The sequence below is a fragment of the Aotus nancymaae genome, unplaced genomic scaffold (assembly GCF_030222135.1).
Source record: "Aotus nancymaae isolate 86718 unplaced genomic scaffold, 86718_ANA_hifiasm-v0.15.2.pri h1tg000063l, whole genome shotgun sequence".
Lineage (NCBI taxonomy): Eukaryota > Metazoa > Chordata > Mammalia > Primates > Aotidae > Aotus > Aotus nancymaae.
Genome location: NW_026988477.1, coordinates 1,646,288 through 1,707,235, shown reverse-complemented (window position 1 = coordinate 1,707,235; position 60,948 = coordinate 1,646,288). Strand labels below are relative to the sequence as shown.

General features: G+C 56.6%; 3 protein-coding genes across 16 annotated transcripts; 1 reads left to right on the top strand and 2 right to left on the bottom strand.

Moving 5' to 3' along the window:
- Positions 1–2,452: 2,452 nt before the first annotated feature.
- Positions 2,453–12,474, bottom strand: INPP5E (inositol polyphosphate-5-phosphatase E). 2 transcript variants are annotated; one of them, XM_012445114.3, is made up of 10 exons: positions 11,657–12,474; positions 8,171–8,294; positions 7,299–7,396; positions 6,616–6,740; positions 6,337–6,456; positions 5,888–5,995; positions 5,270–5,431; positions 4,987–5,102; positions 4,145–4,281; positions 2,453–3,579 (listed from the first exon to the last, which is right to left on the bottom strand). In XM_012445114.3, the coding sequence occupies exons 1-10, from the start codon at positions 12,472–12,474 to the stop codon at positions 3,447–3,449; spliced, it is 1,941 nt and encodes a 646-aa protein (XP_012300537.2). In that variant the 3' UTR covers positions 2,453–3,446. The 2 variants fall into 2 exon arrangements, with proteins under 2 accessions (XP_012300537.2, XP_021527121.1); XM_021671446.2 differs by having other exon boundaries at positions 5,888–5,992.
- Positions 12,475–13,129: 655 nt separating this feature from the next.
- SEC16A (SEC16 homolog A, endoplasmic reticulum export factor) lies at positions 13,130–53,655 on the bottom strand. Of its 13 annotated transcripts, XM_064366075.1 has the most exons (31): positions 53,568–53,655; positions 45,092–48,703; positions 43,051–43,187; positions 39,361–39,458; positions 37,923–38,049; positions 37,227–37,425; positions 36,927–37,101; positions 35,366–35,508; positions 34,340–34,401; positions 34,123–34,261; positions 33,552–33,797; positions 31,910–32,007; positions 31,016–31,097; positions 30,782–30,899; positions 30,474–30,585; positions 30,151–30,256; positions 28,563–28,703; positions 27,228–27,341; positions 26,771–26,963; positions 25,275–25,520; positions 24,335–24,417; positions 23,087–23,242; positions 20,630–20,707; positions 20,396–20,452; positions 20,113–20,224; positions 19,549–19,686; positions 19,188–19,282; positions 18,001–18,075; positions 17,440–17,499; positions 16,258–16,335; positions 13,130–14,802 (listed from the first exon to the last, which is right to left on the bottom strand). In XM_064366075.1, the coding sequence occupies exons 2-31, from the start codon at positions 48,632–48,634 to the stop codon at positions 14,734–14,736; spliced, it is 7,080 nt and encodes a 2,359-aa protein (XP_064222145.1). In that variant the 5' UTR covers positions 48,635–48,703; positions 53,568–53,655; the 3' UTR covers positions 13,130–14,733. The 13 variants fall into 13 exon arrangements, with proteins under 13 accessions (XP_064222145.1, XP_064222150.1, XP_064222148.1 ...); XM_064366080.1 differs by lacking the exon at positions 16,258–16,335; XM_064366078.1 differs by lacking the exon at positions 17,440–17,499.
- A 565-nt stretch (positions 53,656–54,220) lies between these two features.
- LOC105712172 (uncharacterized protein C9orf163) lies at positions 54,221–55,631 on the top strand. The gene is given in 7 exon segments (XM_021671397.2): positions 54,221–54,694; positions 54,955–55,111; positions 55,114–55,150; positions 55,152–55,225; positions 55,228–55,334; positions 55,337–55,500; positions 55,502–55,631. Coding segments are annotated over 7 exon segments (1,107 nt in total). The 3' UTR covers positions 55,596–55,631.
- The last annotated feature ends 5,317 nt before the right edge of the window (positions 55,632–60,948 follow it).

Genomic DNA, 60,948 nt, shown 5'->3' with positions numbered 1-60,948 from the left:
CTCAGGTAGTCCACCTGCCTTGGCCTCCAGAGGGCTGAGATTACAGGCGTGAGCCACCACACCTGGCCCTGAGAGCTGAATTTTTAAAACCGCCCGCACACAGTCTTATTTCACCTTTTTTTTTTGAGACAGAGTTTTGCTCTTGTTGCCCAGGCTGGAGTGCAATGGCATGACATCAGCTCACTGCACTGTCCGCCTTGCGGGTTCAAGGGATTCTCCTGCCTCAGCCTCCCAAGTATCTGGGATTATGGGCACCCACCACCACGCCTGGCTAATTTTTTTGTATTTTTAGTAGTGACGGGGTTTCACCATTTTGGTCAGGCTGGTCTCAAATTCCTGACCTCAGGTGATCCGCCTGCCTCAGCCTTCCAAAGTGCTGAGATTACAGGCATGAGCCATCACTCCTGGCCACTTTTTTTTTTCCTTTTGCCAAATTTAGCAGTGGGGGATTGTATACCAAAGTTGACACTAATATTAAGTTAATTAACATCCACTACTATCGGACTTTTTTTTTTTTGAGACGTGGTCTGGCTCTGACGCCCAGGCTGGAGTGCAGTGATGCAACCACAGCTTGACCACCGGGCTCGGCTGGTCCTCCCACCTCCGCCTCCTGAGTAGCTGGGACTACAGGTGCACGCCACCATGTGGGTTAGATTTTAGAGATGGGGTCTCACTGGGTTGCCCAGGCTGGTGTCTTAACTCCTAGCTTCAAGCAACCCTCCTGCCTCAGCTTTCCAAAGTGTTGGGATTACAGATGTGCCACTGTGCCTGGCCGTATTTCACAATAGTCTTGTTTTCCAGAGACTGGCCAGCATCATTTGCATTACTTTAAACTCCTTTCTGAGTGAAATGCCATTCATCTGAAATCTAGCGGCAAGTGCCAAGTGCATCTCTTGACTTCCGCTCCGTGATCTTACTAGGCACACGTCGTGCCCCGGCTCCCAAAAGACTTGGAGCTCTCAATCTCAAGCCACACAAGCACGCCCCAGGATCAGATCAGAATCTCTTTAACATTGTTTGGCTTGGAGAAAAGGCCAGGAAGAAGCCGTAAAAGCTGACTCATTTCAAGCCCCGTTACCATCAACATCTTCGTACAGATTTTCAATGAATTGATTTGAAACTTAGGGCACATCTGTTTGAGCAAAATCTTTTTTTTTTTTTTGGAGACAGAGTCTCGCTCTGTCGCCCAGGCTGGAGTGCAGTGGCATGATCTCGGTTCACTGCAATCTCTGCCTTCTGGGTTCAAGCAATTCTCCTGCCTCAGCCTCCCAAGTAGCTGGGATTACAGTCGCACGCCGCCCCGCCCAGCTAAATTACTGCATTTTAGTAGAGATGAGTCACCATGTTGCCCAGGCTGGTCTTGAACTCCTGAGCTCAGGCAATCTGCCCTCCTCAGCCTCCCAAAGTGCTAGGATTACAGGTGTGAGCCACTGCGCCCCGCCCAAAATCTTATACATACAGGCCATCGGACTAGTTTATTGAAATTAGATGATTGTGCCCTTTCATTGGTGGAATTTCTATCAAGAGACTTTTTTTTTTTTGAGACACAGTCTCACTCTGTCACCCAGGCTGGAGTGTGCAGTGGCGCAATCTCAGCTCACTGCCTCTCTGCCTTCTGCATTCAAGCAATTCTCCTGCCTCAGCCTCCCACGTAGCTGGACTACAGGCCACTCGGCTAATTTTTGTATTTTTAGTGGAGACGGGGTTTCACCACATTGGCCAAGCTTTCTTCAACTCCTGACCTTGTGACCCACCCCTCTTGGACTCCCAAAGTGCTGGGATCACAGGTGTGAGCCACCGCGCCCAGCCCGAGACTCATTTTTATCAAGAGATTGGGTGTTTCTTGTTTCCGTACTTTTTAAGCTGCTGCTACTAAAAGTTTTATGTATTACTCACTGAATTGTTGATAACCAGCGTGGTTCATCAGGTCTGAAGTATTGTGTCTTCCTCAAAAGGCTGTTTTCCAACTAATGCTGATCTCTGGGGCGGTGAACTAGGAATGCAGGACTTCGTCTGTTTTGTGAGATGGGAATCTTGATCTGTTGCCCAGGCTGGAGTGCAGTAGCACAATCTGGGCTCACTGCAACCTCTGACTCCTGGGTTCAAGTGATTCTCCTGGCTCAGCCTGGGATTACAGGTGCACACCATCATGCCTGGCTAATTTTTGTATTTTTAGTAGAGATGGGGGGGGTCTCGAACTCCTGACCTCAGGTGATCCACCTGCCTCAGCCTCCGAAGTGCTGGGATTACAGGCACGAGCTGCTGTGCCCAGCCAAATCCATGATTTTAAAGATAGCAAAGACGAACTGGCCAAGAGGGAGGTGAGCTGTTGAGGGCAGAGACATTTTTGCCTGCGGATTTTATAGCCTTTAAAACGAGGATGTTGTGAGAATGGGGTGTGCGTGTGTACTGTTTCTTCCACGTTTCGGTCTTTGACCAGAAAGAGTTTAGACTCAATATATGCATTTATTTAAAAATATAAATATGGAAAAATAAATAATTTAAAAGACTAGATTGAATGTGCCTAGATCTTCACATTCAAAGCTACATTTTGTTCAAGAGATGGGCTGGGACACAAAGCAAGAATGAATGGATCTGAACTTTCCAAGCACGGCCTGGGGCATGTGGGGACGGACGTATCTGAACTCTCTAAGAAAGAGCCTGGACGTGGGGGCATCCCTGGCCTCGGCATTCAAGGTGGTGGCATCCTAGGCTTCCAGCAGTTTCCCGGCCAGGCTCCACACGGCTCCATCAACATCATATGGCTGTAGTTACAGAAGCTGATGGTCTAAGTCACCAAAGCCATGAGAGGCTTTCTCACCTGCAGCTTGGCCTGAGAGGAGAGGGGAGGTGGCCTCCTCGCCCCAAGTCAGGTGACCTGCAGCCTAGGGAGGGGTGAACCACGTCACATCCTGGAAACTGTGGCTTCCTCAGCTGGGCTCTGGGGCCTGCTCTGAGGCCTGAGGGTCACCCACTCCAGACCCAGCCTCACTCTGGACACCTGTGTGACATGGGGTGCTCAGATAAGGAAGGACCCCGCCGTTGGTGTGTGTCTGAGGGGCTGGCAGGAAGACACAGATGGGCGCCTGCTGCGGGTGTGGAGAGGCCGGTGCAGAGCATGGGGCCCAGTGACTCCCCAGGGCATGGGAGCTGCTGAGGACCGGATTCTGATGTCACCCAGAGTGACTGGGGTGTGGTGCCACCCAGCGGGTGTAAGCCCTGCCCATCCGTGCCGGCGGACCTGCCATGGACAAGGGTGGGCTCGCTCAGCTGTGAGGGGTGCCTTCCTTCCGGGGATGCTGGCACAGCGGCACGGTCGCCACAGTCCTGTGGCCCGGCACTGGTTCTCGGGTCCCCAAAAGGTGGCCAATTCTTCGTTCTTCCCAGTGGGTTTTGCTAAGATAAACCATCCCATGTTGCAGTTTTGAGTCCTTGTTCGGCAAACTTCAAGAAACGGAACAGATGGTGCTGGAGCTCTGACTCTGTAGCGCTTGCTGCCTCTGAATTTCCTTCGAAATCCGTCTTTTAATTCCTATCAAGTACAGTTCTCTATCAAATTTGCCAGCTGCCAATGGAATGCTGTGGAAGAGGAGGGGATATTAGGAGGATGCCTGGGGACCTGAGGAGGGGGGCGTTAGGAGGGGGCCGGGGACCGGAGGAGGGGGCGTTAGGAGGGGGCTGGGGACCGGAGGAGGGGGGCGTTAGGAGGGGCTCCTGGGGACCCGAGGGTGGGGTGTTAGGAGGGTGCTAGGGTGTGGAGGAGGGGCTGTTAGGGCGCTGGCCGCGTTGGTGCTGCCTCTAAGCACAGGAGGCCTGTTCCTGGGACGCAGTTGCAGGAAGGGTGGGGCAGATGCTTTGAGTGCTCACGGCCTTCCTCCCTCCAGCCAGCCACACCCAGGCCCTGAGCTGGCCTCTCCTCACCCTCCGGATCCTCTCCCCTTCCCGCCTTCTTCCCGTTCCAGGAGTCCCACCGCTCTGGACGCACAGCCCTGAAGGTCCCAGGACAAAGCCCCACGTGCAACCCCATGATGACAGGGACCCTCCTAGCTCCCGGGACGATGGCACGCGCGCGACGTCCACCTGCGCCACCCTCCAGGCACAGCCCCGCCCCCGCCCGAGAGGAAGGTGCGAGGAGGACACTGACTTGTCTCGCCCGGGCCTCACTTTCACCCGGAACAGGCCGTACACGGGGCGGTGGTCGGACGTCCTGATCCCGGCGCAGGAAGAGTACCTCACTGGACAGATGTCACCCTTGTGGCGGCTTCGGTACAAGATGCGGTCCTTCGGGAAGGTTCCGGAGGCAGGAGGTCCAGTTATTTGCCAAGAGCTGTGGGGTGTGGCCCACCCACCTCCCCACTGTTCTCAAGCGCTCCCCAAGGGAGCCTTCTGGGACCCCCAACCCAGCTGGGCCGGGGCCTGTCCCTCACCGCTCAAGAGAGACCTGTGGACCCGGCTGCTCCTGTCCAGCCCTGCCTCAGTGGCTTCTCGAGGCTTCCAGCAGACGGGACCTGCCTAGAGCTGGAGCCCTGGGCCTGACGGGAGGGTAAGTGGGGGCTCTGCAGGCCGGGGTGAGGGTGTGGGCAGTGCCCCGTGTGCCAGGCCTTGGAGCTTCCGCCAGCTCACCCAGCCTTGAAAACACCTATGGAGGCCGGGCGTGGTAGCTCACGCCTGTAATCCAAGCACTTTGGAGGCCAAGGAGGGCAGATCACCTGAGGTCGGGAGTTCAAGACCAGCCTGACCAACATGGTGAAACCCCGTCTTTTAATAAAAAAAAAAATTTAAAAGAAAAAGAGAAATCACCTACGGAAAGGGTGCTGTTCTCCACCAAAGGGGACTCGGGCCACGAGGCCAGACAGCACAGCTGAGGTTCAAGTCCAGGCTGGCCAGGCTGGGACCCCGACACCAGGCATCAGCTCCCGGCTGCGGGGGGTGCCTGACATGGAGGCGCTCTGCACGGGCAAGTGGATGGCTGCGGGCTGCGCTCACCGTGTAGGAGGGCGTCCTCTGCTTGGAGGTGCTGTCGTACGTGTCCTTCCCGATGTCAAACTTGTATGACGGGAGGAAGTGAATGTCCGGCTCCTGGAAGCCCTTGAAGATGGACCCTGCCAGGGATGGGCACTCGAAGAGGCTCAGGTCAGCTCGCTGCAGCCGCCCCCAACAGCCCTCACCCCTCCTCACCTCCTCCCGCTGCAGCCGCCCCCAACAGCCCTCACCCCTCCTCACCTCCTCCCGCTGCAGCCGCCCCCACCAGCCGCCCCGCAGGCCTCACCCCTCCTCATCTCCCGGATGAGCTGGTCGTGCTCCAGCAGCGCTGGCACGTCCACTGCCAGGCCCTTGCCCAGGAGGGCGTCCACGGCCGCGCGCCCACCACTCAGGCGGAAGTTGAAGTCTCCGAACCAGAACACCTGGTCGAAGCGGGTGGTGACGTCCGCTGCGGCACAGTGGGCCACACGTGGGCACAGGCAGAGCGCCAGCAGGCCCTTCCCTTCCCCAGAACGTGGCTGGCAGTGGCTCCCAGGGGAAGGGGGTCTTGGGGACCGATTCGAGTTGGGAAAGCTCCGGAAGGCACCTGGGGCGGCCCCAAGAGCAGGCAGCGCCCACAGCAGGTGGTGGCCACGTCTCTGCTCCTCGCCGCACAGCCGGGGGAGGCAGCGGGGTGGGCAGTGGAGGACCAGGACCCAGGCTAGCCGGCCATGCTGTGAGTGGGCGGCAGTCACCCCCCACACCTAACCGGGCTAAAGAGCTGAGGGGCCGCGCACCTTGGGCCACTGACTTTCCGGCCCTTGATTCCCAAAGCTCAGGACGCTGCTCTGCAGAATGGCCCTAAAAACGACGGGAGCCCACGTGGACCACGGCAGTGCCACCCACCCGCGGCGTGTGCCCTCACCTGCGCTGGAGCGGTAGGGGTTGGTGTCGGGCACGTTTCTGGGCAGGGCCAGGGCTTGCACGGTCCTGGTGTAGTCCAGCAGCCGCTCCGCAACCTTCCCGTCGCCAGCTGCGGGAGCAGAAATGGGGTAGGGGCCACAGGGCTCCGGACGCTCGAATCTCCCTCAAGAACCGCATCTCTGGACCGTGCCCTGACTGCCCGCTGTCTGCAGGCGCAGGCCCACTGGGCATCTGCTGCCAGGCCCGGCCAGCAACGCTTCCGCCTTAGAGGACAGAGCTCTGGGCTCAGCACGGCACAGGCCTCGTGTCGGGGTCGGCTGTGGGGTCCTCGGCACGGGTCTCCGGCCCTGGATGGAAGACGAAGCCAGCGGCGGGGACCCCCGCCCCAGACAGGGTCCCGGTCAGGCTCTTCTCCCACAGCACCGGCGGCGTGGGCGCCCAGCAACTTACAGGTGAAGTGGGACGTGATGAAGAGGAAGGAGGTGCCGAAAAAGGTGAAGCTGACGCCCAGGGCCCCCTTGGTCTTGATCTGAGACACGATGCGTGTGGTGACCGTGGAGGACTCCACCTCTGTGGGAGGGCAGCCCTCAGCTTGCCTGCGACGCTGCCAGGCCGGGGTCGTGGCGGGACCCGCGCGCCAGTGGGGGCTCACTGTGGAGCCCGTGTGTGACTCTCCCGCCGAGGCCCAGTAGCCGTGGAGAGGGGCTGCCACCCTCCAGCCGCGCCCACCTGAGCAGAACCAGATGAGGTCCCGGCGGATGAACAGCGCCATGTAGAGCACGCCGTGGGCGGCAGACGCCAGCAGCACGTAGTGCGGGCCCAGTGTCTCCTGCAGGCGAGTCTCCCACTCCCGCCTGTGGACCAGGACGCGTGGCTGGCTGGGGGACAAGGCCCCAGCTCCGCCACCCCAGACCTGCTGCTCAGAGCCCCCTCCAGGAGCTACCAGGGAAGCGCCATGACCTGGCCTTGACGTCTTACACTGAGACTCGTTTGCCAAAGGGCCCAGTGGGCCAGAGTTGGGGGCCACAGGCCCCAGTTCCACTAGAGTGGCCCCCCGGGTCCCTGCTGAGACTCAGTGAGCAGACCTCCTCCCGCCTGCGTGACTCATGAGCCAGAGGGGTGAAGCCACCTCAACTCAGGGCCTGGGCTCCTTCCTGCAGAGCACCCGCGTGTATGTAGCCCCCTGCTGTTCCTGCCAGGATGTGCGGGCCCCAGGAGGCCTCGGAGCCCGGCCCCGCTCCCTGCTGCCCTGCTGCTCTCAGCCAACAATAAAACGTCATTTATCTTAGACTCTCTGAGTCATTACTGAAAAAAAACTGGCTCGCGCGTTCTGGCCAGGCTTGGAGACTGCCCGTGCGTGGCCGTGACCCAGGTCTCAGCGCCAGCAGCTTCAGGGATGGCGGCCTCCCTACCTGTCGGAGCAGCCCTCCTGGACCCCGATGGCGTACAGGTCCTGGGCGTAGTCGGCCTCGGCCGGGAGCAGGAACTCATCCAGGCTGGGCGGGAGCTCCTGGAAGGAGGGACCACGCCATGGGCCGGCCGGCACCTCCCGAAACCTGCAGGCGCCTGTGGGCGAATCCCACTGCGGCACCTCAAGTCCCGGCGACTCTTCAGAATGAGGGAAACTGAGGCCAAGGCCAAGAAGGGATCTGCCTGGTCGGTCTCCGAGGCAGCCTCCAACGCGCCAAACGCAGCTCAGGTTGGCCCTCAGCCTCAGTTTCCCTCTCCAAACACAAGTCTGTCCAATGACCACCCATCTGACCCCCCGTCACTGTGACCCCGGCCTGTGCTGCCCACCTACCCCTGAGCCACCCCTAAGTGCACTGTGCTGGCCACCCTCCTGCTCACCGTGAGCAGACGATTCTCAGCCGGGCCTAGCGCCCCACCCTGTCCCCTCCTCTCTGCAGCCATATGACCAGGGAGGTACCGGCGGGAGCTCTGGGGGATGGGGGTCCTCACCCGCTCTCACCCTCCTGTGCCACTGTCGGCAGTGGGGTGCACCTCGGGGCTCTGCCCTCCTGGCCCCAAGACGAGGCACAGAGGTACCTGGTCTCCCTCGCTCACATCTGCCCAGTGCCCCGCGTTCCTGCCCGGCGCCACCCCCGCCCCGCCCAGCGCCCCGCGTTCCTGCCCGGTACCACCCCGCCCCGCCCGGCGCCACCCCGCCCCGCCCAGCGCCCCGCGTTCCTGCCCGGTACCACCCCACCCCGCCCGGCGCCACCCCGCCCCGCCCGGCCCCGCCCGGCGCCACCCCGCCCAGGCCGCCTCGTCCCACCTGGCTCACCTTCTGGCCCTGCATGTTCCAGGTGGCCGCGAAGAGTGCCACGTTCCGGTCTGGGAAGTATCGGGCCAGCTCCTCCGCCCCCAACAGGGCTCCGCTGGCCAGGAGGCTGCCCTCCAGGTAGCTCCTGTGACGGGAGGAAACCAAGCTTGGGGCCAGGCACAGGACATATCCCTGGGGGTGCTCGGCCAGGTCCCCAGGGACAACAGCAAAACGCATGGAATGTCAGGAGCTGCCCCAGCCCTGAGCAAGGACTCTCCTGGGCCCCGCAGCACTGCTGTCTGCTCTCCAGAACGAGGCCCAACCCGGCTGCACAAACACCCAGGCGGGTTCACACCCCGTCACCACCTCCCGGGAACAGGCATGCGAGGGTGGTGGCCGGGCTGGAGTCCGGTGGCGCGATCTCGGCTCACTGCAACCTCCGCCTCCCAGATTCAAGTGATTCTCCTGCCTCAGCCTCCTGAGTAGCTGGATTACAGGCACCAGCCACCACACCCAGCTAATTTTTGTATATTTAGTAGAGATGGGATTTTGCTAAGTTGGCCAGGCTGGTCTTGAACTCCTGACCTCAGGTGATCCACCCGCCTGGGCCTCACTTATGCTTTTCATCCTAACTTGCTAAGAGAATCAATCTTACACCTTCGTCCTGCAAATGGAAACCAATATTCCTTTGCAGGAGATGAAATGACACAGGTGTTTCCCAAGTCACAGTTGACAGAAGACACCAGCACCGATTCTTGTTACCTCCTGTGAGAACTTCTCCAACCCCGGGGTGCAGCTCACCAAGCCTCGTCGGACACGATTAAATCATGTCAGCAGGGAGGAACCTCCCTACCTCACCCCAGAAACTGCTGACACTCCTGGACGAGACAGCTGTGTTCACACAGTGGTCATCTGGGGCAGAGGGCGTTCCTGTGGCCACTGCTGTGAAGTGACCCCGGGCCGAGCAGGGACTCCTCAAGTCACCAGACTCGAAGCCCACGGCACGGGCCCGCCGTGGCCACACCAGCAGCCGCGTGGTCCGTCTGCCCAGCTTCCAGCAGGCCGGGGTGGCCCTCACTGCGTCCCGTATCCAGACACGGGCAGGGGCAGAGCTACCTCCGACCCCCGTCCAGGGCCAGGACTTCTGCATGAGGACGCTCGGGCCAGCGTCGGCACCCTGGGCCGGCTCTCGGAGGAAGAGGAATTGTGGGGGAAGTGCCCCCGCCCCGCCCCAGCAGCCCCCAGGCACCAGCAAAAGCCAGCAGCCGTTCTGGAACAGGGCGGACCCAGCCCGTGCACGTCCACGAGCTCAGAATGGCTTTTATTGTGTAGAACGGCAGAGAGAAAAGAGCATTTCTGGACCCATGAAAACACGAGGTTCAAATGTGTGTCCCTAACAGGTTCACTGGCACACAGACGCCCCTTGTCCCCACTGTCTGTGCCCCTGCCCTTGACAGTGTGCCAACCCCTATTCTAGAACAGTCTGGAAATGGAAGTTTTCAGGCAGCAGAACCGGGTTAAAGGATCCACATCAAACCACATTTCTTGGTTGTTTGAAGAAACGACTTCGGGATCCAAATCTGAGACATGCCTCTCGTGTCCTGTGACAGGTGTATCTACGTGAACCAAATGTAGTTTTAAAATGTGACACACTAAGAAACCTGACTCTCACTAGGAGCCGCACACTGAATTATTTTAACAAAAGAAACAGTTTTGCACTGTATGTGGTCGCAGCTGCTCCATCCACGGGCAGGAGGGGGTGTGGCGGGGGAGCCAGAGCTGAGCTGCCTGCCTGCCGGCGGACCCCAGGTGCGGGGAGGTAAGGCGACTTTCGGGGACCGCGGTGAGCCGCACAGCGATCCCTAAAGCCACGTCCGCCTCGACCTGCAGAACCTTGGAGTGGGACCTTATTTGGAAAGGGGTCTTTGCAGATGCACTTCATTAAGGATCTTGAGATCGCCCTGGATTTAGGGTGGGCAGTAAATTCGACGACTGGTGTCCTAATAAAAAGAGACAGGAACACAGAGAGATGGGAACGAGGCCACGTAAAGACGGAGGCAGAGACTGCGGCGTGCGGCCACAAGCCAAGGGCAACCGGGCCCTGAGAGCAGGAGGAGACAGGGAGGACCCTCCCCGAGCCTCTGGAGAGAGGCTGGCCTTGGCGCACCTTAGATTTTAGACTTCTGGCCTCTAGAACTGGGACACAGTCCAGCTCTGCTGTCTCAAGCCTCCCAGTCCGTGGTCAGGGGTTACTGCGGGCCCCGGACACCAGCTCTCACCTCTCCCTTCTCACACCTGCCCTGCCTCCCACCGCAGCAGACAGACAAGACGTGGGCAGCATGGAGCAGGGAGGGGAGGAAACGAAGCTGCCAGTGCTTCTGCCAGGCCAGAGTGGGAGCACCTCAGGAGAGGCCCCCAAACCAAGACCCCAAAACAAGACCAGGCTGGCTGGGGAGAGGTCATGGGTTCAGCTGTAGTTCCTTCCAGCTGGAGCCCATCAAAATGTTCCCCGTGAGCAAGCGGCTGATGGAAAGTACGCCTCAGTACATCTTGGGCATCTTGCGGCAGAAAAAACAAAGGGGGCGGGCTGGGCACAGGAGCCACACTTGTAATCCCAGCACTTTGGGAGGCCGAGGCCAGGAGTTCGAGACCAGCCTGGCCAACGTGGCGAAATCCCGTCTCTACTACAAATACAAAATTTAGCCGGGTGCGTTGGCAGGCGCCTGTAATCCCGGATACTCAGAAGGCTGAGGCAGGAGAATCGCTTCAGGAGAGAATCACTCCCTTGAACCCAGGAGGCAGAGGCTGCAGTGAGCCAGGATCACGCCACTGCGCTCCAGCCTGGGCAGCAGAGCAGGAAACAAAAAACCATCAAGAGGGCGGATCACACACACTGACAACATTCCCACACCTCGGCCGGGCCACGCCTGTCATCCCAGCACTGTGGGAGGCCGAGGTGGGTGGATCATGACGTCAAGAGTTCAAGACCAGCCTGGCCATCGTGGTGAAACCCCGTCTCTACTTAAAATACATAAATTAGCCAGGCATGGTGGTGCAAGCCTGTAATCCCAGCTACTCGGGAGGCTGAGGCAAGAGAATCGCTTGAACCCGGGAGGCGGAGGCTGCAGTGAGCCGAGGTTGGGTCAGTGCACTCCAGCCTGGGTGACAGAGCGAGTCTCCGTCTCAAAAAAAATTCCCAAGACTAAAGAAAAAGAGCCAGATCCATAATTGGATGCAGGGTGCCATCTTGTCTACCTCAACAGGACATCACGCCCAGGAATGGTTCTGAAACGCACAGGAAAAGTTCTGGGAAGTTTGGGAGAGCCGGGAAGGGCGCTCGCTGCTGCGGGGAGGGGCTGGGAGACCGGGTGGCTGCGGGAGACCCGCTTCGTGTTTTCTGTTTAGGCATCTTAAACGCTGCTGATGGGAAGCCACTGGCGGGGTTCAGGCGGCCTGCTCCTGGACACCACACCCAAGGCCGCGCAGGCGCTGCGCCCCAGGCCCTACCTGCTGCGGACGTCCTTGGTGCGGATGGGCGCCAGGAGGCTGAAGGAGGATTTGGCCGAGCGAAGGGAGCAGTCGTCGCAGGCCAGGGGGCTCCGGGGCCGGCCGGGCACCAGGCTGCTGTGGGCCCGCACCAGGCGGGGCTGCGCGCGGAGCTTGTAGTCTGCAAGATCCGGGTCGACCTTGTTTGCGGTCCTCAGGGAGCAAGAGGCGATGTCCAGGCCCAGGGCAGGCAGGGGGCGCGGGGGCAGCAGGCTGGTCAGCCTGGGCGAGCTCCCCGCCACGGCGGCATCTCTGTGCAGGAGGTTCGGGGCGCTGCTGGCCACCCCGGAGAGGGGGTCACCCCCCGATGACGGGCTCCCCCTCTCACTGCCCGGGACCCTGCGGGACTTGGGGATCTCCTGCAGGGACGCGCTCAGGCAGGGCGGGGAGCAGCTGTGGGCGGGGGCGCCGGGGCCCTCGCTCTGCACGGAGCTCCTGGAGGGGCTGGTCCCATTCCGGGCTTCCAGGTCCTCCTGGCTGCCTCGAAAACGCCGCCTTCTCCAGCCTCTGTCGTCCAGGGACAGGGCTCGCTCCAGCCGAGGCCTGGCGGGGGGCCGCGGGGTGAGGGGTGCTGCCGGGGCCGGGGGTTCCTCGCCGCTGAGCGCGGCCGGAGCGCTGCAACCCAGCGCGGGGCTCTCGGGGCCCGGAGCGTCGGGTGGGGACGCCTCGCGCGGGGCCAGCGCTCCGTCGGCGCCGGGAAGCGGTCCCTGGAGCGTCCTCCCTTCCGGCGGCTGCGGGGCCGGCTCCGAGGGCCGCAGGCTCGCCGCCTTGGACGGCATGGTCGGGCCCGCCCGGGAGGGGTCACGGGTGCCGGGTCCGGGGTCGGCGGCGCAGCACGGAGCAGAAACGCCGCAGCGGCTCCCGCTCGGGCCGGGAGTGATGGCGGAGGGGCGGGGGCGGCTGCCGCATGGCCCAGGCCCCGGGTGCCACGGCCCCTCCGGGCTCCCCGACGCCGATCCCAGGGCGTGCCGCAGGCAGGGCCTGGGGGGACGGGCGGTAGGGCCCCTGTCGCGGGGGAGGCTCCACTGCGCCCGGGACGCCGCTCAGGAGGAGGGGCGGGACCCGGACACCCCGGCCGGACCCGCAGGCTCCGAAGCCCACCCCGTACCCGCGCCCGCGGAGGCCCGGCCACCCAGAGGCGGAGTCAGCCCGGCCAGGGCCTAGCAACGACCGCCGCGGGTCCGCGCCCGGTCCCCGGCCCCACCCCCACGCCCGGGCCCCGCCCCGCGCGCCATCCACAGCGGCCCCTGGCGGCCGGAGGACCGCGCCGCGCGGCCCGGACATTGCTCCCACGCGCCCTACAACCCGCAGCCTGGCAGCCCGGCAGGTCCCAGCGAGGGCGGGTCCCCACCAGGACCTGGGGGAGGGCCAGGCCCGTGGACACCTGCACTCACTCGCTTCTAGCAAACCAAAGGGAACCACAGGTGAAGGTGCTTGAAGGAGCGCAAAATATTTTATTCAACAATTTGCAATGTAACAATTCGCATTTAGGAAAAATAGCTGCTTCCGCCTGGAGGAAGCTTCTTGAATCAAAAGTCGTGGCAGTCGACCCCAGAACAGCAGGCAGGGCCGACCGGAGGAGGTCCCTGGAACCACACGAGCTGACCAAGGGACAGAGAGGGCTGCCCATTCACAGGGACTGGCCTTTCTCCAAGTGACAAGGACAAATGGATCCAGCAGACGCGCCTGTGAAACATTCTGGAAAACATCCTGGGGGTCTCTGCTAAATGATCAAGTGAAACAGAAAGCCAGGAAGGGCCCGTGCTGATTCCACATTCTACCGTTTCTACACTGAAATTTAAAACACCAGTTTATGTTCCCCAGCAGAACCTGCAGAAATTATCTACTGATTTTTATTAGTATTTAAATCTTTTCTTGTCTCTTTAGACATAACAAGAGTATGAACAGTTTTCAGAACAGTCAGAGAAGACTTAAAGCTTTGCATCAGCGTCAAACTCTGAGTTCCACAGGGCTAAGTCCCCCAGGAGCTACTCTAAGTCTCAGTGTGGCAACGTCGGGGCAGAAATACCAGGTTCCAGAGCTGCTGTCCCCAGTATGCTACACCCCTGAGCCAATGTACCCCGGCTGAGAAAGTGGGTCACGTGGACTGCAGCACAGAAAGTGCTCACGGAAGGGGGAAGGGCAGCCGTTTAGAGAACCGCATCCAGCCTCCTTAACACTGAGTCTAAGTGGCTCCCACACGCAAAACGAAGCCCAAATTAAAACGTCACAGTCACGTTTTCACCCCGGATGGCCACCCGGAGCCATCACGTCAGACAGTCGGCTCTCTGGGGCTCCTTCCCAGTGACTGGGCCACACCTGGTGGGTGGGCAGTGGCCAGCACTTTGGGTGCACAAAATCACCCATGGTCCTAATCAGGGCACAGCAAGGAAAGTGAGGCTGGAAACGTCTTTGCAGCAGGAAAGAAATTCACTTCAGTAACTAGGGCCTCTCTCAAAAGCTGTGAACGGATGCTCAAAGAACCCCGAGGCTCCTCCGAGACGCTGACTGAGAACACAGCGCCCTCCACGCATTCAGCCAGGTCCAAACACGGCGAGGGCCCCGCTGGTGCAGCTCGGGGTTCGGGGTCCCCCTCAGCCAGTCGCTCTTTGCTCCCGGCACCTTAAAGGAAGCACGGGACTCACAGCTGAGCTTGGAGAGGTAGGCCCTGGTTACCACCGAGCGCGTGGCTCTCCTGTGGCAGAGACAGCTCCAGCGTCAGGGAATGGAGCATTCTTAAACGAGCAGGATACTACACCCTTCGATCACCCGAAATGACTAAGAAAGTCACATCATTCTTTTCGGCAAACACTTCTGAGTCAGAGGTTCGGTCTTCCCATCAACATCTGAAAGGACGGTGGAATTGATTTTCGAAATAATTTGTTGGGATGGGTGGGGAGCGAGAGGCGCAACGTGTGACAGCTCGGCGTCACGGCTGTGTCTCCCTGGGGACGGGGCAGTGGTCATGGCGGTCAGTCGGGTTCTTGGGGAGAACAGCAGTGTCAGGGCTCCAAGTGCAAGTTCACAGCGGGGCGAGCCTAGTTCAGCACCGGGTGCTTCCTCTGGCCGATCCGTCCTAGCCTTGAGCTCCCGGAGGCACCGCAGGCCTGCAACGAGACCCACAGCACCCACCTCTGCATCCTGCTCCTAGGACAGGCCGCGCTCGGGCGTAGTGGGGCAGGGTGCTGGTCTACAGAATGCACCACGTGGGCCGCTGATGCCGACAAGCTGAGGGCTTAGCGTTTCTTTCTAAAAGCCTCTGGGACCTGAAGAGTCAGTGCCAAGCCCTGGGCTGCCTTGAAAGCACTGAGTCCTTAACTATCAGTGTTTGCTGTGAGGGCGGCCAGGAGGTGCCGCAGTTTCGTCAGGGGCATGGGACCTGGAGCTGCTCTGCAGAGCCTGAATGGCTGTCCAGAGTCCAGGGAGGGGCAGTGGCCGGGCCTGGACTGCTGCAGGGGACGCGGGGACCCCAGGAGCATTCAGCCGGCCAATGCAGGCATCTGCTCTTGCTCCCTTGCAAAGCCTCACTCGGGAAAGCCAAGGAATTTTTGTAAAGGCACAAACTAGACGATACGGGGAGCAGGACAATCCCAAAATCGACTACTCTGGACGCCCAGAAGCAGGCGACAGCCAGTGGCAGCATGAGGGGCCTCGTCATAAAGCACCAGGACGAGATCTCCGGGCCCCAGCCCAGGAAGCCTGCAGTCAAGAGCGTGTGAGACCCAGAGGGTGGGCTGGGGTGAAATGGGGCTGAATCCCAAGACACCCCCGACCTCGGTCCCCACTCAGTTCCCCACACGGCCGCCAGTCTACACTCCACAGGCAAGGGAGCAGGGAGAGACGAGGCTGAGAGAGGGAAACCACAGGAAACATTCCGGAACACTCTCCAGCTGAAGGGGGCTGAGGGTGTAGAAGCCTGCTACTCCCAGGGGACAGGACCCTGAGAGGGCTGCAGGCAGAACAGCCCTGGGGTCTCAGCAGCCGTGGGCACCAGGAAACCTATGAGCACCTACAGTTCTGAAGAAAACAATGTGGGCCCAAGAATTCTACCCGCCGACCAACCCACCAGAAGGGCCAGGGGAGAAAGGTGGCTTCAGACACGAAAGGCTTCTCCCAAGTCACCCCGGGACCTTTTGTTAAGAAACTCCTAGGAAAAAGAAGGAAAAATCATACAGGCTGGGCGTGGCGGCTCACACCTGCAATCCCAGAACTTTGGGAGGCCAAGGTGGGCAGATCACAAGGTCAGGAGATTGAGACCATCCTTGCCAACATGGTGAAACCCCATCTGTACTAAAAATACAAAAATCAGTAGGGCGTGGTGGCGACTGCCTGTAGTCCCAGCTACTCAGGAGGCTGAGGCAGGAGAATCTCTGAACCCAGGAGGTGGAGGATGCAGTGAGCCGTGATCGCACCACTGCACTCCAGCCTGGGTGACAGAGTAAGACTCTGCCTCAAAGAAAAAAAGAGAAAATCCAGGGAAGAAAGCTGCCGTTCACTGAGCAGCAGGGCCAGGAAGTCAGCGGGCATGTCAGGGGCTCATGGGGAAAGGCAAGGGCACTCGCCTGTACCAGCTGAGCAGGGTTGTAGAAGGGCACGGCCCCGTCGGGAGGGCACCCTGCGGCAGGGAGGTCACCAGGAGCCTGAGAAGCACAGAGAGTCGCCTCAATAGGGCTGCGCCGCACGGCAGCTGGCATTTCAACTGCAGATACAGACGCCACCTCTACGTAGGGTTTACAGGACTTTCAAAGAAGCTACAGAAGCGAGTCGGAGACACTTCTTGCAACACTGGATTTAGTTACTTAATGGTTCACGGAAAAGTGGTGAACGTAAAGCAACGTGCAGAACCATGTGTGAAGCACGTGACACGCAACGGGAAGGCGCGCCATGAGCAGGCGAGGCGGTTAGGAGGTGCGGGCGCTGCAGACCTCAGGCTCCAGCCACGACAGGGCTCTCCTACGCAGGTGGAAGGGTCGCAGCAAGCCTTCCCACTGAGCCGAGGTCGCGGCTGGTGCTGTGACAGGCAGACTAGCAAGCGCCCCTTCACCTCCCTCCCACACTGGCTGCAGGACACTGTCACTGCTGCACTCACCACGGTCTCAAACCAACCTTTTCGTGCTTGATCAGAAAGGAGAAACCTTCCTTCCAAAGGAGAGCACACTGATCCAAGAAACACTCCCAGATCAAGGTCACACCCCCAGCCCATCATTGGAAAACCAATTCGGAAGGAGTTCACTAGGACACTTGGGCTCAGTCCAGTCCCCTGGTGCGTGTGGGTACTGAACAGCAGCCCCTCTTTAAGGCCATTTAAAGGAACACTGCTATAATCCCAGCACTTTGGGAGGCCGAGGAGGGCAGATCACCTGAGGTTGGGAGTTCGAGACCAGCCTGACCAACGTGAGAAACCCCATCTCTACTAAAAATACACAATTAGCCAGGCATGGTGGCACATGCCTGTAATCCCAGCTACTCGGGAGGCTGAGGCAAGAGAATTGCTTGAACCCGGGAGGTGGAGGTTGCGATGAGCCAAGATTGTGCCACCGCACTCCAGCCTGGGCAGAAAGTGAAAATCCATCTCAAACAATAAAAAAATCAAAAAATACAGAACACTGCACTCCTGGTCACTTGACGCTGAGGGGACAACAAGCGAGGTTAGTGGCAAAGCGCATGCCGCGAGCCAGCACCGTGTGCTCAGGGACACAGGCGGCACATGTGAGCTGTTAGTGAGGACCGCCAGCCGCGGGTACCTGATTCAAGTGCTGGCTCACTTCACGTGATAATGAACTCATTGAACTACAGCGTGAAAGCTACAAAACAGCAAGAACACACAGACACGACAGAGTCAACATGCGGACGCTGCAAGCCGCCAGTTCCATTGCAACAGCTCTGTGATGCCATTGGAATCAACATGGTTCAAAAGGGAAAAAAGCCAGGGTTAGCTTAAGATTCCCGTCTTCACGTAAAGCTGATTCCGACCACCATGAGCTTCGGGGAGGGCCGGGAGGAGAAGCCCAGCCTCGGCCTCAGCCGGCTTCACCTCCTGACACCTCGCGATTCAAGACCATTCCGTGCAGCTGGGAGGAGAGGACGCTGACTGACGGTGGCAGCTCAAGCCCCTTGGACCCTTCCCAGAGCTCAAGTTTTGTTAAAACAAGTGCATTTTTTTCTAGGAACACCACCTTTGAAGTGTCATGCTTCTAAACTGCCTCTTCCTACCCAGTATCACCCTCTGTAAAGAAAGAGGTGCCTGGACAGTGAGCTGCTGGGGAAGCCTGGGCTGCGGGGGGCCGGGCGTCGGCACTCCTTACCTCTCCTCCCTGGGACCCCTCGGGCCTGGAGGAGGGGAACTCAGAGCCAGGGAGTGATGCTCCACAACTTAAAACCTGCTGAGAACAAGAAGAATTGCAGCAACCAAACCCCAGGGAATTCTCACACCAGGCCGAAAAAGACACGACTGTCCCGGCCTGGGTTACAAACGCCTCTTCCACGCCACGTGCTCCATGGTGAGAAGTAAAGAGAGAGCGTGTCCCCCGTGGGAGTCCCTGCCACACTCGCCTGTTGGCTCCAGACCCCAGCAGCTCTCTACCCAGGCCTGTGTGTGCCCACACGGGTCGCAAGGCCCCATGACAGCCTTGCAATCTGGTGCTACTGTTACTCCCGTTTTACAGAGGGGAAACTGAGGCTTAGAGAGGTGAGTGACTGCCGGCCCCAGGCTTTCACAGCTGATGAATGGAACAGCATTAGACCCAGGCCTGTCCAACCTCAGAGACTGCAGTCGGAGCTGTTCCTTTTTTTTTTTTTTGAGATGGAGTCTCGCTCTGTCGCCCAGGCTGGAGTGCAGTGGCTCACTGCAACCTCTGTCTCCTGGGTCCAAGTGATTCGGCCTCAGCCTCACAAGTAGCTGGGACAATAGGCACCTGCCACCAAACTAGGCTAAATTTTATATTTTTCAGTAGAGACGAGGTTTCACCAGGTGGGCCAGGCTGGTCTTGGTAAACTCCTGACTTCAACTGACCCGCCCGCCTCAGCCTCGCAAAGTGCTGGGATTACGGGCGTGAGCCACTGCGCCTGCTGGCCTGAGCTGTTCTACCTTACATGCGAGCCATTTTTTTTTTTAGATGAAGATATACTTTGCTTTATTATCGGTAGGTAATTTCTTTTTAACTTAATTAATTTTATTTTTTCCAATTTAAAAAAATTGTCAAATACACATACCATGAAATTTGCCACTTGAAGCATTTTTAAGCACGTTCACAGTGCTGAGCATTATCAGTGACAGCGGCCCCCGGTCTCCATCTCCCCGACAGCTCTGTCCCGCCTGGCACCCGCCCTTCTACCTCCGTCTCTATCACACGTAAGTGTGAAGCACTTGAGATGGCGCACTCTCTGTGCACACACTGGGTGTTGACTTGCAGAAGGCAAGGCCTTGTCCGGCAGGAGAGGGAGGAGCCTCTCGCCAGGTGCCTTTCCCCCCTTTCCCACAGCACCCGCTCACCTTGGACTCTGGGGCAGGCTCTGGATTGGCCAGGCCCCTAGCTGGTGCTGGTCCTTCCCTGCCAGCCCCGTCTGGAAGCTGTGGTTCTTCTGCATCTGGGAATGAGAGAGTAAGGAAGCCATCATTCCGTCCAGAACATCCCTGGGGTCTCACTGAAGACACCCCGAGAGGAAGAGAGTTTCACACTGCACACTTGTGCAGAAACAGGTAAATCATAAAAAACCCACAAACCAACCCAGGCTCTCTGCACGCTGGCCAGGTCATTCTTCTAACAGGAGATTTGGGGGAGACTCATAGAAAGAGGGTCAAAGGTCAGGAGACTGGGGCGCTGACCCAAAGGGGCTGCGCCCGTGCTGCCTACCTGGGCTTGGCACGAACAAGTTAGAAGGAATCGGGAGTGGCGCAAGCGGAGCGACAAAGTCCGCAGGAGCAAGAGCCGGCTCGCTCCGCTGGGCCCCGCTCGGGTTCAGGATGTCAACGTAGCGAGCTCTGGTTCCGGCTGCAAAGGGGAGGGAAGCAAATTCAGGTGAGCGCACCAGCCAGGCGGCCTCCAGCGTCCAAACGCTCCGCACTTGCTGTGTCAGAGAAAAAGCAGGCAGAGACGTCCCAGAAGCCACCTGTGGCCCAACCCTGAGGACACCTTTCTACACAGATTTGTTTCAGCTTTTGGCCCTGGGGTGGTTCCCTCTCTCATCCCACTGTGCCACAGGTCTTGTGCTTCCGATGGATGGGACATGGCTGTGCCCACAGCTTGTCAACGCTCTGGAGAGCTGCGCTGGTCCCCAAGGATGCCTCCTTGTGACACCAGCGTAAGCCTCCACAGTGTGACACCCATCACCTCATCCCACGCACAACAGCTACACGTCAGCCTCTCTCTGGGACAGTTCATTGTTCAAGCAAGCGCCCACTCCAAGGCCACCCTTACCTGCTCTTCTAGAGAACATGTTCACGGGCCCTCCGGGAGGTCCTGCGAGGCCAGGCGGGGCAGCTGGCACAGTCTTGGGAAACGAGGTTGGAGGTGGGGGAACAGCCTTCTTCTGCAGAGGGAAAGACAGCCTCAGACACCCACTGTGTGCACCGGAAACCCACTGGACGGCACAGCCGGGACGCTCCTCCAGGAGCACCAGCCGCCCAAACACCACAGGGGCACGAGAGGCTGTTCCCGCACTCACAACTCACACCCAGCAGTGACCACAGTGACCATTTACCTCCTCTTCTGGCTCATTTAAATTCACCCACTGGTTTTTCTTTTCATCCCAAACAATCTGCCAAGATTTTAAGAAGAAAAAAGGTCAGCAGACTGAAGCTAAACAGAATTAGAATCTGAGTAACAATGACACTTCGAAACTTCAGGGAACACCTACTCAGGTCTGCTCTGAAGGTGACAGAAAAACCATTACAATTCCCTGGACGTCCCCTGGGCCATACGCGACAGCACTCACCGATTTGTTCTTGTCATCTGGCAAGTAAGCTTCTGTCTTTCTCTTCCCAGGTAGCCAGCGAGAGAACCAGGATTCACTCTAAATATAAAAACCACCACAACAACCTTGAAAACACTATGTTCCATGAAACGAGCCAGATGCAGAAAGAGCAACCCTACAGGGCCCGCTTCTGCAAGGCCCCAGCGTCGCCAGGTCCAGAGACACTGGGTAGATGGAGGTGGGGGAACAGAGAGTTGTTCCGTGGGGACAGTTCTGTTTGGGAAGATGAGAAAGCTCTGGAGATGGCTGATGGTGATGGTTCCACTCAATGTGAATGTGCTCAGCGCCCAGAACTGTGCCCTTAGAAATGCTTCAAATGCTGCATTTATGCTACGTGTATTTTACCATAATGTAAACAGATCAGAACAGTAACGTGCCTTCAGGAGCTGCTCGCAACACTGGTGATGCTTCCGACACCCGCCCCTTTGAGAAGTGGACGTCAGGCTGTGCGTGTCAGTGCGTGTCTGAGGCACACGCAGCCCCGGTGTTTCCCAGGCGCAGGGAATTAGGTTATTAGGAAAATGTACTTTGTTCTTCACGTGATCACTTCATTTCTACTAGAGAAAGAGGAGAAGCCTCAGCAGCTACTCCACTCTCTCAGCTCTGTTCTCTGCGAGGTCTACTGGCCAGACAAGCCATCCCGGGGAGGCCTGACAGCCTGTGCACTGGAACCCTGCCTACATATCATGTTTTACCTCAGACCTCATACTCACTTGGAATTAAATGTGTGTTTATTTTCAAGACAGCAGCCATAAAAGAAAAACCTGATCACTAAACTCTATTAAAACAAAGAACGACATTCTTCATAAGATACCATTACTAGGCTAGGGACGGTGGCTCACACCTGTAATCCCAGCACTTTGGGAGGAACCGAGGTGAGCAGATCACTTGAGGTCAGGAGTTTGAGACCAGCCTGGCCAACATGGTGAAACCCCGTCTCTAGTAAAAATACAAAAATTAGCTGGGAGTGTTGGTAGGCGTCTGTAATCCCACCTACTCAGGGGGCTGAGGCAGGAGAACTGCTTGAACCCAGGAGGTGGAGGTTGCAGTGAGCCAAGATAATGCCACTGCACTCCAGCCTGAGTGACAGAGCGAGACACAGACTCAAAAAAAGAAAAAAAAAAAAAAAAAAAAAGATACCGTTACAAGTAAAAAGACAATCTAGAGATCAGCAGATGCTATCACGATGACTGTGTCTACATCCGCAATACAGAAAGGACCTCTGCAGGTCACTAAGAGAACTCCATTAAAAGTGAAGAGGCCAGGTGCGGTGGCTCATGCCTGTAATCCCAGCATTTTGGGAAGCTGAGGTGGGTGGATCATGAGGTCAGGAGACTGAGACCATCCTAACATAGTGAAACCCTGTCTCTATTAAAAATATATATATAAAAAAATTAGCTGGGCATGGTGGCAGATACACGCCTGTACTCTTAGCTACTTAGGAGGCTGAGGCAGGAGAATGGTTTGAACTTGGGAGGCGGAGGTTGCAGTGAGCTGAGATTGCACCATTGTACTCCAGCCTGGGCAACAGAGCAAGACTGTCTCAAAAAAAAAAAAGAGAGGAGAGGAAAGCTGGTGGCTGCACCTGCAGTCCCAGCTACAAGGCAGAGGAGGATCACTTGGGCCCAGGAGTTAGAGATCAGCCTGGGCAACATAGTGAGACTCCATCTTTATGGAAAACAAAATGGACAGAGACTTCAACAAGCACTGTCTCAAAACAGCAGTGAGATGGAACAGGCAGAGAAGATGCTGGCGTTGCACCTCACTGGGGAGACGCAGAGTAAGACACAATGAGATGCCATCAACCCAGCCCAACAGCTATGAAAGGCCTGGCACTGCCCAGTGCTGGTGAAGATGAGGGACGTCTGGGGCCCTTGTCCTCTGCTGCAGGATGTGTGACTTGGTCCAGCCACGAAGGACAACTGCTCAGCGGCGTCTCCTAAAGCTGAACATAGGCTCATCCTGCGACCTAAGCCCTCCACTCCCCGGCATGCGCCTCAGAAAAACAAGCACATTCCCCAGGAGACAGGCAGGAAGGCTCCTGGGGCCTGACGGGTTCCAGCCACACACAGAAAGCAGTCCCAACACCCACAACTAGGAGGAAGGATCCGGGAGCCAGTGGCAGGCACACGCCACAGTGACAAAGGGGTGGCTGCCGCCCAACCCCTTGCGGGTGTGTCTGACAGGCAATGCCTGGAGGGGACCTCTGGGGGCCAGGCCGTGTCCCCATGCTGACCTGGGTGGGCAGCTATCTGAGGGCACCAATACACAGACACCCATCACGCCATGTGCACCTCACGAGCTCGGCTGTTTGATTCAGAAGGGTGAAGCGTGCGGCTGAATGAGGCTGGTGCGCCGGGAAGCGTGCCCCCTGCCCAGACCTGCCCGGCCACCAGGTGCTCGTGGGCGCTGTACTACCTTCTTAGCGTCCTTCTTCTCTTTCTTGGCTGCTTGTTCGGGTCTCTTCGTTTCGGGAGCGGGTGAGGGAGACAGAGGTGGCTGCGTCGGACCTGAGTCAGCATGATCCCACCCTGGGGGGACCTCCGAACGCGGGCGTTCACTGGAGATTAGGGGCTGGAAGAAGTGGAGCGTGGGCACTCACTGAGGGTAAGACTGGCCAGGGCGGGCAGCGGGCGTTCTCAAAGATACAGTGATTTTTACAAACATTTATTCCTGGCTCCAGTCCCAGTTTTTAATAGTTCAACCCTCATTTTTACTTTTCCGGGAACATACTGTCGTAAAGGGTAAAACACCTAATTCAAGCTCAAACTACAGTAATCGCCTACTGATGGGAGGCCCATGAAGAGCTGAGTATCTGTAAAGAAGTTTCCAGAATGCGGTTCGTATAAAAGCAACCATCCCTCCAGGTTGGGAGCAGAGCAAACAGAGGAGGTATTTATACCAAACACATCTGATCAGACAAATCTCACTTTCAGGAAAACCAGTGAAAATGTGAAAAATTCTTTTGTATTCCAGGACATCCTCTTGTGAGAGAAAAAAATTAGAGATTCTGTAGAAAACCAGATGGCCAGGCACAGTGGCTCACGCCTGTAATCCCAACACTCTGGGACCCCGGGGCGGGTGGATCATGAGATCAGGAGTTCAAGACCAGTCTGACCAACATGGTGAAACCCCCGTCTCTACTAAAAATACAAAAATTAGCCGGGCGTGCTGGCACACGCCTGTAGTCCCAGCTACTCAGGAGCCGAAGGCAGAACTGTTTGAACCCGGGAGGCAGAGGTTGGAGTGAGCCAAGATTACACCACTGCACTCCAGGCAGCAGCTGGGCAACAAAGCAAGGCTGTGTCTCAAAAAAAAAAAAAAAAAAAAAAAAAGAGAAAGAGAAAGAGATGTGTAAATCAGGGAAGGTGCCTATTTTAGAAGAATTAAAATTAATAAGGGGATTTGATTATATTTCGGAATTTCTCCTACTTAAAGTAACTGTTTCTATGCTACTGAATTATCTCTTCCTCGTCTTTCCCTACCAGTGTTTTCACTAACTCTTCATATTTGAAGGATGAAAGCTACTTAGAAGCACTTTCGCTTTAAGAAGCAATTTCACAGTCCTCACCACCATCACCCTACCTACACCTCAACAAGGAGTCTGAGTGCCCACTAGACGAACTTTATGGAAAACAAATAGTTGAAGAAAATGCGACAAAGTACCAGATTAGCAAATTTTCCAGCAAAATTTTCTTCGCTTAGCTCCGAAAGTGAGTTTCCAACAGGAGCCTCCGGCGGCACCGTCCCTGTCAACGGGAAAGAGAGCAGCTAAGACCTGAGTGCTGCTGGACCGGAACACGAGGAGGCGGGACGTGTGCGCAGCGCCCAGACCGAGAGGCGCACTGCCTTCCACCCGGCGACCACCACGCCAGCGTGACTTTTTTTTTTTTTTTTGAGATGGAGCCTCGCTCTGTCACCAGGCTAGAGTGCAGCGGCTCAATCTCAGTTGATTACAACCTCCACCTCCCAGGTTCAAGCCATTCTCCGGCCTCAGCCTCCCGAGTAACTGGGACTACATGCACGCACCACCACTCCCAGCTAATTTTTGTATTTTCAGTAGAGACAGGGTTTCACCATGTTGGCCAGGCTGGTCTCAAACTCCTGACCTCAGCTGATCCCCCTGCCTTGGCCTCCCAAGTGCTGAGATTAAAGGCGTGAGTCACTGTGCCCAGCCAACTCTTTTATTCTTTAAAGTTAGGCTTATGTTTTGCTTCGTCCATATAGACACAGAGCAGGGACAAGATCCACCAAACTGACTTCCAGACAGAAGTTCATAACCTGCCCCATGCGTGTCACCAGGCGTTCAGAAGGACCGTCTGAAGACAGATCCTGGGACAGCCAGGGCCACCGTGCCCTGCCCTGAACAGCCACTTAAGCCTCACATCATTAAAAGCCGACTTACAAAAGAAACTACTATTAACCTTGCTATTGCAGTGAGACTCCTGAGCCATCCAGTCTACTAACTGCCAGGGTTTTTGGTCTACGTTAAGACAAGTAATTCACTTGTTTCAAGGTCAAATAAATTCCCTCTCTTCCACCAATCCCCACAAAGCCCACACCCAACATTGCTTCTGCTCTCAAGACAGCATCTCCGCAGCCCCACCTGGGTCTGGGCTCCTGGCTTCCTGAAGCAGGTGTCTCCTTTCCTGGAGAGGTGGCACGCCAGGAGGCAGGCCAGGCCCCAGGCCCAGAGTTGCAGGATCAGGCCTGGAGGGATCTGGGAAGCCAAGCGCAGACCCTGTGGTCACACAGCCAGGACCTGGCTCGAGGGGCCCTGGGGGCGGTGGCACTGGGAACATTGGCACCCTGGCAGGACTGGCCAATGGGCCGTCAGGGAGCATCTGCGGAGCTGCATGGGAACAGTGGAGAAAAGGAGGTCACTGGAAGGAGCTGACGCTAGACACGTTCAGGACAGGTTAGTTTGCACAGCCACATTGCTTTTATAAGGGAGATCCAGTAAAGCCAAAGGCCCTGAAGCCACCATCCCATCTGAACCATCAGTGGTTTGGAAAAAAGCAGAACATTCGCTTCATTTTCTAGGAGTGGGGCAGGATGAACACCTGTGTAGTCACTGAGCACCACACGGGCTCCGGGGCACAGCCCGGCCTAGATGCAAGCCTACAGTGGCCGCCTGGCACAGAGTTATGCTCCATTTGAGTCCTCTCCTCCATGGTCAGGGGTCAAACAGGCCACTCATTCATTCATTCATTCCTCTAACTCGACATAAAACCAGGGAAGGCTGCTGCCTGTCAGTACTATGATGGGCCCTGGATGTGTCAGGAACAAAAATGCTGGGTCCCCATAGGGATGGGGACAGATAAACTGAGTGAGAAGAGAAAGCGCTAAGGAGAGCAATCAACCAGGGAGTGGTAATGGTGTCTGAGGACAAAGTGGGGTGGACACCAGGCAGGAGGGTGGGCAGCAAGGCCGTGGGCCCACATCAGGAGCGTGGCTGGTGCACAGCATGGGAGTGGACATGGCACCAGGGCAGGAGGGCTTAAGGCTGATCCCGGAGGGCCTGTGGCCACAGTGAGGACCCTGGCTTGTCTACAGGAGAGAGGGAGACCCTGGAGGGTCTGGGGCAGAAGTAGGCAGTGAGCAGGAAGGAGCCGTGCTCATCCAGGCATTCGGCAAGGTTCACTGAGGAAGGAAGCCGAGAAGCACATGAGGCCATTTGGATTTGGCCTCCTCATCTCTCCTTGACTCCTAGGAGCGCTGGGCTGGCCCTTCCTCCGACGGCGCCAACTGGGAGAAGCAGGCTGCAGAGGACACAGCTGAGGGCACTGCCCAGCCACGCCGTGGCTGAGGCTCCCGAGAAGCAAGCGGGAAGGCTGAGCAGGCAACGGGCGCTCAGGGCAGTACTGCCAGTCCATGAAGGTTTACGGACATGGAAAGCCATGGGTCTCCATGGGCTCAGCAGGGGAAAAAGCACGAAGGAAAGACGGGAGGAGACAGAGGAGCAGCGTGGTGCTGTGAGATGCTGCCTCAAAACAGTCCCTATCTGAAAGTAGTTCTCCAGGAAGCAAGAGCACAGGCCACGACTCAGCCAGCAGAAAGCCTGGGCTCACCTGAGGGCGGCAGCCGCACACCCGGGCTCACCTGAGGGCAGCAGCCGAACGCCTGGGCTCGAGTGCTCCAGGCTCGGTGCAGGCACCGCCAGCAATGGGTTGGCGATCCCCAGGGCCACCGGCTGACTGACTCCTGGCCCCTCCAACTGCTCCACCTCGGAGCTCGGCGTGCCGGGACACTGCTGTGGGAAAGCTCCGTCCTGAGGCCACACCACGGCCCCCTCCTGAGGGAGAACAAGGCCCACCTGTGGAAGTAGCCTATGGCACTGCGGCAGGTGCCCGCCCACCCGCCCCCCACCCCCGCACTGCTGTGTCCCCACCTCAGGATGATAGGGGGCACGCCACCCCTTTTCTGGGGAATTAGGGAACTCTAGTAGGCACACATCTATAGTTTCGCTGTCTTTAAATAGGTACTGTCAGTGTGAAAATGACAGGGACAGAAACCACCTTGCCAAACCCCTCTGTGCCACTCTGAGCCAAGGCTGTACCTTGATCTGCCGCTCCACCTGCTGCAGGTGAACCAGCCAGGCAGGTGTGGTCAAGGACTCCTCTTCTGGCTTCTCTCTCAGCTGGGGATCAAAGAGTCGTAACTGGGAAGCCATCTAGACACGGGAGGAAATCAGAGGCCCTTGTCACCGCCAGGTGATGGCAAGTGAGCCGTCTTCAAAACACCCCGACTCTGGGGGCAATGCAGCTGCACATGTTTCCAGCATGTGCTTAGTGACACCCCCAGAACACTGGATGCCAGGCAACCGTGGGAAGTTGCTGTAGATGACCTCTCCACCCACACGCACTGGGTGGGCAGTGCTGGCCCCACGTGGGACAGGCCAGGCCCAAGGCTGCCATGTGACCATGTGGACCTGACTCTGAAAAAGCTGGACTCACCTGAGAGCGTCTGTGTGCTTTCGTCAGGAATCTGGGGGATGCAGAGCGGGGTGGGGTGGGGAGCAGAACACAAGTTTGGCCTTGTGTTTGTAACCACTGATGTGGGGATGAGGACCTAAGGATTCATGAATGATTCTCTCAACTTTGAAATGTATCTAAAAATGTCCTTAATAAGTTTTTTTGGGTATCCCATGAGCACATTCTTACAAATGCAACTACTGACAAGAGGTGACGAGAGCATGGCGCCCCCCACACTCTCTGCCAGTCACGCCGCCTCCGTTTTGCAGTGGGAGAAAGTAAGGCCCGAGCGGCGCAGCCAGGACTCAAACAAAGGCTGCTGAATTCTGGACACTTAAGCTATCAACCACCAGACTAAGCTGCCTCAAAATAAGAATATCCTGGCCGGGCGTGGTGGGTCATGCCTGTAATCCCAGCACTTTGGGAGACCGAGGCAGACGCATGCATCACTTGAGGTCAGGAGTTCAAGACTGGCCAACATGGTGAAACCCTGTCTCTACTAAAAATGCAAAAAATTAGCCGAGCGTGGTGGTAGGCGCCTGTAATCCAAGCTACTCGGGAGGCTGAGACAGGAGAATTGCTTGAATCTGGGAGGCGGAGTTTGCAGTGAGCTGAGATTGCACCAGTGCACGCCAGCCTGGGCGACAGAGTGACACTCCATCTCAAAAAAAAGAGTATCCTACAGACAGTTCCTTCTGATGGTGAAACTCGCTGCCAAGGTTCTGTGCTGGTACATGGTACCTGACAGTCCCCAGGCTAAGAGGCAAAACACAAAGTCATTCAAAGATCTTCACCTGCCCAAGAGGCAGGTTCCAAGCGCCTATCACAATGCGCATCTGAACCCTCAGGGCGCCACCCCGATGCCCAGGGGCCCTGGAAGCCCTCCTTCCCTGCCTGCAGGGGGTGAGCGGGGGCAGCACCTGCACAAGCTGGCTGATGAGCACCGGGGAGTGCTGGTGCGGCTGCGTCAGGATGCTCTTCGCGACGGCCTCGCAGTAGTGGAAGGCCTGCGTGGCCAGCCCCATTTCCGCCAGGCGGCAGGAGTAGATGAACTTAAACACCTGAAAGACAGACACGGCGCTGCTGTCCCGTGGCTCTCCCACATCCAAGCGTCGCCCCGTGAGCTGTGGACTCTTCTGGACGCGTCACTCATCATCATCTCCCACCCCCCGTGCCCGCTGACCACAGTCCTAGTCCCTGTTCCCGAGGGATTTCAAGAGCAAAGTCAAGGACTAAGCTGGTAAGAACATCACTCTGCCTCCCCGCAGTCCCTTTCATGTGGCCACCTGGCTCTCACAGTCACAACGTCCCAACTGCGCGCACTGAGGCCACCGCCTTTCGGGCAGCGCAAGCTGCTCCACAGACGTTCTCTAGATACTTGAGTCTATTTTTTTTTCTTTTTTGACAGCGTCTCACTTTGTCACCCCGGCTGGAGTGATCACAATCACAGCTCACTGCAGCCTCAATCTCCCGGGCTCACGCTATCCTCCCACCTCAGCCTCTGAGTAGCTGGGAATACCAGCGCATGCTGCCACGCCCGGCTGGGTTGCCCAGGCTGGTCTTTGACTCCTGAGATCAGGTGATCCACCCACCTTGGCCTCCCAAGTGCTGGGAATACAGGCGTGAGCCACTGAGTCCCGCCTCTCCCTCTACATATTTTATACACACCACCCCCATACTGCATCAGAGAATACCTCCCTCAAATATTAAAAACAGCTCATACGGGCTGGGCGTGGTGGCTCACACCTGTAATCCCAACACTTCGGGAGGCTGAGAGAGGAGGACTGCTTGAGCCCAGGAGTTTAAGATCAGTTTGGGCAACATCGTTTTTTCTACAAAAAAATAAAAAACTTAGTGGGTCACGGTGTTGCATGCTTGTAGTCTCAGCCACTCTGGAGGCTGAGGTGAGTCACTTGAGCCTGGGAGTGATCACACCAGCGCACTCCAGGCTGGGCAAAGGAGTGAGACCCCGTCTCCTTAAACACAAACAAATAAACAAACAAGGCTCCTGAAAGTGCCTGAAATCAAATGCAAATGGAAATACTCAATTCAATGCAATGTAGTTTCTTAGCATCATAGATCAAGTGTTTTCTCAACATCCTCCCCTCAAAAAAATCACACCATTTTTTCCATAAGAATTCAAAAAATCTGCCGGGCATTGTGGCTCACGCCTGTAATCCCAGAACTTTGGGAGGCCGAGTGGGGTGGATCACAAGGTCAAGAGATCGAGACCATCCTGGCCAACACGGTGAAACCCTGTCTCTACCAAAAATGCAAAAAAAAATTAGCTGGGCGTGGTGGCGTGGACCTGCAGGGAGGCTGAGGCAGGAGAATCGCTTGAACCAGGGAGGCAGAGGTTGCAGTGAGCCGAGATTGCGCCACTGCATTCCATCCTGGGCAACAGAGCGAGACTCCGACTCGCAAAAAAAAAAAAATCCAACAATCTAAGTAACCCAAAGCTTGTTAGACTGTGCGCCTGCCCCGCAGCAGGCTGGCAGCACCTCTTACCTGGAAAGTGGGCAGGGCGCAGGTCTGGGCCCCCAGGGACTGGGCGTACTCATAGGCCTCCGTCCTCTGGATCGCTTCATTGGTTGCAAACTTTAAGAATGGTAAACTACAAAGAAAGTGAATTACTTTGACTTGAGAAAAATGGACCATTATTATTATAACCAACCTTGGAGAAAATCACCCGGAAGTCTGTCCCACTACGTGGCAAACAAAACCAAGGTTCTGGCCATTTCTAAATTAACTAGAGAAGGATTTCTTTCTTTTTTTTTTTTTTTTAACTTTTAAAGGAAAACTTACAGGACTACACTGACTTGATTCTTTACCTGTGATTTGATCCGATTAAGACAAGTTTTGTAGTTTTCTTTGTATAAACCCCAAATCCAACCTGGGCCATGAGGTAGCAAAAGTGTGCAGCATCTAAGAGGCCCTTGGAAGCTGCGGAGAGAAGAAACAAGGGCGGAGCCTCAGCGGCCGGGAAGGCTCAGAGAAGTGAAGGATGCACACAGAAGGCGCTCGAGACGCCAGCTGGACCAAGAAGGCCGGGTTCTTGTGATTCCTGCCAATGCTACAGACAACCGAGCCTTCAGCGTTCCATGTGCGACACCCAACACCCGTCTCCGACCCGACCTACCCAGAGTGTCGCCCATGGTGGCCATCGTCCTGGACTCGACGTCCACGTTGTTGTTCAAGTTGGACAAGACCATGGCGAGGTGCGGCCTCCAGTCTCCCCATTTCTCATCTCCACAGCACTAACATGAGGAAGAACGAAACAAAGCCTCATTCCTGGAAGCCAGCGCCGCTCGAGCTCCGCACAGCCGGGTCACCAGCACGGGGAGGCGAGCAGCCACCAGGCAGTGCCACTCACCGTGGACGCGGCGGGCATCCGCCCGGACATGAGCTGGTAGACAGTCTGCAGGGGATCGTTGATCGGGAGGCTGTTGGCAAACCTAGGCAGACATAAACACAGAAAGACCCTATGCTGGCTCAGCTAAAAACAAATCCGGCCGGGCGCGGTGGCTCACACCTGTAATCCCAGCACTCTGGGAGGCCGAAGCAGGCAGGTCGCCTGAGGTCAGGAGTTAGAGACTGACAAGGTGAAACTGCCTTAGTGTCTCTACTAAAAACATAAAAGTCAGCCAGGTGTGGTGGCACGCTCCTGTAATCCCAGCTACTCAGGTGGCTGAGGCAGGAGAATCACTTGAACCCAGGAGGCAGAGGTTTCTGTGAGCTGAAACAGCACCACTGCACTCTTGCCTGTGTGACAGAGCAAGACTCCATCTCGAAATAAAATAAAATAAAATAATAATAAATTTTTAAAAAACCCAACCTCAGCCCTCTGATGTAATGATTAGACTTATTCACTTAGGCAAAGTACACATGTTCCAACTCCTTGGGAGCCCGAGGTGTGAGGATCACTTGAACCTGGGAGGCAGGGGCTGCAGTGAGTAGAGATCATGCCACTGCACTCCAGCCTGGGCAACAGAGCAAAACCCAGAATCTAAAAAAAGTTACAGAAGATGCAGACAAAGGAATTCACTGAGATTTTAAATGAAGTATTAAGAACCATGCAGTTAATAAGAAACTTTTTAAACTCTCTGCAATGTGACCCAAGGAAGCCTGGAGGTCAAGGAAGCCCGAGCTCGTGTGGGAGAACAGAGCCAAGTGAGATCCGCCTGTCGCCTGCGCGAGCGCGAGGACGCTGCGTGCTGCAGGGAGCCGGCAGGGCTCTCGACTGGGCCGGGCCACTGTAGGACTGTACCTGGTCATGACTCGGGCGTGCGTCCGGTTGTCCATCTTACTTGCGAGTAGCAGAGCATGACCCCACAAGCTGTTCTTCATGGCAGACTCCAAAGCATCCTGCAAGGCATTTCAGGGGCCTTGTGGGTTATCGGAGGGGCTCACGTGACATGAGTCACGACAGGCAACAGGCCGTGTGTCCTCACGCAGCAGCAGACACACAGACAACCCAACGGCCTCAAAAACACACTTATTCACCATTTGGAGATTAAAGACATGTCAGCATTTCATTATTTTCCTGAGTTTCAAAGTCCCTGTGGTAGTGGTATTTGTAGATATTCCTGCTTTTATTACCCGTTTTCAGCATAAAACACAAGCACGCTGATCACAAACAGGGATAACCACGCAGTGCCACCTGCCACACTGCCCTGTCCACGGAGAAACACGCTCAAGTCAACTCCCCAGTTCCAAAAGAAGGGCTCCGTGAATATCCTCTCAACGTGGACAGTGGCTTCAGTGAGGCAGCCTCACCTTTCGCCAAAGTAACTTGGGGTATAATTTAGAACTTCTGGCTAGGAGGCAAAAATGCTACAGTCAAAGAAGAGGTTAATAAAAGCTAACAGGTTACATGACTTCAACCAGTTATAAAACACCCGTAATAGAATCATACTGATCAGGCCGGGCACGGTGGCTCACGCCTGTGATCCCAGTACTTTGGGAGGCTGAGGCGGGTGGACTGCTTGAGCCCAGGAGTTAGGGACCAGCCTGGCAACATGGTAAAACTCTGTCTCTAAAAAAATAAAAAATAAAAAAATAAATTAGTCAGGCATGGCAGCATGTGGCTGAGATGGAAGAGGTCACTTGAACCCAGGAGGTTGTGATCACGCCGCTGCACTCCAGCCTGGGCAAGAGTGAGACCCTGTCTCCAAAAAAAAAAAAAAAAAAATTACTGGTCAAATATGCCCTTTCTGAGTTTATCATGATATGAGAGGATAGAGAGCTCTGGGCCTATCCAATATCTCTGCTGTTCAGGGCCACACAGGCCCATAGGCTGGCCTCTCTCCGGCTCCGCATGTCCAAAGTGGACATCATGCACCCTAGACAGGCCCTCCTGTGCACACACTGCCCCTGCTGTGGTCACTATGGACCCCTCAACCCTACTCTCCCAGAGCTGGCTCCTGTCTCAGAACCCCTCCTGCCCTGGCTCCCCCGCTGCGACTGCAGTCACTGGACGCCACATGTACTCGCTGCCCGCCTCGCGGCGGCCTTCCCAAACACTGCGCCTCTAATGGGCTCAGGGCGTCCTCCCAACACCCAATGACTTCTGGGCTGTGTACTCGAGCCTGGCTCTGTGAGAATGCCACGACGTCTCTCACGCACGCTGTATCTGAGTCAGCACACACTGCGGGCGGGGGGACACAGCCTGTGCTCAACATGTGCGTTTGTCAAATGACTGAAAACTGAATCTGCAGGTCTCCAACACTGGGAATAGTTAGAAGGAAACCAACATGAACACCTCCAGAAGGACGGCGCATGAGGGAGGGTCCAGCATCGTTCAGGAACGGCAAGACCCGAAGCGCCACATGCAGCGTGGACGCTCCCGAGGGGCTGCGTCCCTCCCACCAGGCCCGACCCAGTGGACACGCGCCACGACGGGGACGCACCTTCTTACGGCCATACAGCAACAGCTCCCGGAACCTCTCGGTCTCCCTCTCCAGCGAGCTGGCGGCGGCCGTGGGACCACCAGTGAGGAAGGAGAGCTGGGCCTCGCCGGACTCCTCCTCTTCCACCTGCTCCACTGCCTCATTCGTGAAATCAATCAGGTTGGCCTCATTGGGTGACTTCCCAGGAAGCCACACTGTTTTGTGGTCTCGTAACAGAAGCTCCGCAATGTCAGTCCCTACCACGGTCTGTTTGAGTCGAGAGGAACAGGAAGGAGAAAAAAAGGCTCTCTAGTGAGGATGGGTCAGACACCACAGGCACGGAGTCCCACCCTGGACCTCGCCGGACCTGCGATTCCCCGAAGGCTGGCAGGGCTAGGCCGAAACCTCCTCTCAACCCAACCACACGCTCCCTCCCCTTTCGCACCCCGCCGCTAGGGTGCGCTGCCTAGGGAGCCCTCAAGGCTCCACGGCTGGGCACGCAGATCCTGCCCAGCTCCTCAGGTAGACTGAGCGTTCCCAAGACGAAATGAAGCAACAAGAAAAAACATTCTAGAAGTAAAAAGAAACATACCCCATTCTGTCTGCAGAGGAGAACAATAAAATTCCAAAGAAGACTTGCAGACTCTTTGTCAATTAAATTTTCGTTCTGCAAACATTTCATGGCTTTGTTCTGTGCAAAATTAATAACATCCACTTTATGGGTGTCGTCTCTGCAGAAAGAACAGACAGTGAGCAGCCATGTCTGCCAGGCCGGGCTTGGCAAAGAAACACCTCAACAAGGAACGTACTTGCCCAGGGGTCCCGGAAACGCCCGCATCTCCTCCTGCTCGGATGTGTGCTGCAGCAGGGCCTATGAAGAGAGGGCCACAGGTCAGCGGCAGCGAGCGCCCAGCCACCCTGCTGCACGGCTGGCCAAGCCAGGCACAAATGCTGCCTATGAGAGGAGAGGACGGCCTGGCCCACCTGCCCCACTCCGCCCGCCCCTCCCCACAGCGGGTGAAGGGTCTGTCAAGACTGTTATGTGGAGCACAGCCTGTCTGGGCCACAGCCATGATTTCAAACTTTATTTTAAGCCGTGAGATCCATTTCTTCTCTCCAGTATCTCAGGCAGAATCCCAACACAAGCGACAGAAGAGGCCTGCAGAAGTTGCAGGAGGAGGCACACGCCAGCACCCCTTCACCTCAGCAGCGCTGGGCCCATCCACCCCACCCGCCACCCTCACCTGCCCCCTCACCAGCCCCCCTCCCCTCGGCAGCCCTGGGCCCATCCATCTCACCTGCCTCCCTCACCAGCTCCTGTCACCTCGGCAACACCCGGCCCATCCACCGCATCCACCCCCCCCAGCCCCTCCCAACCAGCGCCCCTCACCTCTGCAGCACCGGGCCCATCCATCCCACCCACCCTCTTACCCGCCCCCCTCACCCCCGCAGCCCTGGGCCTAACCACCCCACCCGCCCCCCTCACCTCGGCAGCACCAGGCCCATCCACCCCACCTGCCTCTTTCACATGGGCAGTGCCAGGCCCACCTGCTGCATCCATCACTGAAAAGCACCAATAAAGCAAACTTCCCCAAAACGAGGACAGAAAATGTGTATGTAGTGTAACATCTCAAGCAGATGCTTACAATACTGCCTTCTAGGAAGAAAAAGACATCACCAAACAGAACCAAAACCCTACAAACTGAATATTCACAGGAGTAAACATTTCCAAGAACACACATCCAGAGGCAAGAGCTGGCAGCGGAAGATGACAAATTGACAGAGCTCCCCAGGGCGGCAGTGCAGTGACGCCACACTTCTGCGTGCACCATTACCTCCATGCTGTGGACCTCGACCAGGGCCGGCTGTCCTTCCGAAGGCAGATTGGGAATCACTTTGATAAGCTGACCACCAGGGCCAAACCTGGCACAGACATGAGGCACTGAAAATTTCTCAGGAGAAGTTGGTCTTGATGAAACTACATTTAAAACGGATGAAGAAGAAACGATCAGCTTGTCACTGATGCTTCTGAGGCTGGACTTTCAATGCACACACGCAACTGAAATCACAGGTTAGATTCACCACGATAAACTTCCAACTCAAAGTCAGCAATTGTTTAATATCATACTTAAGGGTAGAACTTAAGCATATGTCAGGAGAAGAGAAACATCTGACTCATTAAACACGAGAGCTACTCCCTTGTACACCGAGACAGCTCCCGCGACACCCTCGTGACACTGTCCTGAGGCTCGGCAGCACCTGCTCCTCCCGGGCCTGGTCCACTCCCGAGCTCTTTCAGTTTCACAAAAGCAAATTCAGACCGCCATGACCAGGCAGCACGCAGCAAAAACGGCAGCAAAACCCCTCAAGCAAGAAAGAAAGTAAGGAGCCAGGCACAGTGGTACATGCCTGGAATCCCAGCACTCTGGGAGAATCCAAGGCAGGAGGACCACCTGAACCCAGGAGATCGAGGCTGTGACCGTGCCACTGCACTCCAGCCTGGTTGATAGAGCGAGACTCTGTCTCTTTAAAAAAAAAAAAAGAAAAAGAAATGAAAAAATGTTGTGAACTGAAACAATACTTTAAGAAAATAAGGCCTGGTGCAGTGACTCACATCTGAAATCCAAGCATTTTGGGAGGCCGAGGCGGACGGATCACTTGAGGTCAGGAGTTCGAGACCAGCCTGGCCAACATGGCAAAACCCCCGTCTCTACTAAAAATACAAAAATTAGCCAGGCATGGTGGCACACACCTTTAATCCCAGCTACTTGGGAGGCCAAGGCAGGAGAATCGTTTGAACCTGGGAGGTGGAGGCTGCAGCAAGCCGAGATTGTGCCACTGCACTCCAGCCTGGGCGACAGAGCAAGACTCTGTCTCAAAAAAAAAAAAAAAAAAAAAAGGAATTCAATCCACTGTTAAAATCTGTAACTTTACATATATTTCTGCAGTTTTCCAAGAAAAGGCACATGAGCATCCTAGAAGGGAAGTCTGCCTGCGACACACAGGACAGCTGCAGGAACGGAGTCTCTAAGGGGAATAAGGAGCTCCCTCCTGCAAGACTGCTGAGCGAAGGGGTCAGTGATGGGGATGTGACTGGGCCACCCAGAGCCTGAGCGTGAGTGTCTGCAGAGTCACACTGTAAACACACGCGGGGGCAGCCAGGCCAGCTCTCAGGCATGAGGCCAAACTGCAATAGAAGAGACAGCGTCAGCACGTCCTGACATGCTCTGCCTCTGGGACGGACAGACTGGGACAGAGCCATCCTTCTTCCGCAGGGAGGAGCCAGGCCAGGTCATCGCAATTCCAATCCCAGCCCTGACTCCCGTGTTCGGATCCCTGGCTGGGTGGTGCCCCAGCGGGGTGACCCGGCATCCCTCCGTCCTGCTGGGCACACACCTTGCTCCACAGCAGGCCAGGCGGTGTCTGCAGGATAGCCATACTCTGGGAAGCCCGGGCCACTGCTGAAATTGCTGCGGTAGGGGCCGTAGGCGAAATCACCGTGAAAGGAGCCTGGAAGAAGTGGGGCCTCGTAGGAACTGGCGGTCATGTTGTGGCTTCTGTAAATCTGACTCTTAGAAAACAAAGCAAACGGGCAGAATCAGCTCCCCAAGCAAGCAGTAAAACTTTAGGTGTACTGCAAACAGGACGGTGGTTCTAAACACAGCTGTCCGCGTGTCTGTGGGTGCCGCCACGCACCTGGCGTGAGTGGGAGCTGAGGCTGCTGCGGTGGCTGGCCAGACTGTGTGTGCTGTGCAGGCTCCGCGCCGACTGCTCGCTGTGGACGCTGTGCCGGTCCACCTCCTCCCCGTAAGGGTCTCTGTGGGGATCAGGGTCGTCGTCAAAACTCCCCGTGAAGCGAGGGTCGTATCTCCAGTTGCTGTCACGCTTCTCAGGCCTAGAGGAAGCCGGGGACAGAGGCAGGGGGATGAAGTTCGGGAGGCCCTGTCCTCAGGTGCTGCACAGCTGCCCAGGAGCCGAGAGGCAGACCCCTGGGGCTGAGCCACAGCACACCACACCCACCCTCAGACCCCTCTGACGCGCAACTTTGGAGAAGTACTACGCATGTGGCCCCAGTGTGGCCACTTCTCTGGGCTGCAGGACACGATGGGTAAGAAGGGATGATGAGAAAGGATGAGAAAGAGTGAGCCGGACTCCCCGGTGCTCCCGAGGGGCTGAACTTTCCTCACGCTGAGGCCGGTCCTCCTCTACCAGACCAAGCTGGGAACCCTGGGAGGCTCTGGTTCCTCCTTCCTTTCAGACAGGGACCAAAACACCAGGCAGCTGCTCCCCCGAAGTACCACAGCTCTCTATTACAACCCAGACCTGAGGGCAGAGCGGCACCGGCACGTCCTGGCTTCCTCGGCCCCCTCCCGCCGGGGGCGCTCCACCAACCTGTCTCCGTAGGCAGAGTGCTCTCTCCGGTGCGCGTCGTACTCCGCGTCGCACCAGTACCTCCGGTCATAGGTGCGGGGATCCCTGACTCTAGCACTGTAGTGGTAACGATCCCAGTGACCTGGATCTGTGAGCCGGGAATTAACGATCAATACAGTAACACGCAAAAGCAGCAGCGCCTCGGATTTCACTGAAGCAGCGACACCACCCCAGGACTTAATGCTCAAGGATTCCCTGAGAAACCTAACTTCTCTCCTGGAAAGCAGCCTCATACCAGGAAGCCATGGGACCTGCAGGGCCCAGCTACCTAATGGCAACTGGCTGATTTTTCTCTTAACACGAGTGTTTTAGATTAAAAGGAAAATATATCTTCAGAAAATATGCTAAATGACTTACTAAGTCTTTTTTTTTTAAAAACAGAAATGGGGTCTTATTATGCTGCCCAGGCTGGTCTTGAACTCCTGGGCTCAAGCACTTCTCCCACACCTCAGCCTCCCGAAGTGCTGGGATCACAGGCACGAGCCACTGTGCCCAGCCAGTTCCCTTTCGCAGTTACTGCTGTTTACTAGGTAATTCCCTGCCTGTAAATTTTACTACCATTTCTTCTCCTTAATGTGACTCATAAGGTTTTCAAAAATAATCTCAGTATCATCAGGTTACTTTAAAAGGGCTATAAACAAACTGGATATATCATTTTCAGCAAGTATTTTTAATAAGTATTAAGAAAAAGTTCTTAAAAGGTCTTTTATCATCGTTTCTAAAGACGTCTTTCTTTTTAAAATCTGTATTTAAAACAGGTGCAAACATCAAAGAGGATATTTGATATGTGCCGAGGGGCTTCATGGGCCCAGAGCACAAGAAGCCACAGCCAGGGCAAGAGTAACAGGGGGAGGCTCTTTCCATGGACATGGCCACTGTGCCGCACATGCTGCGTGCAGGGCAGCGTGGCTGCAGCTGGACACCGCCAGGGAGCACCAGGACACTGCCAGTTGGGCCCAGCCCACGTCCACACCGTCCCAGGCAGCAGCTGCCAGCCTCCTGCGGTCCAGGAGCATGGGAAACATGGCCGGTGGGACGGAGGAGATGGTTTTTCCTTTCACTTCCTTTTCATCCGTTTCTGTTGACGGAGGCACGTGTGGACACAGCAGCTCTCAAACTGCTGATGGTTACGCTTTGCTAGAAAACCAGAGAAATCTGCCAACATGACAAAAATGCATTCAAGCTGTAATTAAGATATAATTCCATAATGAAAAATATCAACATAATTATTTTCAAATACCAAGTATTTTCAGTATTTTGGCTCATAAAGAAGAGACTAATAAAAGGGGACATTTCCTGGAAGTCACCAGCAGGTGCTGCCTGGCCAGGGCTGCACGTCGTTGGTGTCTTTCGCACAAGGCACCTGCCGGGGCCAGCCGCCTGGGGTTCCTCAACGTACCTCCGTAACTGCACTGGCTGGAGTAGTAACTTGCGTAGTAATCGCTCTGACTGCTCCATCCGCTTTTGGAACCATAGTACCCTTCATGATACCCCTGCCTGAAAAACACACAGTCCTGTTAAAAAACAAATTTCCTATTTCTTAAAGTGTGACATCAGCCAATACAAATAATTCCCAAAGCAACAGGCATTCATCAAAGCACTTCGGTTGTACAGAAATTCCAATTAGAAAATCCAAAAGAGTAGCAAGGATGAGACTGCGGCACTTCCCACCACACAGCTAGTGGAAATTTAGCCTGGTACGATAACCAGGAGCCACTCAGCTAAAAAGAACCGACCCTTGTTGTGTTCTCATTGCTGTCGCCTACATAAGTCAATGCTAAAACAGGCCCCAGGATTTTTGATAGTATGCTCAGCAGAACACAAAACGGACTGAGATTTTTTTTTCTTGAGACAGGTCTCACTCTGTTGCATAGGCTGGAGTACAGTGACATGATGTCAGCTCAACACAACCTTCACCTCCTGGGCTCAAGTGATCCTCCCACCTCAGCTTCCGAGGGACTACAGGCACGTGCTACCACACCCAACTAATTTTTTAATATTTTTCACAGAGATGGCATTTCACCATGTTGCCAGGCTGGTCTCGAACTTCTGGGCTCAAGTGATCCACCCATCACAGCCTCCTCAAGTGCTGGGATTGCAGGCATGACCCACTGTGTCCAGCCTCACTGAGCCATTCAAACAAAAATGCCAGCTTCATAGCCTCCACCACAGACCACTGGCTGCTGGTGCTTCCTGCATGAGTGCTGGGTACCCCCGTCGGAGCCTGTGTGTGTGCTCCTGGAGTGGGACTCTGATGGCCCCACCTCCCCTCAGGTCTCCTGGAGCTGACGTGGTGTCAGAAAGGCTGGTTTTGTAGACCAAGCCATGATCCTGACTCAATCTAGTACAACGATCAAGTAACAGACCTTCCGGTGCTTTCGAGATTCCTGAAAGGCCAACCTGGTAAACATAGTGAGACCCATCTCCATAACACAATAAAAACAGCCAGGCATGGTGGCACACACCTGTGGTCCCAGCTACTCGGAGGCTGAGGCAGGAGGATGGCTTGAGCCAGCAGGTTTTGAGGCTGCAGTGAGCTACAAAGGCTTCACTGCGCTCTAGCCTGGCTAACAGAGTGAGACCTAAAAAAGACCCTTGAAAAGACTTAAGAGCATTTTATAATTTTCATACGATATTTAGTTTTTAAAGAGTGACTCTTCCCACGCCCCTTCAGGAGGCATCGTGGGAGCTGCACACACCCCACTGAGCTTGGCGGCTTGGCCAGTGCAGCAGCTGTGCATAGACAGGGCTGTCGCTGGGCAGCACGAGGCCCAGCCAGATCGCCCCCCACATCCAACTGCTCAGCCACAGTTATGAGCCCTGCCAACCGACAGCCTGAGTGGCTCTAGGTTCCACAACATTCACGTGCACCACAGCAGCTTCTGGAGAAATTATCTGACATGGGGCGAAACCAAGGAGCCGCCGCCTCCTCAGCTGACCTTTCCAACCCGTCCTTCACCTGGAGCGACACAGTCTCAAAAGCGAACAAGGCCGAGACAGGCAGTGCCTGCGGGGATCTGAGCACACCGGGCCCAGAGAGGTGAGTCCATGCCACACACAAGTGCCGAGACGGAACACACACGTCAGATGCGCGCTCCCCAACCACGGCACGGGAAGGAGCAGAGAGGATTCTCAAGCCTGCGCAAACTGGGGCTGAAGGCAGCCACAGGATCCAAACCCAGGAAGGAAGAGGAAGCCTGCGGCTCCAGTGACAAAGCCACTCTTGTGGTGACCTGACCCCGCCTCTGGTGACAGGCCTCTCCGTATCATGAGCCACCAACGGCCTCTGAGAATCGGTTTCTATGTGAGCCGGGCAGGGTGGCCAGCGGGAGGAGAACGGAAGGGTGAGAGCCCTCCCTGCTGTCTCTCCTCTGTGCTCTCGCCTCTCAGGGCTCTAGTAAACACCTGCCTGCTCACCCTCACCTGGACCTGGCAGGCTTTGAATCAGAATATGATCTTAACTTCAAACCCCGCTTCCCAGGTGACAGGGTGACGCACAGTAGCTCACAACTGGGAATTTTCTCACAACTACAGCCTCCCGAAAGGCAAAGCCTCACAGTGTCACCAGCTTCACAAGGCACCTAGAACATCCAGCTGTACACGGCCCAGTGCGCGCCCTCAGAGCCGAGTACACCAGGGCCAGTGGCGTGGGGAGAGGGTCACAGACAGAGCCTTAGTCTTCAGATCCGCTCCTAAAAGCCTCTAAGAATAAGCATGAGGAACCTTTCAAAAAAAAAGTGCAAGTACAAAGTCTTCCTCAACGACTAGCTTCTTCTCGATCAGCAAGCTGGAGCAGTACCCGCTGCAGGGAACCTCTATGTGTGAGACGGTCACTCTCAGATCTGACAAGGAGCGACTGCAGCTCAGGCCCTGGAGGGCACAGCCACGCGCGGCAGCCGGGGCCCACACCCCACCCCGCTCAGGGCTCTGCGCACCTCCCTTGCGGAAACGAAAATCCACAACAGCCTCCTCTGCTCTAGGGCCCGGAGGACTCTGACCTGGCATGAAGGCTTACTCATGGCTGAAGGCACAGTGCCACAGGTCTTTCCAAACCTTTTTTCTGTCATGGCAAACAGAGGCGTGGCTGGCTAGTACAGGGGACAAGCAGGCCAGGGACACCTGCCAGCCTTCAAGCAGAGGAGGCAACATCAAGGAGAAACACAGGCTTGCCGGGTGTGGGGGCTCATGCCTGTAATCCCAGCACTCTGGGAGGCCAGGGCAGGAGGGTCCCTTGAGGCCAGGAGTTCGAGGCCAGCCTGGGCAACATGGTGAGACCCTCATCTCTACAAAAAAAACGAAGAAAATTAGCTGGGTTTGATTTGGCCTGTCTGTAGTCCCAGTCCCTCAGGAGGCTGAAGTGGGAAGATCACTTGAGCTCAGGAGGTCAAGGCTGCAGTGAGCCAAGATGGCACCACTGCACTCCAGCCTGGACAGCAGAGGGAGACCTGTCTCAAAAGAAAAAAAAAGGAAACACAGGCTTTCAGGCCCTGGAGCCAGCCTGAGAGGTCTAAGGGTTAGACCTGTGTGACCAGTCCTCCCATGCCTCCCGAGCCGGGTGAAAAGCTGCCGTGTCTCTAGGGAGGCTGAAAACCTCACTAGCAAATGGCTGGAGCAACAGATGTGCTCGGCCAGAGGGACTCACGGACAAGTCAGAGGTGGCTTTTTTGCGGCCCTGTGGCAGGGTGTGGCCCCGCAGAGGTGGGGCCAAATGCTAACTAACCAGCACAGCTAATGACCGCCTGGGCAGTGTTTATTTTTATTTAAAAACCCATCCTAGGGGCTGGGTGCGGTGGCTCACGCCTGTAATCCCAGCACTTTGGGAGGCCGAGGCGGGTGGATACCGAGGTCAAGAGATCAAGACCATCCTGGTCAACATGGTGAAACCCCGTCTCTACTAAAAAAAAAAAAAAAAAAAAAAAAACCCATCCTACAATTTTCCATACTGAGAAAATGTATACATATGTTACGTAAGTTTGTATGATTTTTCACAAACACAGACTTTGTCAAGTCACTAAGTTATCCCCATAGCCAGTAACACAGACATGGGTCTGAGTATGACAGGGAGGCAGCTGGGGCAGGATGGCCGCACCTGGGAGGTGGCCGCTCTGAGGAGTGGCTGGCTCGGGAGCTGGGCCGCTCGGGCTCGGGGTAGCGGTAGTTCTCGGCGTAGGCGGACGCTGCGCTGTCGTAAGGCCTGTATCGAGGCTCGTAGAGGCCGTAGACATCCTGTAGGAGGAAGCATTTGGGCCGCATTAGATACCAGTCAAGAGCGAACTCGTCCAACCAGCAGTCTGAGCTGGAAACGTCGCAGATGGCTGCCCTCCAGCGGTCGGACTGAGTGTGGCCCCTCCCTCACGCACAACCGCACAGACCTCCAAGGGCAGCCACCCCACAGGCAGCGGGGCCGGCCTTACACCCACAGCCCTGGCCCTGTTCAGGAGACCCCTCCCTGGATGGGCCCAGGGCACCAGCGTGTCAGCAGGCAACCGCAGCGGGCTGCGGCGACTTCTGGAAGGGGCTGTTAGGTTTCTGCTTCCCGACGGCTCCAGTGAGGAGATGCCATGATTTGAACAATCCCTGCATCCTGCTTCGGACGCTACCTCAGTTAAGTAAGAGAACCGGGGTCCCGGTGAACAGAGTAACAGCCAGGAGCAGCCTCCAAAAGCGGACCATGCTTCATTCTCGGGAGGCTTCTGCCCCATCATCAACCAATTCATGGCCACAGATCTGTCCCCAAGGGGGCCCACGTGGACACATGAGGATGTGAAGGGCCCCCCAGGTACACGCCGGAAGTCATCATTCTGGGCTGAAAGCTTCAACCCTGCCGCGGTCTGGCAGGTGAAGTGAAATCACAGCAAAGCAGACTCATCCTCGGCCACCGCTGGACAGCACAGCAAGAGGCACAGCAGGCGTGCACGCAGGGGAAGGGAGGTCCGCCCGCGGCCAGAGCTCCGTACAAAGGACGTGAAGCCAGACCACGGCTTCCCTCATTCTGCACCCGCCCCACCCCAGAGCCCCCAGCAGAGCTGAACATCCTCGTATGGAAATAAAACGTGCCTGGGCTTCTCCCAGAACCTACACAGGTCTGAGGGGTCGGGTGTGCACCTGGTCACGTGCGCAGGAACCACGATCTCAAGGCCATGAGAAGGCCCAGCCCCGTTCCCGGGGGTGGTACCCAGCCAGCCACGGCCGCCTTCTGACTGCGAGGCCTTCCTGTGCAGCCCACGTCTGGTTCTGACTGGCCTTACATACTGCAAGACCACGGTTCTCCAACCACGCAACCCTTCTACCTGGTGACAATGAGTGAACCCAACCGCTGTGTGTTGAACTGGGTCAGAGGGTAGAAAAGCAGACAGCGATCACAAGTGTGCACACAGACACTTTCCAAACAACTGCAGGACTACACCGAACCTAACTTAAATGCCACTCATGAGCTTGTGTCCCTGTGAAAAGATGCACAGAAGAATCTTCTTCAGGAGCACGGCAGGTCCCCCAGCCGACGCCCACGCCACCACGTGCTGAGAGCAGCCTTGCTCCTCTGGCACATGCAGCTCCTACTCCAAAACTAACCGTTTTCCCTCGATGTTTTTACTTTGGGCGGCATCTAAAGGACTCTGGCTATGCCCAATGCTTCTGTGTTGTTTTTTTATGTCAGAACCACACAAAAGCTTCCAGAGGCTCACCCAGCTTCCCAGGGTATGCACAGAGCGCTCTGCAGACAGCCAGCAGCGGTGACAGGAAATGGAGGGCTCTTTTCGTCACATAAGCTTCAAAACCTAGCAGGTATTATAAGCAACTCAATATGCTAACGCGTGGTGTGAACTGCTAAGGGTGGCCTGCGCTGATCAGGAGAGCAAGCTCTGGGGCCCGGAAGCCCTGTCCCCAGGAGCCCTGTCCCCGGGAGCCCTGTCCCCGGGAGCCCTGTCCCCGGGAGCCCTGTCCCCAGGAGCCCTGTCCCCGGGAGCCCTGTCCCCAGGAAGCGTTGCCGGGATGCTGCTCTCACGCCTGCGGGACCGTGGGTGACCTCGGAGCCAGTGAACAAACACCGCTAAGGAACAGGCTGAGAGAGAAAGAAACCCAACTGGTCACAGCAAGGAGAGAAATGGGTTCCGCATGAGACTCAACTGTACCTGGTAATAGAGGGAGGCCGCGCTGGGCTCCGGCGGGTACACCGAGGGGTACGGAGGCTGGTAGGCGTCGTACGGAGGCCGGTAGTAGTAGTAGGCAGCCAGGTCTGGAGGCGGCGGGCCGGGAGCAAGCACAGGCACCGGCTGTGGCCACGGCTGCTCTGACGGCACGGCTGCCTGGCTGGAGGCTGCGGACACCAGCGACACACTGGAGGACTGAAGAGGCCGAGGAGGCAGCTGCTGACCCACGTCGGCCGGAGCCAGACTTGCTGGTGGCTGGGCTGAGCTCTGGGACTGTCCTTGTGCTGGCAGACTTTCTGGATTTGACAGCTCTGAAAACATGGCTTTGGGCACTTGTGGGGAAGAAGCCTGTTGCTGGGGTGTTACCAACTCCTGCTGGGCTTTTTCGAGGCCAGGCTGGCCCTGGGCATCTTTCATAACCTGCTGATAAAAACAGTCAGGGTTAGGCACCCCGGGCCCGGATTGTCTGGGATGACCAGAAGCAGCTTGCTGAGAAGCGAGGCCTTCAGGAAGGGACGGGCTGTACATGCTCAAGGGGTTTTCCAAAGTCCTGCCTAAGGTAAAGTCCGGGGCTCCGTAAGTGTCTTCCTGATGACCGGAATGGTTTCCCTTATCACCATCAGGCACCAGGGTGCCGTTCGCAGGTGGAACTGCCACCACACTCGTGCTTCCCGCAGGGCTGTGAGCAAACCCGGGAAGGGCACTTCCTGCCTTAGCATCCTTCTGACTTTCTGAAACCAAGTTCTCTGGAACTGGCTGGGATGGTGGTTGAACCAGCAAATTGGCAGGCTGATTAGAAACCATTTCAGAAGCACCAGAACCTTGTAGAAAATTACTCTGGGCAACACTGCTAGGCAGAGACAAGCTAAGCACAGAGCTGGTTGGAATCCCAGACAGAGAAGCGTTCTCCCCAGAATCACCGCTGAGAGCCCAGCTGCTGACTGCAGGTCCATCCCCCACCAAAGTCTCTCTCCAGGACTGACTCTTCTCATTAGGGGTCGGTAAGGACACAGAAAAGTGAATGGGCTGAGCCAGATGGTAGCTGTGATCAGGCTGGGCAATCAAGACAGGCGGATTCTGCAGAGACTCAGTGGGCGGTGAGGATAGCAAACTGGCATAACCAGAACTCGCCTGGGACTGAAGGGCCTCCTCTTCTCCCACTTTGGGAGGGTTCTCAAGGTTCTCGGAAGCACCCATGCCACCTCGGCTCTGCAAAGGGTGCAAAGGGGCCGCCAAGTTTGGCTTCTGTGACTGCTGCCCGGACGCTGCCTCTTCTGGAGGCTGAACAACTTCAGGTGGCTGAGGTTTTGCAGGCACATAAAGCGCCGGGGCTGCAGGGGCCAGGAGGACGTTGCCTCCGAAGTCTGGCAGCTCACTCTGTGCCCACAGAGTTGTCGCTGGGCTCTCGCACTTCCCGGGCCCTTGGGCCCTGGCCGAAGGTCTCTTCTCAGGGGCTGGATACACAGTATCCAACGGCGGCGCCCCTGCATGCGGAGCCATGTGCCCGGCTTCTGTGGCAGAGCTGAGAGGCAGAGGGCAGACCTGGGGTGCACAGAGGGTCTCCATGTTGTCTGGTGGCTGCTCCAGGTTGCCAGGGGAAGCATCAGGCAGGGTGGCAGCTGGTCTGCGCTGCTTCTGCTGGGCACAGGTCTCCCTTACTTCACCCACCACATTGGCGCGATCTGCCTCAAATGGTTTTACCCCAACTAAGTGGGATTTTACTGGTTCAAAAGAGCTATTTGCACTTGTCTGAAATATTCCTGTAGGTTTTGGGGGGCTTGGGGTTGAAGGCTGGGACACACTGCCACGGTAATTCTGGCTCACAGTGGTCTCATCTGTTTCGCCTCCTATGGGAGAGGAATCAATTTGCTTAAAAAAACTACCTGAAGCTTCATCCTCGGGTTTTCCAACTTCTTGTTGAATGAACGTGCCGACCAGTTCCTGGGGCCTGGCTGAGCCCGAAAGCCTCCTGTGGCTTCTGCTGCTATAGCCAGATGCCACGCCGTCAGGGTTCACTATGTGTAGTGTGGCATCGGGGGCTCCAGCATGGCACACAGCACCATGCCTGGGCACCACTGGCCCAGGAAGGGGCCCGCATCTGAACTGGTCACTCGGGGAGGAAGGGTCCAAATTGAGGGGCTCACTTGGCAGAACTTCCTGATTCTGAATGAATTCTAAGTTCTCAACATTCTCATACTGCGAGCCGCTGGTGTCTGGCACCCCTGTGCCCGCTGCATCACCCCACACATCACCAGCGGCCTCACTGCTGGGGCCTGGGAGAAGGGCCTGGCAGACGCCGCCTGCCCCGGTGTGTGCAGGTGGGAGTGGACGGCCCAGTCCAGAGCTGGAGCAGAAATCGTCAAAGTCTGCTCGACCAGATGAGCCTGCCTTTTCAGATGAGAGATTCTCCTCATTTTCTGTCTCTCCCCCTTGGAAAAACATCGCCAGAGCTCCCGAGTCTGCTTCCAGCGGGGCGCGGCCGGCCCCAGCCCCCAGTGGATGGTGCGAGTGGTTTTCTGGGCCATCTCCCTGGGCAAGGGGGTTCACAAGAGCAGAGGCGGGCCGGTGCTCCTTTTTCACTCCTGGATTCTGCCTGAGCTCCGGGCTTGCCCAATTATTCACAATTCTAGGATTTTGCCTAAATGTATTTTCAGGGTCAAAGTTACTTGCCAGGTGGCTTCCACTTTGCAAATGGCCCACCTCCTCTCTTCCGTCAATGGCCAAGGCTGCCGGGGTAGCCACTAGAGGGCTGTGTTGCTCGTGACCAGCGCCCTGATGCAGAATGGACGGAGTAGGGAAATGAGGAATGCCGGCAGCACCAGGCATCCCGCTCTGAGTGGGTCCTTCAGGGCAGGGTGAACGACGTTGCCCTGAGGGCTGCACTGGCCCCCACTGTCCCGGCATCTGCAGATGAGGCTGGGGCAGGGAAGACGCCGCCGCTGGGGTAACCACACCGTCATGTGGGTTTTGCCTGCTTAGGGGTCCGTCGAGCCCAGGTGTGTTTCCCTGAGGATGGCCCCCATGAGCCGTTTCAGGATCCACTCCTGGAATGCAGTGAGGCGGATGTGGCGGGGTCTGAACTTCAGGCTCTGACCTGGGACCGCCCTCTGCACTCCTGTTCAGCTCAGGCCCATGAGGTGCTGCAGATGTTGATGCCCCAGAAAGCAGAGTGGCATCTGCTCTGGGCTGTGACAGAGGTCCCGGCAGGGGCTCGCAGGGCCCCTGAGAGCCATCCCTGGCTTGCGTGTGAGGCATAAGCAAACCAGGCTGCTGAGAAAACCCAGGGGCGGCCGGGCCCTGCAGCACAGGCGGGCTGCTTCTGAACGGCCGTGTGCTTTGGAGCGCCTGTCTACTAAAAGCAAACGGATCCGTCACGGGCTGCAGCGGGCAAGCGAGCGGAGCCACTGGTGCGTTATTATTCGCTCGCCTCCTGTAAGGGCTGCCAGCCCAGAACATGCTCCGAGGGTTCCCGGCTGGAGGTGGCCCAGTGGCGCCAGACGGGACCGCCTGGGGTGGCGGCTGCATGACTACTCTCTTGCACAAGTAGATGCCACTTCCAGAAGGAAGCAGGGTACAGCTTTTCCTTAACTGGAGCTGAAAAAGAAAAAGAGAAAGTCAGCATAAAATCCATATATTTGAAGTCCTAGCTGCAACCAGGAAAACTAAGGAGAAGGAGAAACACTGAATGTGATTTCACGTCATTTAAATCCCAAGGACTGTCTCTTCCTGACACCCCCACCCCAGCAGAGAGCACCTGTCCTTGAGGAGCCACTCCGAGAGCTCTGGGGGGCAGTGGACAGAGCGAGAGCCCTGGCTGAGCCGTGAGCTGGCAGAATATGCCTAGACGGCCACTCCCTCCTCTGGGACCCTCTACTCAGAAGGCCCATCACTGCCACAGACCCACGCCACACCAGCAGGGACAGTGTGGAACCTGACCACTGGTGTCACACGCTACCAGACCCACAGATTTTCAACATTTCCTAGATCCAGGAAGAGCCAACTCTTCAATTAAGAAAGAAAAACTGAAGGAAAAAAAAAGAAAGAAAGAAAGAAAAACTGGCCAGACGTGGTGGCTCATGCTTGCACTCCTAAGACTTTAAGAGGCCAGGGCGGGAGGACCACTTGAGCCCAGGAATTTGAGACCAGCCTGAGCAACAGTGAGATCTCGTTTCTACAAAAAATACAAAATTCAGCCAGGCGTGGTGGTGCACACCTGCAGTCCCAGCTACTCAGGAGGCTGAGGCAGGAGGATTGCTTGATCCTGGGAGGTCGAGGCTGTAGCGAGCTATGACAGTACCACTGCACTTCAGCCTGGGCAACACAGTAAGACCCTATCTCAAAAAAAAAAAGAAAGCAAAACTGCATGTCATACATCCCGGACATGTTCATTTTAAACTTCAAAAGGAATACAAAAGTTTAAAATCCATTCTTCCATTTTCTCTGATGAAAGAACATTAAGAATAGTTATAAAAGCTGCAAAATAGGCTGGGTGCAGTGGCTCATGCCTGTAATCCCAGCACTTTGGAAGGCCGAGGTAGAAGGGCTGCTTGAGGTCAAGACCAGCCTGGGCAACATAGCAAGACCCTGTCTCTACAAAATAAGAAAATTAGGCAGACATGGTAGCACACACCCGCAGTCCCAGGAACTCAGGGGGTTAAGGTGGGAAGATCACTTGTGTCCATGAGGTCGAGGCCGCAGTGAGCTATGATTGTATGACTGTAGTCTAGTCTGGGCAACAGAGCAAGACTGTCTCTATTTAAAAATAAAAACAAATACATAAAAAGTGACACAATACGTTTCTAAAAAGCACTGTAAAATAAATATGTTCATCTAAATGCCTTTTCTCTCACCACTTCATAGGTCTCACGTTTTGTGACTGGCTTAAGGTCTGAAAGTGCCACCAGCAAGACAGTGCCCGCTTTGAACTGGAGCTGTAACTACGTCTGGAATGAAAGCTCCGAGGAAGCTGAACACAGCTTCACAAGTGACAAGACTGGATTCCAAAGTCTTCAACGACAGACAGAACTGCCAGCAAACCTATCACAGCAAAGGGGAAAACCTTCATCAGTGTTTTTCTGGTTGCTGTTTTTAAAAAATATATAGTAAATACAAACTTGAATAGTTAACATGGACTCTTAAGGCAAAATTCAAGTGCTGGATTTTTAGGAAAGTTCTTTTCTTTCTATCAGTCTTTCTTCTTCTCAGCACCACCCTCATGAACAAACGGGTAAGTTTAGCCAATCAAAGGAAAAATTAAACCCAAGGACAGAACCCTTGGGAGGACTCTGGGGTTTCATGCACACATTTCTACAGACGTATATTGTTTTTGTCCTTGGAAATCTTTCTGATATTCAGATAAAAGAAGACAACACTGGCCAGGTGCAGTGGCTCACACCCGTAGTCCCAGCACTTTGGGATCCAGGAGGATCACTTGAGTTCAGGAGTTTGAGACCAGCCTGGGCAACACAGCGAGACCCCATCGCTGAAAAAAAAAAAAAAAAGCCAAGCATGGTGATGCATGCCTGTAGTTCCAACTACTTGGGAGGCTGTAGTGGGAGGATTGCTTGAGCCAGGGAGGTTGAGGATGCAGCAGTGAGCCTTGTTCAAGCCATGACACTCTAGCCTGGGAGACAGAGTGAAACAGTCTCAAAAAAAAAAAAAAAAAAAAGAAGATGAAAACATTGATCAATGTAGTTAAGTAAAGTATTTACAAATTACAGCTCCTGTGCTGCCCAACCTAAGAACTGGTCCCATCGACCTACTGCACCAGCGCTGCTAATGCTTGCACGTGCTCTCTCCGATGCCAACAGGGGACCGTTTCCCACTGACAGGCACCTGGAAACCCACTTGACGCTAACGGCACTCTACTATCAGGAGCGGCGGCATAGGCTTCACTGAATTCTAGGCTCTCGTTTGAAACAAAGAATGTTCACAGCTCTATTTTATGCGGACTGAAAGGAGAACAGGGAGAGCGTCTCCCTCCTGTCTGTGGACCGGCATTCTGTTCCACTTGGTCCAACCAGCTGCAGGCCACAGCAGACACAGCAACCTGCAGCCACAGCCAGAATCCCAACTTCCAAGCCCTCCTGAAGCTCCACTGCCAGAACACGGGTCCTGCGTATCTCTCAAGACATGGCCTTACCCCGGGAAGATCCTTTCCGTCCTCGACAGCTTTTGTTTGTTTGCTCTAAACACAGAGCACGGGCCTCGAGTTTTATTCCTCGGCTGCTGCTGTGATAGCAAAACTGGGCATTCAAGTGAGTGGCTCGAAGCAGCCACGTCTCTTTCTGCCACGTGTTTTTATTACCAAATGAGAGAATCAATGTGATTATTTTTTTCCTAAAACCGTGGGTTTAATCTAATGAGATTCTACTCATGGTAGATTCTGGGATGTCCTAATCCCAACTGCTGTTTAACAGGGGAATCTTATCAGAATCTAAATTTCACTGGTTTATACTTAAATATTTTCCTTGTAGACACTTTCTTAAAATTATTCTGCAGCTCTCCTCCTAGACTGAGAACTTTTTTTTTTTTTTTGAGATGGAGTCTTGCTCTGTTGCCAGGCCAGAGTACAGTGGCATGATCTCGGCTCACTGCAACCTCTGCCTCCTGGGTTCAAGCAATTCTCCTGCCTCAGTCTCCTGGGTAGCTGGGACTACAGGTGTGTGCCACCATGCTCGGCTAGTTTTTTGTATTTTAGTAGAGACAGGGTTTCACCCAGGATGGTCTCCATCTCCTGACCTTGTGGTCCACCCACCTCACCCTCCCAACATGCTGGGATTACAGGTGTGAGACAGTGCGCCCAGCCCAACTAAAAACTTTTTAAATAGCAAACACTATCACTTACCTACAAAGGAGCATTCTAACCCTCATGCTCCCTAAATGAGAGCTTTTTAGCAACTCACCAATTTCATTTGGAACAATCTTGTGACCTGAACTGATTTTTATCTTTTTCTCGACTCACCAGGAGAAAGCAATGCTGCTGCCTATCACCTATGTCACCGCCACAGGGATCTTACTCAAGTCATCTAACTCTTTCACTGTTTCAAAGAGGCCACCTGATCTTGAAGACGCAGTATTCATAAACCTAGCTAGTCAGTTAAATTGCCTTGTAACCATGTGCATACCTAAGCAAAACTCTTTTCAGTAGAGTTCTGGCTACAGAACTGAGGTCAACATGCGCACACCCTTCTCTCGCTGCCACTGGCCTCACATTTTAGGTGAGAAAAACAAGGGTGTTCCAGGAAGCCTCTGAGCTTACCTGCTGCCCAGAGTCTCCCTCACGGTGGCAGCTAGTGACTCCCTGTCAGACCATGGGATGCTTAACACAAAGACATGATAAAACTCCAACTCTTCTAAGTTAGAATCGCAACCACATACAGTTAGGTGTTGAAGACAAAGCCAGTGGCAGAGGCAGCCAGTGGCAGAGGCAGCCAGCAGCCTAGCACTGCTGAAAATGACCAAGACCCAAAAGGACACCTCAGTATTCATGAAAGATATTTACAGAAGAAGAAATCATATTGACATTTACCCACTACCATGGCCTCTCGCTAGGTTTGGCAGAAAAAAAGAAAAAAGAAAAAAAAATGTACCCACTGCCTCAAAGAAAACTTCCAGTACAATTTTGAGACTCGCTGTAGTAACCACTATTAAGAGTAAACGAGGAACAGGGAACAAGAAAGAAACGCTACTTTGCCTCTTTTCTGCCAGATACCGGCACCGGAACCCTAAGAAAGGAGACGGAGAAAAATACAGGGAGGCTTCCTTGTGCTGAAACTTGCAAAAGTATCACTCTGGGAAGAAGTGTCTGCGGTTCTGTCTGCCACATAGGAGATGGGAAATACCTCTTTGCTTAACATCAGCATCGTACACGTAAAACGCAATCTTAATATACAATCCACACCCAACCTACAAGCCACTTAAAAGTGTTCTTAAGTGAAGCAGCAAAAGCTGACTTTAAATGGCTCTGATGTTTCTGAAGGCTCTGCTGTAACACTTCCATCACAAAGGGGCGAGCCGGATCACACTCCTCTAACCCTCGGCCTCTGCTGCAACACCCTGATCGCCCTATCAAGAAATTACAAATAAACAACCCTGCTCCTTGGTTCAAATGTAAATCTCTCTTCACCAGCATCGCTAAGGAAGCCTTCCAGCCGGTGAGGACAAGACACGTTCATTTGAAAAGCTGGGGTTTTACGAGGGGTGCCTGGGGTAAGCCTCCCGCCGCGGGTCCCGGCGTCGCCGGAGCCCAGCCGGGTCCACGTCAGTCCCTCGAGTCCCACGGCGGCCCGCGCCGCGCCCGGCCTCCCGCTCCGGCCCGCGGACCCCGGCGTCTGTCCCCTCGCCCGGCCCCGGCGGGACCCGGGCCTCGCCGCCTCCCCTCTGCCGCGCCCCGGCCTCCGCTGCCTGGCTCCGCCGGCCGGCCTCCGCCTTCCTCGTCCCGCGCTCGACCCCTCACCTGCGCGGCAGAGACCGGCCCCTCAGGAGCCGCGGGCGAAAGCCCACCCGGCGCTGATGACGAGCGCAGACACGGCAACCGCCGCAGCCATCTTGGCACATCCGGCTCCGGTCTCCGCGGCCGCCGCGCCGCCGACGTGTCCGTCTTGCGACATCAGCGCGCGCCCCGCCCCCGGCCCCGGCCCCGCCCCTCGGCTCGGCGGCCCAGACGCGTTCTCATTCAGCCCTTCACCGCCCACCTCGGCCCCGGCCCCGGCCCTCGCCGGCGTCCGTCCCCCTAAGCCTCATCTCCGTCCCGCCCCTTTCTCCCCGCCCTCGCCGGCGTCCGTTCTTCCCCGCCTCATTCTTTCGTCCCGCCCCCTTGGCCCCGTCCCCCGCCCGTCTTTCCCCGCCGTATCCTGTAGTCCCTCCCCTTTGGCCCCGCCCCTCGGCCGTCCTTCCCGGCCCTTGGTCCCGCCCCCCGGGGCGTCCGTCCGCCGCCTCACCGCTTGGCCCCGCCCCTCGCCGCCTGCCCAGCCGGACGCGCCGGGGCCGCCCCGGGACGTCGCCTTGGTTACGCTGGCTCTTTCTCCCAGTCTTTTTTCGTTTTAAGATGTGAGAAGAGATGGGATTCTTCAGTCAAGGCCACAAGGGGGAAATCAGTCTGCAGGACCGATGCCAGCAGGCTCACGCACCGAGAACGACTACCCTGCCTCACTGAGAAGCGCGGGGCCCTCACGCGGGCGCGCTCCTCACATTCTTCCGTTGGGCCGGGAGGCTAGAGGGGAGGCGGCGGCGGCGGCGGCGGCGCATGCGCCGAGGGCGGTAGGCGCTGCGGGCCGCCGAGGGCCGACTGCGCCTGCGCGCTGGTTGCCTGGCTACGGCGCGACCGCGGGCCCCGAGCGGCGCCGGAAGTTGGTCGACGGCGACCGCCAGTGCCTGTCCAACGTCCTGGGGTTTCCCCGACGCATCCTCTGCGGGCCGTTCGCTCCGCAGAGGCCCCAGCAGGGAAGGGCGGCCCGGCCACTGCGCGGAGCCCGGTCTTCGCCGACCCGCCCAGAAGGACGCGCGGGCTCCGCGTCCCCGAGCTCGGCCCCGCGCCTGTGCCGCGCCGGGTCCTCCTACGCTCACCCCGGCCCCGGCCCCGCAGTCCTGCCGGGGAGGCGCGGTTTTCTGGCTTCGTCTCTTCGGCCATCAGCCCCACGGGGTCCTGGGGTCCCAGCCCTAGCCTAGTGCACCCTGGTGGTGAGTGAGCGCTCGGGCGCCCGGAGCGACCCAGCGGCGGGGCGAGGCGGGTGGGTGCTGCTGCGCCTGCGACGGCCGGGCCAGGCAGCATCCACGCCCCCGCCCCCCGCGGAAGATCGCAGGGAACGGCTGGGTGCTGTCATCTGTGCCCTCACTTCCCGGAGGAGCCCAGGGAGGCTGGGCGGGTCAGGAAGCGGCCATCCGTGTACGGCCCACTCACCTGCACCCCTACCTTGCAAGGGCAGGGAAGAGCCGCGGCATTCCTCTGCAGCTCCTTCCAGAGGGCAGGCGCCGTGGTGGGAGTGCCCGCCCGAGGGCATCGCCGAGGCTGAGCTCCCAGCTGCGGCTGAGGTCCTCCCTTTGGGAGCCACCCTGGTCCCCAGCGGGGCGGGAGGCTGGCGAGGGGGAGGGTGGTACCTGTGCCACGCCAGCAGAGCCCAGGCGATGCCGGGAGAGGTTCGGCCCGGCTGACGTGGCACCAGGGCCACTCTGCTCAGCCAACATTTGCCTTTCAGGAGTCAGATTCCTGACCTGTTTGAACACGGAGTTAGGGAACACGTGGTAGGGCGCAGCCCCAGTCCTGCTGGGAGAGGCGGCAGTGACACCAGCCCCGCTGCCCCCATCTTTCCAGTGGTCCAGGTGCTCTGCAGCCTCCGCTTAGGGAGGTGTCATTATTAGCCCTTCCCAAAGAGGGGAACGCAGAGGTGGGTGCAAGTTGAGTTCAAAGAACCCAAGAGCCAGGAGCCCAGGACTCGACCCTCTAGGTTCCTCCGGAACCCTGTGGTCCCACCCAGGTGGGCTCTAACCTGCAGAGGCCATAGCTGCAGAAACCAACCCTGCCCTAAGCATAAAATGGAAGGTCTCTGGACCCCAGGGCAGGAGCCCCAGGGCAGGGATGTTAGAAAGCAGCTTATGGTGGCTCCTAGGGGTGTGGAGCACCATATCATCTGCAAGGGGTTGGCGGTCTTTCTTCCCCTCCTCTCCCTAATCCTAGGAGTGCATGGACACAGCTCTCGGCAGTCTGTGGCCTGGTGTGGAGTAGAGGGTTCCTGCACCCTAGACCTGAGCCCATCCAACCTCTGGGCTATAGACTGTTCCGCTGAAGGCCTGGCCTGTCCCTGAGACGCGAGCAACGTAAGCAGCTAAACACTTCGGGGCTGAGATGGGTGCTGCTGATGCGTGTGCCAGGACATCAGGCCTGGTGGGGGTGGATGGCGACCTCAGGTGAATGGCTGTGAGCCGCAGGGGCCTCCTGCCAGTGCTGGGAGGTGTCCCGTCCGTGGTGGCCGTCGCCGTTCCTGGCGGAGCCTCATTGCCTTTGGCTGCAGCAGCCACTGGTTTCTCCATTCTCCCAATCTCCGCCTCTGCTCACACTTGGAGGCTGGACACAAAAGTCACCACCTCCCTGAAGCCCCCCTAGGTGGGCCAGAGTCAGCACCTGGTGCAAAACTCCGTGGCCACTGCTGTACCGCATTACGCAGAGCACACCGGACAGGCTCGTGTGCGTCCAGGCTGTGCCAGGAAACCCTCTGCCCTTGCGTCTTCACCGCCTCGGTCACAGCGTGTCCTTGGGGCCTCTGTCAGCTCCTCCCGTTAGCTGTGCTGTCCGGCACGGCGGCTGCTGGTGCGTGCTGTGAGCCTGAGCTGCGCTCTAAGTGTAAGCTATGTGCTGGCTTGTGAAGGGTACAAACATCTAATCGATCATTTTTTATTGCACATTAAAATGACTATCTTGGATGTATTAAATAAAATACTATTAAAATTTATTTCCCCTGTCTCTCTTGTTTTGACATAGCTGTTAGGAAATATGACACTGGGTATGTGGCGGCTGTTGTATTTCTGCTGGACCGTGCTGGTCTCCAGGCGGGCACTCAGCCTCCCTAACCCGCGTGTAGAGCCCCCCTACTACAGGGCCCCGACATGCCGGAGGCTGCCGAGTGGACCTGGTGCTTTGCTGACAAGCGGCGGTCCTCTGGGGAGCCCCTGGGGGAGCAGTGGTCTCGGTGAACGCAGGACGGTCCCTCCCCGTGAGCCTCTGACCCTCTTTCCTACCTGGCATACAATAGCAGTGGCTATAATCTGGGGGCTCATGGAAGTATAAGGGGCAGGCGTCCCCCCCGCCGGCCACTGTGCTCAGCCCCTGACACAGACCCTTAGTCCTGAACACTGAAGCTGGAGGCTTGGCCTGGAGAGAGGAAGGGGCAGTCTCTGTGAGACAGGGTTGGCCGAGTGGTCCAGGCAAAAAAACATGAAGGCCTCCGAGGTGGCAAGACCTAACACAGTGCTTCCTGGAGGAGGAGGAGACAGGGTCGGGAGGACGGAGTCATGGGACCGGAAGCACATCTGGAGGCAGGGTCCATAGCATTCATTCTTGGCATTTGTTCATCAGGCCCCTGCAATAAGGGGTCTCTGTCAACATGCCACCAGGCTGGCCAGACGGTGGGCCAGGCTTCCTCTCCTTACCTTCATGGAGGAGAGGAAGTCACCCCATGAGGGTAAGGCCAGACCCCAGGCCCATGGTGGGCAGCGTGGAGGGAGCCTCAGGCCCACTCGCTTCCATGGGCAAGGCCTGCCAAGCACACAGCGTAGGATCTGCAAACATGCTTGCCATGATGCCACCCCTTCCCACGTTCTCATATCTGAGCCTTGTGTGCTCACTGGGAGTGTGGAGCAAGACAGCACTGTCCACTGTCCAGGCCTTCCCTGGATCCTCCCTTCCCCGGGTCCACTATCCGGGCCTCCCTTCCCAGGATCCGCCGTCTGGGCCCTCCTTCCCGGGGTCCGCCGTCCAGGCCTTCCCAGGGCTGACGTGGGGCCGAAGGTGCATCCCTGCCCTGGCAGATGTGCCCCTGCTCTGGGCTGCTGGTGGCTGGGTCCCACAGTGCCTCCTCCCAGCACAGGCAAAGGCATCTCCCTTTGGGCGTTCACCTGGCTAGCGGAGCACAGGTAAGATGGTTCCGGCAATGGAACCAATGCTGTGTGTCCAGCTGTACTGCAAGCTTTCGGAAGCCAGAACCCTCGGCTACCCCCAGATGCACAGCCTTGGGCAAGCTACCTCGCCTCTCCAAGCCTCTGCTTCCTCCCCTGTAAAAGGAGGTGACAGCCTTGCCTGTCCCCAGCCTCCTACAAGGGGAGGCTTCCTGGACCTGACCTCAGGGTGGCAAGCATGCCCTCCACACCAGGCCTCCCCCCTGGCATGGGACACATTGGTGGCACTGCCAGCAGCCTCGTTACTACAGGAGCGTCGTGCGCCTCATCTCCAGAGTCTTCAAGCATGTTGGGTACACAGCAGGTTTCAGAGAACATTTTTCTGGAATCATGGAGCCAAGTACTTAACATACAAGGTGGTTAAAGCCCTAGGGAAAGCAGAGAGCTCGAGGCTGATGTCAGTGTCACAGCAACCTGGGACTGCAGGTCCCCAGAGCTACAGGAGGATCTGATGAGTGTCCTTGAGCTGCAGAGGGGGCCCGGGTAAACCCACGAGTCCTCTGTCCCCAAACCATGAACAGACGTCTGCTGAGCCCCTGCTGCGCCCCAGGCACTGCTGGGAGTTGGGCTGTGGCTGTGAGACAGGCAGGCCCAGCCTCTACCCAGGGGAGCGTGGACGCTGGCCGGCCACAGATGTGTCCATGCAGAGGGCACCGTGCAGTGCCTGCTGGGGACAGGCAGGAGGAGAAGGAGCATTTCTGGCTGAAGTGCAGTCTGCACGCGGCTTCCGCGGGGCGAGGGGCCGGTGGTTGTGGGCTGGTGTGGGCGCTGTGGGCCTGCTAAAGGACTGGCGGGTGACGTCTGGAAGTATGGGAAGCTTCCAGAGGCTGTTCAGCCAGGAGCGACGCACCAGTTTGGGCCCCAAAGGCTCTGCAGGTGAGGGTTAGGGCTAGGGCCTAGGGAGAGCCAGGCCGGGGAGGCCACCTCAGCTGCCCCGGGAGAAAGACGAGCTGGACCCAGGAGAGTGGTGGAGGGCGAAGCCCCAGTGCGTGGAGTTCGCACGTCAGGCAGGCGAGACTCCTGAGCATTGAGTGGTGATTTCAGTGACAGGCACGGACTTGGTGGCCTGGGGACTGTGGGCAGGGAAGAGAAAAGGGCCTGGGTGGAACTGGGAACGGTTCCAATATGCAATGCCACGCTGGCTGCGGCATTAACTCCTGGCAAAGTATCTGAAGCCAGGCTGGCCATGGTATTGAGTACTGGCAAAGTGACCTAGAAAGCCCCTTCTGCCCTCCGGGCAGCCGTCTCCCTGTCTGTGAGCATGGCTCACCGTGACCAGGCTGGATAGCATCAGCTCTGCAGGCCCTCCCGATCCCGAGGGGAGGTGGCTCTGCGTGGTTTGACACAGACCAGGAATCACACAGCCCTGGCTCAATGAATGGGTGAACCTGGCTAAGCCACCTGACCTCTTTGAGCCTCAGCTTCCTCATCTGTAAAACAGGCTAATAGCACAGTCCCAGGGGATGGCCCTGGGCGTTGGGTGAGGGACATTCGGAAAGCATGGAGCTCACTTGCCCCGTGGTCACTCCGGAGGACCTGAGGAGCACCGGCAGATCACTGCCACTAGGGGTAGGCAGAGAGCTGCCTCCGAGTGGGCCACAGTCCCAGTCCCATGCTTGCTGGGCACGGTGGCTCACACCTGTCATCTCAGCACTTTGAGGGACCAAGGTGGAAGGATCGCTTGAACCTAGGAGCTCGAGACCAGCCTGGGCAACATAGCAAGTTTCCATCTCCATAAAAAGAAAAAAAAAGGTAAAGTCATAGACTTTTTTTTTTTTTTGAGACCAAGTCTCACTCTGTCACCCAGGCTAGAGTGCAGTGGCGTAATCTCAGCTCACTGCAACCTCCTCCTTCCGGGTTCAGGCAGTTCTCCTGCCTCAGCCTCCTGAGTAGCTGAGATTATAGGTGCCCACCATGGTACCCAGCTAATTTTTGTGTTTTTAGTGGAGAGGGGGTTTCACCATGTTGGGCAGGCTGGTCTCGAACTCCTGACCTCAAGTGATCCTCCCACCCCGGCCTCCCAAAGTGCTGGGATTACAGGCATGAGCCACTGCGCCCGGCCAGAAGTTATACGCTTTTCTAAGGTTCATTTTGTTAAATGAAGAAATGCCAAACAGAACGACCGAAGCTACGGTAGAGTGTGTGCATTTGTGTGCACCAGAGGACACTGTCGCCAGAAAGTGCCACACAACAGGTGGAAGATATGCTGAAAGTCACAGCAAATATCGTGTGTGACTCTCTAGGAAATGATGGATTCCCAAGAAGCACTGAGAGCGTGGCCTGTGCTGTGAAGTCCAGGAATGGGCCGCGAGTTCAAGGCCGTGTGAGGGACGCCGGAAACCCACCTCTGAGGCCCTGGGCACCTGGCACCTGTCGTGTTGGGCATAAATAAAACTTTACAGCTCAGTCCTGCAACCTCCATGAGCCTGGACTTGTCCACCTTACAATGTGGACGGGTAGGACGCCTGCTGAAGAGGCCGCCAGGTGTAACTGTGCCAACGTGGCATGCAGGTGGAGAATCTGATCAAAAACCTTGTAATGATGACAAGAGCCGTTCCCTTTCTGCGCCCTAACCCTGCACCCGGCGTGCACCAGCCACCCAGCACGGCAGGCCGGGGCCGGCACCCAGATCCCCGCTTGACCCATGAGGACACTGAGGTACAGCGACAGCCAGGACCATAGCTGCCGTGTGGAAAGTGACCAAAGACACAAAGTGGCCAGATCGGGAGTCTCCTCGGGGCAGGCGCGTGAGGCGCCACTCGGCACCTTCAAAACGCAGATGGAGAACAGCCTTTCCCAAAGCGCGCTCGCTCACGGACCCTGTGTCTTCATCTGCAGAGCCTGGGTGATGTGGGAGGCCCTGCAACACCCCTCCAAGAGACCTCCACTCACGCCAGCACTTTCAAGGCGCCGGGACCGAGCTGAACCATGACGTCTAGGTTTCGTTTTGAAATACTTTTACAGAAGAGTACGCTGGTGCCCCACCAGGAACCTCTGCTGGCCCTCCCCCTCGTCTGCCTGTGCCCCGTGCGGTCCCTCCAGCAGAGCTCCTCAGGTGTGGTTCGTGGATTGGGCCCATGATGAGAGAAGGAGCCACACAGATGGAAATCGGCCCCGCCACTGAGCAGGCAGTCCAGCCCCACTGACACCTTCTGCAAGTAAGACTTTGG

Coding starts and splice junctions, on each gene's coding strand:
- INPP5E (XM_012445114.3), bottom strand. CDS start 12,474: ATGCCGTCCAAGGCGGCGAGCCTGCGGCCCTCGGAGCCGGCCCCGCAG. Junction 8,295..11,656: donor ACCAAGGACGTCCGCAGCAG/GTAGGGCCTGGG, acceptor CTCCCGTCACAG/GAGCTACCTGGAGGGCAGCC. Junction 7,397..8,170: donor GGAACATGCAGGGCCAGAAG/GTGAGCCAGGTG, acceptor CCCTCCTTCCAG/GAGCTCCCGCCCAGCCTGGA.
- SEC16A (XM_064366075.1), bottom strand. CDS start 48,634: ATGCAGCCGCCACCCCAGGCGGTCCCGTCTGGCGCCACTGGGCCACCT. Junction 19,283..19,548: donor CTTGTTCGTGCCAAGCCCAG/GTAGGCAGCACG, acceptor TCTCATTCCCAG/ATGCAGAAGAACCACAGCTT. Junction 17,500..18,000: donor AGGGGTCCCAGGGAGGAGAG/GTAAGGAGTGCC, acceptor GCTGTTTTGTAG/CTTTCACGCTGTAGTTCAAT.